A 71,436-nucleotide genomic window follows, 5' to 3' on the forward strand; every position below is an offset into this window, starting at 1 on the left:
AGGGCACTTGGGCTGTTTGGTTTTCGTGTCTGTAATTTAAACTAATGCTTGTAAAATGGCAAATTTGAAATGTTTCAGGTGTGTACATCTTACCATTTTTTGTTGCGTACCTATGCTTTATTGTCTGTATTTTTTTTTTTGCCATGTTTGATGTTCTGTAAACCCCTTTCCTGAATTCCCAGGGCTTTGGATCAAGTTGTTATCAGATTAGATATTCAAATCGAATAGGATTCGATCTTGGGGTCTGATAATTCCTAATGCTCCCTTAATTTGAATCGGAGGCTTGGTATTGTGGTCTGGACTGGACCTTTAAAACTACTCTGTACATACTATGGGGCTATGGGCTGTAAATTTGTTGTATTGGTTGAGCTAGTTATCCTCCATATCCTTCCTATTGCTTGGTACTGTTTTATAATTGGTGTGGTTCATGTGAACCTTGTCACACAAATCCAAGGAAAAACAGTGGCATTTCTGATTTCAGATGGATGAGGTGCCTCAACGCTGACTCCTGGTTTATGTTTATATATTTGTTCAATTGTGGGCTTGTTATAGGAGTTCAATTGACTGTGTTTGTACTGGATTTTTGGGTGAAAATGTTGGTGAGGTGCAACATCTAGGAACAGTGACACTATTATCATTGTGTGGTATTATTGAGTCCAGACATGTGTTGAGTTAATTAAAAAGTTGAATCCAGACATGTGTTGAACTATTTCATTAGATCTAGCATTGACATCATAATCCATTGTTTGTGCAGGAGGAGTTCGATACATATGATGCCAATGCTCACCTATTTGTGAAGCTGCAGTTTCTTAAAAGAAGATCCAAAATTATTGAGATCGTTGCAGCAAAGGATATCATATTTGCCCTTGCTAATTCCGGGCTTTGTGCTGCTTTTAACCGAGGTAGGTGTTCTGAAAATGAGATTTATATGTTACACAATGTGATAACAAAATGCTGTCCTCTGACATGTCTTTGTACTTTGTGTCTGCAGTAACGAACAAGCGCATAGCCTTCTTGAATTTGAGCCCAGATGAAGTGATTCGGAGCTTGTTCTACAACAAGAACAATGATTCCCTTATTACTGTTTCAGTTTATGCATCTGACAATTTCAGCACATTGAAGTGCAGAACAACCCCGATTGAGTAAGACATTATGCTCAAGAAATTTCTCCTATATTTCTCCATGATGCGTTTTTTTCATGAAACACCCTATGGATATGTATCTTTTTTGTGTAATATTTTTTAATGATGCAGCTTACTAAAATTCTTGGCATCAACTAATATATTATTTTTTATTTAAATGTTCTTGAAGGTATATTAGAAGGAATCAGTTAGATGCTGGGTTTCCCCTCTTTGAATCAGAGTCTCTGAAATGGCCTGGATTTGTGGAGTTTGATGATGTCAATGGAAAAGTACTCACATATTCGGCGCAGGATGGGTATGCATTCTAATGGTTCAGTGCACTAAATGGTGTTTTTTTTCATAATAATATTGTTGTAATGGTTATCCGTTTATCTGCAGTATATATAAGGTATTTGATTTGAAGAACTACTCCTTCCTATATTCGATACCAGATGAAAACGTGCAGGAGATAAAGATCAGGTTTGTGCTCTTTTCCTCAGTTATATCTGACTTCCTGTAATTTAGAAAGAGGGAAGAGGCGGGTGTCCAAATGTTGACTTGTGTTATTTCTAATTTCAGTCCAGGAATCATGCTCTTGATATACGACAGAACACCAAGTTATGTTCCATTGAAGATATTATCAATTGAAGATGGAAAGCCACTGAAATCTTTTAAGCACTTGTTGCACCGCAACAAGAAAATTGATTTCATTGAGCAGTTCAATGAGAAGCTCCTTGTCAAGCAAGAGGATGAAAACTTCCAGATACTTGATGTATGGTGTAGTTTATGGACAGAATTTTATTTTTCTTACTGTAATCCTTACTTTTTGAAGGCCTAATGATTTTATGGTCTGTGTTCTGAAGGTGCGGAGTTCTGAGCTAATTGAAGTCAGTGTCTCCAAGTTTATGACCCCTTCAGCCTTCATTTTTCTATATGAGAACAATCTCTTCTTGACATTCCGAAACAGAACTGTCGCTGTATGGAACTTCCGAGGAGAGCTTGTGACTTCATTTGAAGACCACTTGCTTTGGCATCATGATTGTAGCACCAACAATATTTACATCACTAGTGATCAGGATCTTATTATCTCATACTGCAAATCCGAAGCAGTGGCTGAGGATGGTACAGGTGCAGTACTCAAACCCTGACCATTTCCTCAGTATTTAGTTTGCACTGTTTGTTTAGATTTCCCAAGTGGGATTTTTCTTTTTATATACTGGCCTCTTCAGCTAGCCTCTGATGTCAACATGCTGGATGATTGTAACATTGAATATAGGCTGGTAGATGTCAGGCACCATTACAAGTGTGAACTGCATTATAGAAATCTTCCTTTGATTTGTACTATCAGCAGGAAATAATCTTGACCCTGGTGTCATGTGCAGTTATTCCAGTTGGATCCATCAACATGAGTGAGATTATGACTGGCAAGTGTATCGCCAAGATTACTGCCAATGATCCTGCCCTAAGTGTGGCCCCTCACAGAAATGATCGCAGCAAGCGGTCCTTGGGCTGGAGCACCGTTCCAGAAGCTCTGGAGGATGTCACAGCACTGTTTTATGATGAGGACAGGAACGAGATCTACACCGGCAACAGTCATGGACTGGTGCATGTATGGTCGAACTAGATAGTAACATGTGCATACATTTCGCCCTTTTGGTTTGACTTGGCTAGCTTGACTTCATTCTGTATAATCCCCGGCTTGGGGCTCACCTAGCTTTTGTATCTGGCAATAGAATGTGTTTCCTTGAGCAATTGTGAATGCAAATTGTTCTTGTAAATATCCTGTGTTCGTCTACCTTACTCAAGTAACATAGAAATTAGCCTCCAAATCTAACTTTGTTGGATGCATCCTGCCATGTTTCTGGCAGAAAGAGAGTGAAGACCTGGAGCTCTGACCTGCTGTTTATGTTATTGTTATTTTCACATGTGTAGGATTTGCAAAATGGTTGTGTTCTGTTGAGAGCATTGTTGTCAGAACTTGCTACTTAAGTTAGTTGTGGTTCTTTTGTCTAAGCTGCTGAATAGTCGTTTTTGAAGCCTTGGATGATCCACCTTTAATTATTGGTTAATCCATACCTGATTGAGCTCAGTATTCTGAAATGTATGGAAGAAATCCATCATATTTTGGCCCCAAGGAATCTCAGTATATGGATATATAAACAGAAACTGCAAACAGCCGCAGATGTTGGTTTACTGTGTCCGTGGTTCACCAAAGCAACTTGCGAGCTGTTTGGCCTTGTTTAGTTCCATTTTTTTTCGTCAAAATGAGCACTGACACGCATTTGATAAATATTGTCTATTCATAAACTAACTAGTCTCAAAAGATTTGTCTCGCAAATTACTGGCAAAATGTATAATTAGTTATTATTTTTATTTATATTTAATGTTCTATGCATGTGTCGTAAGATTTGATATTTAGTGATACTAATTTGATGTCATAAATCTTGGCGTGTTTTTTCTAGAAATTTAGACAATGTTTAAAAGTTTGACTTAATAACTTTAGAAATCTATTTATTTAAGGACAGATGCAGTACTTGCAGTTGCAAGGTTGCGGGCAAGCAGCTCCATATGGCGCCTCAAAACATATATGGAAAAATTTGCAATAGCTAACTATTTGCATTACGGGAAATCTGAAATAAATTGTAAAATTTTTTGGGAACTAAACAAGTTTAGCTTGTGTGGTTCAAATCTGTTACCCTCGGTAACGAAACGTATAGGCTAGCTAGTTCAAATCTGTTACCCTAGGTAACATTGCAGTTCATCTATTTACGTTTGCGTTTCTATTCTTACAACCAAACAGCTCCTTGATGTTATTCCATAAATAAATAAATAAATAGAAGTTTCTTCAAAGAAGCTGGCACTACAATACTACATATTACTGCCAGCTCTAAAGCGAAAAACTAGATGAAAATGTGGAGCGAGCAAGGATCAGTTTAGGCCTTGTTTAGTTTACTCCGAAATTCAAAAACTTTTTAAGATTCGTGTCACATCAAATTTTGTGGCACATGCATGGAGTACTAAATATAAACAAAAACAAAAACTAATTACACATTTTGTCTGTAATTTACGAGACAAATCTTTTGAGACTAGTTAGTTTATAAGTTTATAATTGGACAATAATTGTCAAATACAAACAAAAATACTATAGTGTCAAAATCCAAAATCTTTTCACAACTAAACAAGGTCTTGCATTGCAGAGAGTGCACTCTGCTAGATGGAAGTTGTCGTTGGGTTTGAAGTTTGTTTGAGCTGCTGGCCTTGCATCGTTCACTCCATTCCAAATTATAAGTTATTCTAAGAATTTTAAAAAGTCAAAGCATTTCAAGTTTGACCAAAATTATAGAGAATTATAAAAATTTATGACATTGAATCTGTATATTATGAAAATATAATTAATAAAAAACCTAATGATATTTAGTTGGTATAATAAATGTTATTATATTATCATAAAAATTTTGGTCAAATTTGAGATACTTTGGCTCTTCAAGATTCTTTGGAATGTCTTATAATTTGGGATGGAGGGAGTATAATATAATGAGTTTAAATTTATTGGACTATTTATTTGGGTTTCTGTCAGGAGCTATCGAAGAATTTTTTTAAAAAAAAATCATAACAAATAGTCACGTAGTACCGCTTTCTATCCAAAACAAATCTCTCGCTTTGCCTCCACTCGATACTCTTCGCGGTTGTTTGGATCTCTAAAATATATAAACATTTTCTAGATAGTAGGAGTTTTTATTAGTTTTTTTCATTACTAGTTTTTAGCGTGAATTTTCGTTATTATATATTAACAAACAACCCTGAGGCCCCAACACATCCTGGCTTGACACGGCAACTGCCAAGGGTTCGATCTCAACAAACTCCAGATATATAGGGCATTAGGGCGGCAGCCGGCAGGGCCATCTTCCTTGCACATCCATCACAGCGGCTTCTGAACGGCGGCCGGCGATGGCTGAGAGGTTCCGCAACATGCAGCTCCAGGTAACGCTGATCGATGCTGTTGTGCAGGGTTTCAGTTGCTGTTGTTTTTTTGGCAAGTATGGCTAGCTACCTGCTTACCAGATCATCGTTATCTTGGAAACGAAACTGAATTTTATATGAGTCGTTCGAAATGAAAGAATGTACATTGGTTACTTTTTGTTGTATTTATTTGGCATTATAATTCTTCGTTTGGTGCAGGATGAGCTTGTTATGTGTGAATGTGATGACAACATTGACCTATTTGTGAAACTACCTCACCTTAAAACAAGATCCAAAATTGTTGAGATTGTTGCGGCAGAGGATATTATATTTGTCATGGCTGAATCTGGGCTTGGTGCTGCTTTTAACCGAAGTAGGTTTTCTCAAGATGAGGCTTTGTCCATGATACAATCTGATAAAAAAAAATACGGTTGTCGTCTGTCCTCTAATATGGTTGTCATCTGTCCTCTGCCTATGTGTTTTGTTTTCAGCACAATGAAGTGTCGAACTACACCGATTGAGTAAGCACATATGCTCCACATATAGTTCTCTTAATACTCCCTCCGTCCACGAAAGAGTCAATTTATAGAGTTGTCCTAAGTCAAACTTTTTAAACTTTGACCAAATTTCTAGAAAAAAATGTTAAGATTTATAGTATCAAATTAGTATTATTAGATTCATCATATAATATATTTTCATATAATGTGCATTTTATATTATAGATGTTGTTACTCTTTTCTATAAAGTTAGTCAAACTTTAAAAAGTTTGACTGGCACGGACCATAGGAATTGATTTTTTCGTGGACGGAGGGAGTAAATTTCAGTGTGACGCACTGACGCATGTATGTGACTTTTCAAAAAGCACCCACAAATGTTGTGCTTTTTATGTAATTTATTATTTATTACTGTTTTTCTTCTCAGTCCTATATATGAAATATAAAATTCCTATTGAATTGATTTGTTCTTCAACCATGCAACTTACCAATGTCCACGGCCTCATGTTCTTTAAGGTATATAAGAAGAAATCAGTTAGATGCCGGGCTTCCTCTATTTGAGTCAGAAAGTTTTAAGTGGCCTGGATTTGTGGTGTTCGATGATGTAAATGGCAAAGTACTCACATGTTCAGCAACTGATGGGTATGCCTTCTTGAACAGTTTGTTGCACTGAATGGTATTTTTCAGAACAATTTTTGACCTACCGGTCTTCCTTTTATCTGCAGTATCTATAAGGTCTTTGACTCGAAGAACTATTCCTTTCTATACTCAATACCGGATGAAAACATCCATGATATAAAGATGAGGTTTGCATTCTTTCCCTCGGATTTATCTATCTTACTGTATTTTAGGGGGCCAAAGGATGACTTGTTAATTTCTTATTACAGTGAAGGAACCATTCTCTTGATATATGATAGAGCCATGAGTCATGTTCCATTAAAGATATTATCAATTGAAGATGGGAAGCCACTGAAATCTGTTAAGCTCTGGTTGCACCCCAACAAGGAAATTAGTTTTATTGAGCAGTTCAATGAGAAGATCTTTGTCAAGCAAGAGGATGAAAACTTATAGATAATTGATGTATGGCATAATTTATGTGTGATATGTTATATATATTTTTACCCTAGAGTATCCCTTAAATCCCCCTCGAGCTTAATAATTTGACATCTCTGTGTTTTGATGAAGGTGTGGAGTTCTGAGCTAATCGAAGTTAGTACCACCAGGTTTTTGGCCCCTTCAGGTTTCATTTTTCTATATGAGAACAATATCTTCTTGACATTCCAAAACAGAACGGTCACTTTATGGAACTTCCGAGGAGAGCTTGTGACTTCATTTGAAGACCATTTGCTTTGGCATGATGATTGTAGCACCAACAAAGTTTACTTCACTAGTGACCAGGATCTTATTATCTCATACTGCAAATCAGAAGCAGTGGCTGAGGATGGTAGAGGTTCAGTTCTCAAACCATGATCATTTCCTTGAAAATTTATTATTAGCATCATTCAATTAATCATGATTTTGGAGCATACAGTAGAGTTTCTCCTTTGGGTTTAATTTGTTGAAACATGTGGGAGATTATTATCCTGACAGAAAGTGCCATCTGCAGTTACTCCATTTGGATCCGTCAACGTGAGCGAGATCGTGACGGGCAAGTGCATTGCTAAGTTGTCTGCCAACGACCCTACCCTCGGCGTCGTCCCTCGCGGAAACAGTAACAGTAACAGCAAGCGGTCCTTGGTTCAGAGCACAGTTTCAGAAGCGCTGGAGGATGTCACGGCGCTGTTCTACAATGAGGAGAGGAACGAAATGTATACTGGCAACAGTAAAGGGCTGGTGCATGTGTGGTCTAAGTCTAACAGGCCACAGTCTATTTGCGCCGAACTGTGAGGTTGCAGTCTCCTTGTAAGCATCCTCTGGATTTTAGTGCTATATACCATGTTCAACTAGTAAACACGAGTAGAATTTTACTATTTTAGTCTCCAAGTTCAACTAGGCTGGATAGTGCCTGCCAAACTTCTGGCAGGAAGATTGAACATCTGAAGAGCTTTACATCATTTTCATATGTAATAGTAATGGTTTATTTTTATATGTAACAATAATGGTTTGTGAAAAACCACTATGTTTTAGGAAGTGAGCCTAGCTCAACCTTAGCGGCTTGGGAACGGGAACATGACCCACGTTCCCGTTCTCATGTTCCACGTTTCGGAAACGTCTACGTTTCGGAAACGCAAATGTTCCCGTTCTCACGTTATAAAATGACACCCTAAGTTTCTGTTCCGGAGACGGGGACGGGAACATGGCTGCTATGAGCTCAACTGGTTAGGTGAGAGGTGTGGCCATGCACCCAATCACTCAGGCTCAAGTTCTCTCTTGGATATGCTCAGGAAAAAAAAGTTCTCTCTTAGACTGAATTTGGGTGCCTATTTCTCTTAATGAAAAACCACTAGTTCCTTCTAGGTTGGATATCGTTTTTTTTAAAGCCATTGTGTTTTTTTTTCTCATATTGTTGTCGTTCGAATATGCATTTTTCAGATTATAATTATCTGGAATTCGAATGCCCAAATCAGTCATGTCTGATCAAGTGCTCTGTAAACGATTTTTGATAATTTTTCTGAGCTATTGTCACCCAAGCTGCTCGCGCAAGGAGAACTCCGGATGCCCATATAGCTTGCCCTAGTAATCTCCCTGAGCTTTCAGAAACTCATGCATTCTGCAGCATTTCAACAGTTCAGTACGGAACCTGGACGGTTTTGGAAAACAGCAGCCCCGAAATTAGTATATATTCTATTTCCTCATGGATGGAAACAAGAATGGTCTCCAAAGAACCTGCCGCCACAGGTCCACAACAAAATTCCAGAATCAAAGTCTTAAAAATTGTTTTGAAATGTAATGCATGCTTCTCCAGGGCCTTGTTTAGTTCTAAAATATTTTGCAAAATAGACACTGTAGCTTTTTCGTTTGTATTTGACAAATCTTGTCCAATTATGGACTAACTAGGCTCAAAAGATTTGTCTCGTCAATTCCGACCAAACTGTGCAATTAGTTTTTATTTTTGTCTATATTTAGTACTTCATGTATGTGTCTAAAGATTCGATGTGACGGGGAATCTGAAAAATTTTGCAAAATTTATTAGGAAGTAAACAAGGCCCAGATAGCTATTCTTTTTGCCTGTAAGTAGGTGGAATTCGAATACTCAATTTGAAGTCTTGTCTGATCAAGTGATATACTGATATGCTAACAATATTTGATAATTCCACTCAACAGTCTGTGCTGCTACTGCTTGTAAAAAAACAGCATCTGCAAGATGATTAGCCCTACATCTTTCACTTTACGGCAGTAGCACCTGACCTGTGCATTCTGAAGCTCATGCCAATATGCCATCCTTATATACTAGGAATTTGAACAGCATTGTATTCCCCAAGAATTGGGTATCAAGTAATGCTAGGATAAGATTATGGATTACGGAACCTAAACAAATTGGACCAACAGCAGCCCGGAAAATGGCATATGCTAGTGCAGTTGGTGAAGTCAGCAACTAGAGTACTAGACGTTATTTTCTCAACAACGAAAACATAATTTTGGTTTTTACAAAGAAGCTGGCACTGCAGGTGTCCGACAAATTCCAGAACCAAATTACAGGAAATGTGGAGCGAACAGGAATCCTACATATTTACATCACTCTAGAGAACAAAACATTCTATCCTTCTACCTAGGGGGTTCACAAACGCAACGAACAAATGAAACATTTCAGACCACACTCTGACAGAAGCACAAGGAATTAGTTCTCATTGGGTACAAAAAAGTCAAAGGTGACATCAACGTTCCCTGATGATTCTCCAGTGTCCTTGAAGTCAACGCCGACAATTTTCCCTCTGTACTGCTCTTCAGATTCCTGGTATTCTGGCTTCACACGGCGCACGGGAACTGTCACAGAGTACACGGTGCCAAGGCCAGCATCAGTTGAGATATCCACTTGGACATTATCCCTTGATTCTATCTCAACAAACTCAGACAATGCCTCAATGACGTGCTCCACAATCTTTTTCTTTGCTTCATCACTGACTTCACACCTGTCGGAGAACAGGATCATCTTAAGCCTCTGTTTTGCGATGTTTGCATTCGAGGTATCCTTTATGGTTGGTGCAGAAAACATTATCTTCCACGCTAATTTCAGACGGTCAAGAAATCCCATGTTAACAACATTGTGAAGGAAGCCTTCCACATCTTGAGTTATAGGAGAAAAATCCTTCCTAGAAAGAGCATAGGTCTGGGTGGAGCTCCGAGAACACCTTTGATGTTCAATGCATAGCCGGTTGTGATTGCTAGATGCTCCATGAGGAAAAGTACAAAAATGACCCTGCAGCATGGCATAACTAAAATGGTAAGAATTTCAGTATATTCATTACAAACATGCTAAGAGCACATCATGGTACAAAAGCTAGTGCAATCCCAGTAAGATCCAACTGCCAATCCTCAACTCACCATACTGAAACTTGCAAGAATTTCAATAATATCAGAGCTGTATAAAGGAACAGTTCAACGAGTGGCACAGCTACACTAGCTTAGTTGTTTAAATACACACATCACATGAATGTTGAGTCATTGCATAAGTAAGCATACATTCAGGTTTTTGTAACAAAGATAAACTGAAGAAATATGCATGTGAAAAATGAACACAAAGACTACCTAATAGAGCAATGATAGCATAACTACAGGGTGGAAACAAACCCCACTTGTTCGAGTGAATGCATCATATATGCACAAAGTTAGCCTCAGTTGTTCTCTTAACTCTTAATGACAAGGCCAGCATACTCTCATGTTGCAATTTCTCATTGAAAACAAATGATGCTTAGCTTGAGTTTATATCAAAGAAACTGAAAGGAACATGATACACAACATTGTAAATACAGACTTTCCTCTTTTCTAACTACCTCTCCAATCAAACTCACACCCTCTACATCTACTACCAGGTACTACTGTACAATGAAACACATGCCAATGAAAGGAAAGAAGGAATCAGCTGTATCGGGTAGTGTCACTAAAACTAATATTTGTAAAGTAAGAAAAGAAAACACTGCACTGTAGGAGATGGAGATCGTAAAAAGCGAAGAAAAAAAAAGAACAACCCAGAAAAATGCCAGATACCAAGCAAACCTAGATGTGGAAATCAGACAGTCTGGTATTCTTAAACAAGATTGATACCGCTAGCACTACCAACAAACACACAGACTTCTCAGGATACCCATGTGAAATAGAGAAATCAAACCACTGCCACTTTAATATTACAGGTACTTTGTTGGAGTGAACTCTAATTTTCCAATACATTAGCAATTAACATACACAGCAAATAAATTGATTGCAATGGAGACGACCAATAAGAAACGAGACATAGTGGTTGATTTTGAGTTCGGGCAGAGCACCATCAAATGGGATACAAAAGCTGTACATATAAGCCTGTAAGTTGGGGAAAACTATATATTGATCATTGAGGGACATGTACATGTACCCAGATATTTAGAATCCAAGAATGTACATCGCTACAATCTAGAATATGAATGGAAACAACAAAGAGATACAAAAGCAGCAAAACATTTTGACCCAAGAATGTTGGGGCAAGCAAAATAATAAAATGCCAAATGTAGGAAAAATGCAGATCTAAAAGTACACCTAATCCTTAGGCCCTGTTTGGTAGTGTTTCTTTGCAAATGACTTGACCTAAGAAGACACATAAGCTGGAGAAGCCACATTTAGGTGGCTTCACCATTCTAGTACAAAAAAGAGTGTCTCCACTCTGCTAGCGTTTGGCAGGCTCAAAGAGGGCATTGACATTGTACAGAAATGCAGTTTGTTCTACTGGGCCTACCGCACACCAGCATGGCTTATTCATCCTGCACTGAATCTCTAGTTCGTCTGCACTACACACTACTCAGCTCCATTGCAGAACACACATGCTCCTGACTCAATCCACATGATTTATCAAACTAATTCCTCCATTCCCGGTTAGTAACAGGCAACATTTAGCCTACCAATCAACACAAAAATGCACTCCGCACATTCAGACTGACCCAAGGCAGCCGCACCCTGTCACCCACCCATCGGAGGCACGCACAAACCTCGAAGAGTAACAACCGCACCGTGGACTTCCAGCAGCCTACCAAAGCATCTCCCGTCAGAGATTTGGGCCTCCCAAGCCAACCGAAAGCCGCACACTCGTGCTAATTCCACCTTTAACAGGCAGGACTAAACTAAATAAATGCTAGGGTTTAGGGGACGGGGAGCAGGAGTCCAGACCTTGGGGCCAGCGGCACGACGGAGCGGCGGGCGGAGCGAGGACGCGGACGGCGCGAGGACCGTGCCGGAGTCGCCGCGGACGCAGCCGACGGAGATGGACATCGCCATGGGATGCGGCTGTGCTAGGGTTTTGCTCTCCAGTCCCTTTTCCTCTCTTTTTTTTTTTTTCGCTTTGTCCTCACTGTTGGCCGTTGGTGGACTGGGCTGAAGAACTCACTTGGAATTTGGAAGGAAGTCGGGACGGCTGTGTTGGTGCCAGGTGGCACGTGGGACCCCGAGTGCGAGTTGGCTGTGCAACCGGTTTGTCATGGACGGATGCGGACATCCTGAGAAAGGTGTGACGGACCGGCCAGCTAGTCCTTGCGTGTTTGGTTTTGAGGCTTTAAAAATTGGCATGGGTTAATTTTTTAAAAAGAAACTCTTTTAAACGAAATTTTTAAGAAAAAACTTGTATAGATTAGCTTCCAAGCAACTGATTTTAGATGTTAGATCAGAATTGTTTGTATGGCTAGAAATCTAAACTCATCCATACAACATCACAACATAATGCCTAGGGCCGTGTTTAGTTTCTGATGCGAAAAAATTCACGATACTGTAGCACTTTCGTTTGTTTGTGGTAATTATTGTCCAACTATAGACTAACTAGACTTAAAAGATTTGTCTCGTAAATTTCGACCAAACTGTGCAATTGGTTTTTTTTCTATATTTAATACTTCATGCATGCGTCTAAAGATTTCATGGGATGGGGAATCTTGAAAAATTTTAGGTTTTTAGGTAGAAGTAAACAAGGCCTAGGATGCAGTCACCTTGCATGGTTGATATGCTGACCCTATTCTAGTGTAAAGAAATCATTTCTTCATAGCCAAGTGAAAGACATGCACATGCTTGGTTAGGTGTAGGTAATAGTATGTTGGAGCAATCTATGACCACCACTTGCCTCGCCCAGCTAAGAAAACATAACAAACTCCGCTTAACCTGGCTCAATCCAGCCATACAATACAAATATATTTTTTTTTGCATGTGCAAGGCTAGCTCCTAGCAGTGGCAGAGCCAGCCGAAGAAATGAGGTAGGGCAGACCGCTATCTACATATAGCGAACTTCACCAATATATCGGTCTAACTATGTATGCATACCATATATATATATATGTTGGTTTATCACGTAGCTATTATATTCTAATATTTATTTCAGCAATCAAGGATCTAGATGTTGCTCTGAATCTCCTAGCTCTTGTTGTTCTGTGGATTCAGTAACATTACTGCTTTCACGAGTGCTTGGGGACGAGTTACTTCCACTTGCAGAAATTGTACTCTTAGTCGTAGTGGTATAGAAGCTTTTTAAATCTGCATAGCCATTTAATTTAATTGCTTTCAGAAATCAGAAAGATTAACTAATGAAGCCAACAATTTCCTAAAAATCCATGGCAATTGGCAATACCTAGTTTCTTATATCGCTTCTGCTTATGGCTCAATAGAGTTGGAGTTGGAGCTGTCGGCCTCTGCCTACTCGTGCCTCGGTCGGCTCCAGCTCGATCTCCATCTCCATCCATAAGCACTCACTGGCCACCGGCAAGCAGCTGACCGGTGCGGCCGCACGATGGCACTCCGACAGTCGCCGTTGTTCGATCGGCGGAGCACGGGGGGCGGCCGGTGGGGCAAAGCGGAGGCCGGAGCCCAGACGCCTGGAGGACGGGGCACAGGCGTGGCCGCGGAGCCGCGGAGGTGGACTACGGCCGTGCAGCGTGGAGGCGGATCGAGCCGAGCGACAGCGATGTAGCGACGAGATGGGGAGCGACGCCGTATCCCTATGTCAGTCCTCTACCCGTCTGCCGTATGTTGCTTGCCATGGGTGGGCGAGGGTATAACACTCCAAAATTTTTAATTTTGGATTGTTATTGGAAAATACTAAATTAAATAAGGATTTAAAATTTTTGTAAAATATTCCAAGATTTTATTCATTGTTGTTATTATAAAAGGAGAAAAATGTGAAATTTTAAAACTTTTATAAAATGAAGTGAAGGGTGTTTTGTTTTGTTATTGTATGCTTTGTGCCCTAGCTTTGTTTGGCTTGTGTGTGAAAAATGAATTTCTAAAATTCGAGCAACTATAATTAAGGCCTTTTTGGTTTTTGAAAAAAATAATAATAAAACACTAAAAGTCATTTGAAAACCATTTATGACTTGAATTGAAAAATGATTTAAAGAGTCATTTTAATAAAATAGGTTTTGTTTCCAAGAGTAGTAAAGAAAACAATTCTTAAAATAATCTCGAATTAATAAATCAAATTTTTGGTTTACCAATGTGTTGCAAAATAGGTTTAAAGCCTTCTCAATAGAAAAAGAAAAGTCTCTGTTTTTCTTTTTCCCCTCCCTCTCTTTTGGCCCGTGAGCCCGTGCGCGTCCTCTCTATCCTGGGCCCAATGCCGCAGCCCAGCTCCCGCGCAGCCCACCCAAGCACAGCAGCGCCACCCCGAGCCGCTGCCACGCGGGGCCCCGCCTACCAGCCCACGCTCGAGCCACTGACGCCCCGGCCCCACCTGTCAGGGCAGGGTCTTCCCCAACCTCTCGCCCGCATCACTCGGACGCATCCGCCGCCGCCCGATCCCCTCCCCGCGCGCCTCCCGAGGTTCCCCGTGGCCTATAAAGGCCTTGCTCAGCGCCCCGCACCCCCCTCGGAACCCTAGCGAAGCCCCGCCGCCACCCTAGCCCTAGCCGCAGACCGCTGTCGCCGCCGTCGTCAAGCGAAGGTCCGCCGCCGCCGTTCTCCGTGCTCGCTGCGTCCCGGCTGAGAAGGAGACCGCCGTGAGGTTCGATGCAAGGTGAGGAACCCGCCGCATCCTCCCCCGCCTTCCCCCTTGCTCTGTCTTGCGCGCACGCCCTCGCCGTTGATGCGCCGTCGTGCTGAGCCGCCGCGCCTCGGTTGCTGCCGGCTCCGGCCAACCGCCGCTGCTGCAAAGCCTCGCATCGCGTCCGTAGGGCCAAGTTCTATCTCCCGTGCCCTTCTCTTCGCAAGCCGAGCCCCGTAGCCCCATCGCCATCGCGCTCCGGCGAGCCGCCGCCGCGGACCACGCCGCCGCCGCGTGCGATCCCGCCCGGCCCCCGGTCCACGGTGGACCGGTGGACCCAGCGCCCCCGCCCCGGTCCACTGGCGCGGGCCGTGAACCGGCTAGTCCCGAAGCGCCACGTGGCCGGTCAGACGCGGTCAGCCCTGGCCGTTTTGCGAAAAAGCCCCTGCTGTTTTAGGTAATTAACCCGCAGTCCACTGCCTTTCAAAAATAATTAGAAATAAGTCCTGTTTTTAGCAGTCTAGCCCCTAGGTCCGTTAGTATTTATTTATTTAGTCCAAAATGCTTTTAAAATTCAGTTTTATTTATTTAAATTACGAAAAATAGTTCTGTTTATTCACAATTTTGCCACTGACCTAGTTTTGGCCATAGAATCTGCGTTTTAACTCCGATTAAGCCCGTTCTTGTCGCGTTAGGTTCGTATCGACATAAACTACGCGTTATTAGCAATGTTCACCATGTTTGACACTTTTAGATTTCACCATAAATGTTATTTTGTAAATGCTTATTCAATAGTCGTTGAAATCAAAAGCAACTTAGGGGTTAATAAATCTCTGATTTTTTTTCATAAAATAAGTATTAGTATGTTCTATGCCATCTTTAATGCCTTTTTAGTTGTGATCCACTTAATCTAATCTTATTTCATAAATGCTCTGTTTAACTTGTCACAAATTCTTTGTTTTCTAATTATAAATAGTAAACTGACTTAAGTGATGAAGAATGGTTTGTAATTAGGTTATGACTAAAGTTTAACTCCAACATTTATAATTATTTATAATTTGATCAACTCAACTTTCAGATATTTCTTTGAATAATCCATCACCTGTTTTCTTAAAACACGACCAACGTATAGTCGTCTTCTCCGTTTCACTCCGAGCCTCGATAGTCGTGTCCGTTTAACGATAGCTCCGTTCTTAATCGTTCTTGTGTTGTCACGATCGTAGCAATAAGCCGTGTCGTTTAGTGCGCTCTTTCTAAGCTTTTCTTTTGATTGATGCTTGTTCTTAGTCGTGATTGTTTGTTTGTCTGTTTGTGTTGCTTGTTTGCTACGAGTAGAAGAAGCGTGGTTCGTCAGCAGTGAAGACCAGGAGCTAAGGACCGACAGTCGAAGCAGAAGTTGGAGATCAGAAGAAAGAAGCCAAAGAATTCTGAGCAGATATACACTGGGAATAAAAGGCAAGTGCAGACACCGTTTGATCATTTTGAACCTACTCATTAATGTCATTTACTTTACATGCATGTGTCCAATGAATGCAAACCCTAAGAACATGACTAGCTTTACTTACTATTCCTTGTTCACCTGGGGTTATGTATATGGGTAGTCTAGGCTATACTAGGTTTGCTTAGCTGCTCTACTCATCTTATACACATGCTTAAACAAGAATTACTCTCTACTTAACTTGATGCTTAAACTGTGCTGAATCTTTGGTCACTGCGGTGATGGCGATGTTGGATGCTTACGAGCATCGTGATGATGGTGGTGACAGGGGGAGTGGGTACTGTTGGTGGTCCGGTTTGCCAGGCGTACCCGTCTCTGCTCTCCGTAAGGACTTAGTCAGGGAGCGGCCCCTGGGACTTACAGTGCAGCTCCAAGCTATATGGCTCTGGCTTGACTAATTAGCAGGACCTCCACTAGTAGAGTGTTACTTTCCGGGTAGGCGTGAGGAAGTAACTTGGGTAATGAATATTAAGTTAGCGGCTGCTCTGTACGCCATGGCTATGGGTATCGACTGTCGAGCGCCCCGGCGAAAACTTGCGAGTGGCATCCTATTAGTTGGACCCTATGAAAGGTCTCGTAGTGAGACCCTGCCTGCTCACTTTGGCAGTGTTTTGGGGAGTCATGACCCCGGACAAATGGGAATCACGACTTGGAGTGAACATGCACACCTCTGCAGAGTGTAAAACTGATATATCGGCCGTGCTCACGGTCACGAGCGGCCTAGACCCTCACTTGATGAGCAAATTGGATTCACTGGATACTTGGAGATGGAACTTGGCGAGGTTGCTACCTCGTGTTTTGGCGGAATGGCTATTCCGTGTTGGCAGGATTGCTATCCTGTGTTAATAATTGGGGTTAATCCCTAGATTACTATAATAATTAGGATAGTCTTTTAAAAGATGCTAATTACTACTTACACTAATAGGGTTGGGTTTATGCTACTCATACTTAGTAGTAGGTTGTTCTAATAATAGTCATAATTAAAAGTGATCAACTAAAATGCTACTGCAGTCAAACCAAGTCAGCTTTACCTTGTTTTAAGCCTTGCATGTCATTACTTTCCGTCTGTGCTTGCTGAGTTCGACATGAACTCACCCTTGCTATTTCCCCCACACCCCCAGTGTGTAGTAAAGTGCTGCTCGGAAGAAGGATAAAGATGTCATGAAGTTTTCTAGAAGCTTATGAGAAGTGCTTGGCGTACGGAGCCCCCAGTCAACCGTCCCTGAGAAGAATGGAGCCTAAGAAGTTCTAGCTACTGTTTCTGCGTACTCTGATGTTTTGTAAGTGTTATTATAAATATGTTTTCCGCTATATATAACATTGATTCTGATAATTCTATTCTTTTGTTATATGTGTGGACTTTTTGGGCACACATATGACGACTCTGGTCTTATTTTAAAAGCCAGAGTGTGACAGAGGGCCATTGGGTCTTGTTTGCTAGACGGCCCAGCAGCACAGACTGGAGACTGCCGAACTTCCTCTGTTTCGCTTGGCTCCCGTCGCCGTCGCTCTCAAGTCGCAACCATAAACCATTCGCTCGAGTCAGTGACGAGTCAGAGCCTACGCCGCCGCCGAAGATGGGTTCCTAGATGTGGTGCTCGCCGGAGAGGAGGTAGGGCCGATGCCCAACCTCGCCATATAGGTGGCTCTGCCTTTGGCTGCTACCTCCCACCAACCTAGCTCAAAAGCTTATCTAGGCCCCAAGTCTAACCAACAATCAATCACACTCTTAGGATAGGATGGTTCTATGTGTTTTGTTGAAGGGATTAAACGATTCTATTTTATTCAGAAAGAAGTAAGATAATATCATACACTATTGCCAATATCATTCGCTAGTCAAATTCCCTCCCTTATCCTCTACTTAGTCCCTCCCTATCTTTCTTCACCACGCCACAATGACAACTAATGGCATCTATACACCCTTGGGCGCCTTGTGTGCTGTTGAGCGTAGCTCTATCCTCACCCGTCTTCTCACCGCAATTTGCTGTGTAGCCTCGAGCAGTCCGTTCATTTGTCTTATAAGCCGTACATTTTTTTTTGCTAGCCAGCAGTGTTTTTTCTCACGATAAATCAGCGAACAATACTTTCAGCCATAGCTTTTCAGACCAGCGAATAATCCAAACTGGATTGTTCGCTGGTCTTAAAAGTTATGGTTGAAAGTACTGTTCGTTGATTTATCTTGAGAAAAAACACTAGCTGGTAGAAAAAGTACGTGTCATCTTCGGTCGTCCTCATCTTCGTCTTTGGCAGCGCTGGATTCACCCACTCCTAGCCACGTTGGCTCTATATCATGTCTGACTATTAGCGGCAAATTTTTGTTTCTAGAATTAATTAGAGCCATATCATTATGAATTCTACATTTCTAAGGTGTGACACTACTTTAATAGAGTTATGTCATTATACTTCACCTAGAACATGAAACACTCACGGCTACTTAAGCCCATATGTGAACCACTACGGTTTGTATGGTCCAAAATACCATTGTCACTAGCCACCTCCCTACCTCTACTTGAGGCTAAAGGGATCTTTATTCCGAAGTATCATCATCGCTACCACCTCGCCGATGACACCAAAAACCCAATTATAGATCAATAAGGATCAACAAACCTAACTGAATCTATGAAGAAAAAAGAATCGGTCCGGCTACTCTGTCCACTAGCAAGATTATCGGTTAGGAGAGATGAGAGGGAGGAGGCAATATCTAGAGGACGATCGACTGCAGCGGCTAGGAGGCGAGACAGCAGGTTATTCCTTTTCTTCCAGTATCACTGTCTATTTTTCTATTTCAATCCAAAATGGCAGCTACACGCAAAGCCGCAGCAGCATTGTGATACCCTCGTGAAGGCTAAAAGCACGTAACCCATTAATTAGGTCAGATTTATTTTTCAGATTTAACTAATAGCCCACCTTAAAAAAACAATATCTCCACCATTCGAACTCCCATTCCATTGATTCTTTCTCTCTAGATTCATCTAAAATCGATATATATCTCCCATACAAAAGTTTCAAAATTTTTAGAGCTTATTTCATTATGTGTAAATATTTAGACATGTTTGTTTGCTTGTTCTGGTTGTTTGCACGTTTCTATCAAATGAGAGGCCACTATCGCAAGTTTGATCCCAACAACCCAAACTGCCAGCAGGAGATTACCGATGACGCTGACAAAGGCAAGTCCAATCTAACCCCCTTTGATCATGTTCACTGGTGGAGCTCAAAGGGGGTTCAAGCAGGGGCCAACAATATTTAAATCATAGCTGATGTGTAAATCTTTATTACTTTCTAAACACTAATCATAAAATTAACCATAGATACCATTAAAATTCAATTGCCAAGGGGGGGGGGCATGGCCCACTTTGGCCTCCATGTAGCTCCACCACTGATCAGGTTGATCCTTTTTCAATCACAACCCCGTAGAAGACATTTTCAAATGTTGCAAACCTAAGTATTATTGTTATGCCGCGATGAAATATCGTTAATTAGTATTCTTAGGATTTGGTACTTATCATGGATACTGTTGACACCGTTTTTGGGCACGTGTCTAGGATGGCAGGATAAGGTGGCAGTACGATGCGGGTTACCGATGAGGATGGTTGCCGATGAGGGAGGAGTTGAATGTGACAGGCAGTAATATGGTGCCGATGGCTAGATAAGAAAGTCTGCCGATGACTATGGCAAAGGATCTGCCGATGATGCAGAGGAGTCCGGAAGCTGCCAGTTGTCATGTGGAGGAGTCTCGATTTGTCACGAGGAATAGTTTGTTATTTCCTTAATTATTTGCATCGTTTTGTATACGGATTCCGTGTAATTTGGAATTCGAATTCTAATCATGTCTGGTTGTAGCTCTTTGGGCAGGGTATAAATATAAACCCTAGGGCCTTGTAATAAAGATCAAGAAATCAATCAAACACACGTTTTTACTCATATTCCAGCATCTACTTTTTCGACGACTTCGTCATACTTTTTCCTTTTATTACGAGTTCTTAGGAATTCGTCGACTTAAGCTCGGCGTGTTCTCGAGTTCCGCGTGAGTACCTCTTAGCCGTGACGTCCGGGCGCATCGCTGTTGTCAGGACTAAAGTATTCGAGTTATCACCTTTGCCGATAGTAAGGTCAAATCGGCTGGCACGCCTTAACGTTTGAATTGGGTATTAGCCCTTTGTGTTTGCAGACCAGTTTTGCATCAACACATCTTTTGGCACGCCTGGTGGGACAGATTCAAGATCAAGATCAACATGTCGATCTCTGACCTCGATCAAGAGAACGTCATCCCCGTGACGGAGGCCAACCTCAAGGATGAGCAGAAGCAAGCTATTGCCCAAGCCATGGAAGAGTTCAAGCAGCAATGTCTGAGGTCTTTCAGCATAAACAGGAGCGGCGAAGTGGTCCAGAAAGATGCACTGCCGGCACCACGGCAGGTTACCTTTGACGCCAATCCTGGCAAGCTTCAAGATATGGTTGACAATGCCATCAATCGAGCGTTGATTAACCAAGCTGGTGTACTGTCTAATACGGTTTTCAATGCCGTGGCAAGAACTTTCAAGGAAGGGCAAATCCCACCAGATTATGTGGGCCCCTCCCATCATCAGCCCACGGCACCAGAGGTCACGGCTCCATCGGCTGCCTTGACGGATGCAAGTGCACAGTCTGCCGTCCCTCCAAGTACATTGGGGACTACTGGTGCACTATCTATGCCGATGGCAACCAACCCACAAATTTCAGTTGGGCAGCATAAACTGACAACAGATATGTTGGCATCGGCAATGTCAGGGTTGACTCTTCCTCCCAACTGGTGGGGTTATGGTATGCCTCCAGAGTTGACGCCGAGAACATCACAAATAACTGACATGAGGGGCAAAACTCCTATGACATTGGCACCTCCCAATGCGCCGGTGAACCAGAGTCCTCGGTATACCACAACTACTACTGCAAGGCCTCACACTGGAAATCCTCAAGATTCAATGTTCCAGATGCCCAACGCATCGGCAGAGTCAATGCTGATGCAACAGAGGCCTATGGCCCAGTTGGGGTATGTCAATTCAACGACGGTACCCAATTACCAATCATCGGCAGCACCTATGCTGATGAACGCTAATAATGGATGGCTTGGACAGCAAGCCTTTCCACAATCACCCCAGCAGAGTTATCAGACTACAGGGTTCCAGCAAGGGCAGGTCTATCCCGGGTTCCAAGGTCAGGGGATTCCCAACCAGCCAATGAATTTTGGACAGCAACTCGGAGGACAGCCAATCGGTGGACAGCAGTTTGGTGGTCCGCAGATTGGAGGACAGGCGATCAATACAATGTTCCGTGCAGATCACGTCCCGAACAGACGCGTGGAGGTTCGCCACCAAGTGCCAGATCCGCAGCCGCCTCATCGGCAAGATGCCGATGCGTATTGGGCCGATAAGATTGCTGAAGTAATGAGGGAACAATTTGGGATAAAACCCAAAGTCAACACTTATTCTTATCGGACACCGTATCCTCCAGCGTATGATTTGATCCCGCTTCCACATCGGTACAAGGTACCGGATTTTACAAAGTTTTCCGGACAGGACGACACGTCAACCATGGAGCATGTCAACAGGTTCATTATTCAATGTGGAGAGGCTGGTAACAGGGACGAATTGAGGGTTCGTCTATTTTCATCATCATTGTCTGGATCGGCCTTTACTTGGTTCATATCATTACCTCCCAACTCAGTAATTACTTGGGCCGATCTAGAGAAGCAATTCCACAAATACTTCTTCTCGGGGGTTCATGAGAAGAAGATCACCGACTTGGTCAAGTTGAGGCAACGTAATGATGAGTCGGTTGAGGGATTTGTGCAGAGGATACGAGAGGTCAAGAATAAATGCTATAGCCTGGTTCTGGATGATCGGCAGCTAGCCGATTTGGCTTTCCAGGGTTTGTTGCCACATATCAGGGATAAGTATGCCTCTCAGGAGTTAGAAAGTTTAAGTCATTTGGTGCAGAGGATATCTGATCAAGACATCAAGCCTTTCGATCCTAAGAGGGCATGGAATAAGAAAGTGTCATTTGTTGATGAAGCAACAAGCTCATATTCCGATGAGGAACCAGTAATCGGTTTGGCAGAGTGGGTAAAAAACAAGAAGCCGATGTCTTGTCCTTTTGGGCAGAAGGAACCAGAGAAGTTTGCCTTTGACACCGCCAAGGCCGATAGGATATTTGACTTTCTACTTCAGGAAGGTCAAATCAAACTGTCACCTAACCATGTGATCCCAGCGGCAGAAGAGTTGAAGAGGATGAGATATTGCAAGTGGCATAATGCAACTTCACATGACACCAACGAGTGCAAAGTATTCAGACAGCAGCTGCAATCGGCTATAGAGTCAGGGAGAATCAAGTTTGACAGTTCCAAAGCCCAGAAGCCGATGAAGATAGACCAACATCCTTTCCCGACAAACATGTTGGATGCTAAGGGGAAGGCTAAGGTCTTAACATCGGAGACAGCTGAGAAGAGTGCATCGGTAGATCCTCAGCATCAAGTTACTACTGCCGATGCAAGAAGTAAGGGCTTGGTCCAGGAAGGAACTAGCTCAGGAAGGCTTCCTCGATCTGGTATCGTCATAACTCATAGAAGGCCTCGAGAAAAATGGCAACAACGGGAAGATCGGTATCGGCGCCAGCAGGAAGATTATCGACGGGAAGAAGAAAGACGCCGACAGGAGTGGAATCGGCACAGGGATCATTGGAATTGTCCATTCTTCATCCATTGTTGGGAGGAAAATATCAAGCTTCCTACTGTCAGAGACTGCCCTGAATGCAACGGTTATGATCGGTACGATAGGATCGATCGGCATTATCATGATGATGAACGGCGAGCTAATGGGCCGATCAGAGGAAGGGTGTCAGTTCATGACCGGCTGGGGGGCAGATTCAGTGAGCACAACAGACTTAGTGACCGTGTCCAGTATTTTCCCAGGAACCAAGAGGAGCTCGAAGGAATGGCTGATGCGCGGGTTCTCGATGAATTCATATTTTGCAGGGATGCTAACACGCATCGTATGGAGTCAAGGGAGAACCGACGCCCGACGGCAAGGCAAAGGCCACTTCCTCCATGGTGCCCTCGAGGATTAACCAAGACACAGAAAAGGAGATTGCAACGAGAAAGGCAAGAGGAGCTAAACAAGGGAGAGAACTCTGGAAGTCGGCAGCCGTCAGACACTAAGAGGGAAGGTCCATCGGCAGGCGTCAACATGGTCTTCATGTTGCCGATGGAGTTTCTTACACCAGCCAGTGATGATGAGTTGGAATTTTCTGATCAGATAGCTCAGTTGACTCTGGATCCGATGACGGCTATCTTTGAGAAACCTGCCGATGATGAGAGGCAGCATCTTAAAGCTTTGTTCCTCAAAGGAAGGGTTGATGGGCAGCCAATGACCAAGATCCTAGTTGATGGTGGAGCTGCTATTAATATTATGCCGTATGCAGTATATCGGAAGCTTGGGAAAGGGGATCAAGATTTGACCAAGACCGATATGATGCTCAAAGACTTTGAAGGAAACGTGTCTCCAGTCAAGGGGGCGATATGTGCAGAGTTGACCATCGGCAGCAAAACCTTGCCGACAACTTTTTTCGTGATCAGCGGAAAAGGTGCCTACAATTTATTATTGGGGAGAGATTGGATTCATGCCAATTGTTGTGTCCCATCTACAATGCATCAGTGCTTGGTTCAGTGGGTAGGTGACAAGATTGAGATTGTCCCAGGAGATTCTTCTTATGTTATCGCATCGGCAGAAGCGGATACTTACGAAAGGACCAGGTGCATTTCAGGAGAAGTTTGGGAGAAAGATTTTCTCAAAGTTGCCGATTATGAGATTCCACCGATCCAAGCAGTCGGTTCTGACGACAGTTTTTAATGGATAGATTCGCCGATGATGGAAAATTAGGCCAGGGATTCACATCGGCCGATGATTTGGTAGAAGTAGATATAGGTAGTGGTGATAGGCCTAGGCCTACTTTTATTAGTGCTAAATTAGATCCTGAGTGTAAGTGACAATTGACTAGTTTGTTAAAGGAATATAAAGATTGCTTTGCTTGGGATTATACAGAGATGCCTGGTTTAGACCGATCAATTGTTGAACATCGGTTACCCATCAAGTCTGGATTTCGGCCACATCAGCAACCAGCCCGCCGATGTAATCCTAACATTCTACCTGATATTAAGGCCGAAATCACTAAACTTATTGAAGCTAAGTTTATTCGGCAGTGTCGGTATGCCGAATGGATTTCCAATATTGTTCCGGTTTACAAGAAGAACGGGAAGCTTCGGGTGTGCATTGATTTCAGGAATCTTAATAAAGCTACACCGATGGATGGATACCCAATGCCTGTCGCCGATCTACTGGTTGATGCTGCGGCTGGCCATCGGGTCATCAGCTTCATGGATGGTAATGCAGGTTACAATCAAATATTCATGGCAGAGGAGGATATTCCAAAAACCGCATTCAGGTGTCCTGGTCATGTTGGACTATTTGAATGGATAGTCATGACTTTTGGGTTAAAGAATGCTGGTGCTACTTATCAAAGGGCTATGAATTTTATATTTCATGAGTTCATCGGCAAGCTCGTAGAGATTTATATTGATGATGTGGTGGTTAAGTCTGGAGATTTCTCAAAGCATCTTGCCGATTTACGAAAAGTGTTAGAGTGCACAAGGAAGCATGGATTGAAGATGAATCCCAACAAGTGTGCATTTGGCGTATCGGCAGGGCAGTTTCTTGGTTTCATGGTACATCAGAGGGGTATTGAAATTAGTCGAAGATCTATTGATGCCATCAATAAAATAGTGGCCCCTACCAATAAAACCGAGCTCCAATCCTTGATCGGCAAGGTAAATTTTATCAGAAGATTTATATCGAATTTATCTGGGAGGATTCGTGCTTTCAGTCCTCTTCTTAAATTGAAAGCCAATCAAGAGTTTGTTTGGGGAGAAGAACAGCAGTTGGCTCTGGATGAAATCAAGAAGTATCTAGTAAATCCTCCAGTTTTAGTTCCACCTCAATAAGGGAAGCCCTTCAGATTGTATTTATCTACCGATGGATCGGTTATCGGTTCAGCTTTAGTTCAAGAATTTGAAGGGAAAGAAAGGGTAATTTATTATTTGAGTAGGAGGTTGATTGATGCTGAAACCAGGTATTGGGCCATTGAGAAACTATGCTTATGCTTATATTTTTCATGTATCAAGCTGAGACATTACCTGTTATCGGCCGAATGCACTGTTGTTTGCAAAGATGACGTGGTCCGATACATGCTATCTATGCCGATTATGAGTGGTAGGATCGGTAAATGGATTTTAGCACTGTCGGAGTTCGATTTGCGTTACGAATCGGCTAAGGCAGTCAAAGGGCAGATTATGGCCGATTTTGTGACTCAGCATTGCGGTCTAGTGGAAACCTTGGAAATTGCACCCTGGACGCTCTTCTTTGATGGATCTACCTGTGACCGGGGGGCAGGAATCGGCATTGTATTAGTTTCTCCTAAGGGGAGGAAGTATGAGTTTTCCTTGCCGATTGTTGCTACATCAACAAATAATCAGGCTGAGTATCAAGCTCTGATCAAGGGATTGGAGTTGTTAAGGGAAGTTCGTGCTGATGCTGTTGAAATATTCGGGGATTCTATGTTGGTTATAAATCAATTGGCCGGAAGCTATGAATGCCGAAGTGAAGTTCTCATAACCTATTTCGAGAGAAGTATGCAACTGTTAAAGGAATTCAAGGACTTCCGATTGGAGCATGTTCCCCGATTGCATAATGAAGACGCTAATCGGTTAGCTCAGCATGCCTCGGGATATCAGCCAATGATTAATGCGACATCGGCAGTCGGTGCCGGTGATTGGAGGAAAGAAATTATTGATTATCTAAAAGATCCATCCAAAAAAGTTGAAAGACGGGTTCGATTTCAGGCAACCAAGTATGTGCTCCTTGAAAATGAATTGTATTATCGAACTATCGACGGAATTCTTCTCCGATGTTTGGGTGATGATGAAGCCAGAAGTTTGATGGGGGAAATCCATGAAGGAGTGTGTGGAGCGCATCAGTCAGCTTTTAAGATGAAGTGGATGATTCGAAGGAATGGATATTTTTGGCCAACCATACTTGAAGATTGTTTTAAATATTTCAAGGGATGTCAAGGTTGTCAAAAGTTCGGTAATATCCAGAGAGCACCCGCATCGGCTATGAATCCTATAATAAAACCTTGGCCGTTCCGGGGATGGGCCATCGATCTGATCGGCCAGATTTATCCACCGTCTAGCAAAGGGCATAAGTTCATTCTAGTTGCCACTGACTATTTCACTAAGTGGGTCGAAGCTATTCCTTTGAAGAAAGTCACATCGGCCAATATGATTGATTTTGTGAAGGAGCATATTATTTACCGATTTGGGATTCCCCAAACGATTACTACCGATCAGGGCACCATGTTCACGTCAGGGGAGTTCGATGAATTCGCAATCGGTATGGGAATTAAAGTGTTGAATTCTTCTCCTTATTATGCTCAAGCCAATGGGCAGGCCGAAGCGTCTAACAAAGGAATTATCAAGCTTATTAAACGAAAGATTGAAGAAAATCCTAGGCGGTGGCATACATCATTAAATGAAGCATTGTGGTCTTATCGGATGGCTTGTCATGGATCGACCAAGGTATCACCCTATCAATTGGTGTATGGACATGATGCCGTGTTGCCTTGGGAAATTAAGGCTGGATCTAGGCGATTATCTTTTCAAGATCAATTAACTTCCGACAATTATGCCACTTTGATGACCGATGAATTGGATGATCTAGCAGGGCATCGGTTAAAAGCTTTAATGAGTATAGAAGAAAATAAGAAAAGAATTGCTAGATGGTATGATAAGAAAGTGAAGGCTAAAGAGTTTGCCGATGGGGATCTGGTATGGAAATTAATTTTACCAGTTGGGACCAAAAGCTCGAAGTTTGGAAAGTGGTCTCCTAATTGGGAGGGTCCTTATCGGATAAGTCGATCGGCTCCTGGTAATGCCTACATTCTAGAAACCCTCGAAGGAATTGAATTTCCCAGAGCATTAAACGGCAAATATTTAAAGAAGTACTACCCCAGTATATGGGTCGATGCATAGAAGTTTAGGTGCCGATAACACTCCTATCGGCTGGAGCCAAATGCTTGGGAACAAAACTTGGTGTTTCAAAAGTTTAGGCGCCGATAACAGTCCTATCGGCTAGACTAAAAGCTGAGGAAGCAGGAAAGCGCAGATACAATGCCGATGGAAACTCTATGTGTTAAGCAGCGTCTGGATAGCCGATATAGCACGTAGCCGAATTTGGTTGGCTGCTTCTATCTCCTTGATGTCATCATCGGCAGAACCTTCTATCGGCTTTAGCTTCTTCTTCAGTTGGAGTGCCTTGCGACCATGAACATTTCGCTCGTGCTCAAGAAGCCTGATGGTCTCTGGCAATTGGTTCTCTTCCTGTTGGGCTTGGGATAAGGCGTTCTCCACTTCCTTGAGTTCCGCCAACAGGGATTCTCTTCTTGCCGATAGATCGGATATCTTCTGCTTCAGCGCATCTCCTGAAGATTTCAGGATACCGATGTTCTTGTGCTTCTCATCGGTCAGGAGTTTCTCTTTCCTCATTTCATCGGAGAGTTGAGTCTGAGCGGCTCTATCGGCAAGACGCCGAGAAGCTCTCTGGTACTGCAGCTGGCGACTCTCCAGATGAGCGGCTTGGAACAGGATTTCTTCGACGTCGGCCGGGATTTGGCCTCTGAGAGTTCTGAATAGGGTCTTGGTAGGGTCGGAGTCATCGACCAAATGCGCTGTATCCTGGTGAAGGAGAGCTGACAATTCTTCCAGCCTGGCCCTGGTCTCTGCCGATGTAATGCCAACTGTCTGGGAAGAACTTGCTTCTTCGCCTTCTTCTTCAGAGAGATCGATGGCGAAGGAAAACAGGCTATCAGGAGAATCTTGTTCCTGGGAGGGAAAGCAAGGTTAGCTCATATTCGGAGAATCGGCAAATGGTGCCGGCGGTAAACAGTGACTTACTTGCTTCAAGGCGATCTCTTGCCTTAGACTGGGAGGTGCTGACGGAGCTGCGGACTGACCGGCCAAAGATGCCGATGGAACTACAGGTTGATCGGCTAAGGTTGCCGATGGGACGATATCGATTGAAAGAAGACAAGAAAGGTTATGAGACTAAATGAGAATGAGTTCATCGGCAACGGTATTGTTAAAGTATGTTACCTGGAGGGGGAACAACGGTTGTCTGAATCGGGAGAGCCGCCGATGATATAATTGGACCCACCGGACTAGTTGTTTGTTCACCCACATCAACTGATGTACCTTCTGTTTGAGGCTCTTCCTGCTGGGATTCTTCCATCTGTGGTGCATCCTGCATTGGTTGGGGAGATGGCGCTTGCTGTGTCTGGACTTCTGGAGAAGAAGGAGAAGACTCTACTGGGATTGGAGATACCGGAGGAGGAGGAGGAGTTGCCACTTTTTGGCGTTTCGTTTCGGCCCTGGTGCTCTTGACACTCTTCCTCTTTGGCTGGCTGGACTGGGTGGCATCGGCACCTTGACGTGTGACCTTTGCCGATGCACTGGTTTGCTGCAATAACGAACAAGGGTTTATAAGTATAAATAAAGCCGATATAAAGATAGTCAGCGTAAAAGATAAAGATTTGACAAATTGCCTTGAAAGCCCGCGCCAGAGTGGGAGCAGCTACCGTTGGTGATGTCTGGGTTCTCCTGGTCGTAACTTTCCTGAGGCGCACGCCCCGATGCACGATGGAAGCCAGAGTGGGAGCATTGTGGCCGATTGAGGAAATCGGGCCTGATGGAAAAAAGTCGATCGGCTTGCCACTCCTGCTAACCAATGGAGGAATATTGTCAACCTGCAAAAGGAATACAAGGGTAAGCTGCCGATAGAAGTAATAGTGAGAAAATGAAACGTTGGTTTGAGTTACTTACAGTGTCATCGGGAACTTCGTATTCGGGGTCAATCATGCCGCGGTATGAAAGTGCCGATCTGCAGAATAGATGCTCTTTCCATTCTGCCCACCATAACTTGTATGCCTGAGTGATAAAAGCAGCCGGAACCCATTCTGACAGATCTACATCTACATCGGCGTTTGGTGGTAGTTGGGCTACTCGAGTCCACTCAAGAAGGTTGTTGATGGTTTCTCTGGGTTTTATCACATCGGCATAGGGAAGTGCAATCGGCAACTGGCCGAAAGCTAACTGGCGAGCTAATGCCGATGGATTGTAAAATTCGTAAGTCTGGGGAGAAGTTTTCGTGCTACCGAAGAAATTCACTGGAATGGCTCTGGGAGTCACAATTGCCATCATCGCCTCATTGTCCCTATCGAGAGCTTCATCAAATGGATTGAAGGTCAGAGGGAGCATGCTATCTGGGTCATCATAAGCCAGCCATGGTCGTTCATCTCTGGCCAGACCCTCATATAGAGTCTCGAAGAATCGGCCGATCTGATCCGGATTATTCCCTGAACCGGGTAGGACTATAACGGCTTCGCCAAAGTTCAAGGGGGCACGCGTTGCCGATTCCTCTTCACCCAACACATGATTTTCGGCTATATCTCTTGGGAAGTGCTGTGAGAACAAGTTGAAATCAAGGCGCTTATGCAGGTGCAGATTGAGCCACATATTAATAAACCACCAGGGGCCTCCCAAGTTGCCGATGGATTGGCCAAGCAGGAGTTTCTGGGCTACCTGATGAAGAAGGTGGTAAACAGCGCTGAGCAAATATCGGCCGAGAGGAAATTGGCCACCGTTAGCCAGTCTTTCTGCTGCCGATAGATAGACAGAAGTCGGTCCTGCCGATCGACCACAGAATACAAACTTGTCCAGCCACATGTTCAGAAAGGTGGTTTGCTCCTTTATGGTGACAGACCCTCTCCCGCGGTACTTCTGAATGTACCCTGACCAACCGCCGATAGCGCGAGTCTCCACTTTGGCACTGGGGGCAGTATCAAAAAAGTGGGTGCTATCGGCAGAAGATATATCTAGCCCAGTGAGCATGGCTACATCGGCAAGGGTAGGAGAAGCAGGGCCGTGGCCAAAAACAAAAGCATTGAGGGTGTCTGACCAAAAGTAGGATGCAGCTATCAGCAGTGACTCGTTCCTGTGCATATCGGCAATGGATAGCCTAATGCATTGGGCTAGCTTCCTCTCACCCCACTGGACTTCATAAGAATTGCTGACCCTCAAGAACCAGTCTTTCCACCCTACGGTAGGGCTGGGCCAAGAGCGAAAAGTGTCTTTCCACAGATCTAAAGAAAAGTTTTCAGCTCTAAAGGGGATCCTATTGGTTTCTGCGTTGATAAGATTGGTTGGATCTGAATCCCCTAGAGGACCGAGACATTGAAGGTGTGGTTGATCGGTGGGGATGACAATTTTATTGGACAACTCCTAGTGATTTTGGGGGAATAAAAATACAAAGAAAAAGGAAAAGAAGAATATTCAGTAAGATGAATCGCGGATGAATAGGAATAAAAAAAATATACACAGAAGATGAGATGGAAATCTGACCTCAGGGACGACGAAGCCAATGGCCATCTTGTCGTGAAGAGGACGTTGGAGGGCACCGGAGTTGATGAAGAGGAGTGCTTGTCGGAGGTCTTGAAGGTTGTAAATGGCGCCGCCGCTGGAAAAGTAAAGTTGGATAGTAGAATGGTGTGATGGGGAAGGAGTACCCAAGAAGGAACTATTTATAGGACAAGATGGGCAAGGGCAAATCCGACTTATCTCTTTGCCGCATCCGAGAAACCCGAGGGTACTCAGGTGGATATGGTAACTGTTCGCACGGTAATCCAGGGATTGTGCAGGTGATTTGACGGGAAGCGATCATTATCTGAAGATATTTTACTGTGCGAGATCTCCTGGTCGGTCCATCGGCGATATTCTATAACGGTCATCTTGCCGATGGGCGGATATAGGGGAGGTAACCGTTTTTGCGAATATCCTGGTCAGATCATCGGCAGATCTTTGTAACGGTATTGTTGCCGATGTACGACCAAGAAAAGTGCCCGTTTAGGAAGTTGGGGATTTCGAGGAATCTGCGGAGAATTAGGATCAGAGTTGTCCAGATTGAGGTTGTCGGTTACCAGATTAGGAGCATTGATTGCGGGAAAAGGCATCATTACTGCAGAGAATTTCGGAGCATTAATAGTTTTATACTCCGAAACTGGGGGGCATGTGTTGACACCGTTTTTGGGCACGTGTCTAGGATGGCAGGATAAGGTGGCAGTACGATGCGGGTTACCGATGAGGATGGTTGCCGATGAGGGAGGAGTTGAATGTGACAGGCAGTAATATGGTGCCGATGGCTAGATAAGAAAGTCTGCCGATGACTATGGCAAAGGATCTGCCGATGATGCAGAGGAGTCCGGAAGCTGCCAGTTGTCATGTGGAGGAGTCTCGATTTGTCACGAGGAATAGTTTGTTATTTCCTTAATTATTTGCATCGTTTTGTATACGGATTCCGTGTAATTTGGAATTCGAATTCTAATCATGTCTGGTTGTAGCTCTTTGGGCAGGGTATAAATATAAACCCTAGGGCCTTGTAATAAAGATCAAGAAATCAATCAAACACACGTTTTTACTCATATTCCAGCATCTACTTTTTCGACGACTTCGTCATACTTTTTCCTTTTATTACGAGTTCTTAGGAATTCGTCGACTTAAGCTCGGCGTGTTCTCGAGTTCCGCGTGAGTACCTCTTAGCCGTGACGTCCGGGCGCATCGCTGTTGTCAGGACTAAAGTATTCGAGTTATCACCTTTGCCGATAGTAAGGTCAAATCGGCTGGCACGCCTTAACGTTTGAATTGGGTATTAGCCCTTTGTGTTTGCAGACCAGTTTTGCATCAACAGATACCCACGTGCTATGTCTTTCTTAAATACAATGATTTGCAAAGTAAAACCGTGTGAGTTGTGAGAGTGAGTTATGTGGGATTATGAAAAGGTTAATGGACAAATTAGAATGGTGATTACCCTAGAGATGGGATGGGCTGGGTCCCTTTGTGGGATGCCTCAGAGTTGTGGCTTGTACCTTTTGTGGTTAAGTATGAAGATATATATCTTGTCTTGATTAAGAATAGAGTTGATGATTTATCTTGTATAACTCATTCTATCGTACAACCACTCAACCTTATACACGGCGAGGCTTAGTCTAAATCTTCCTAGTTGGTATGACAATACCTAGGGTAGATGTGCAATGGGACACTAAGAGATCTATGTGGAATTTAAGAAATTGTATGAAATGTAATTAGCACTATGGAGAGGGTAATGGCTTTGATGGATATGTGCTTACACAATGGTGTTGAGTTACAATATCCTATTTACATGAAAAGTGTATGTAACACCCAAAATTTTGATTTCAATTAATAGGAATTAATTTGATTTATTTAGGTATTTTTGTGGGCATTCGAATCTAGCAAACAAATAATTTTGTGAAGATTAAAACTCATCATAAGTTTAGAGACGTGATTTTGCATTCATGCTGGAGCATAGATATTTTTGTATTGTTTGTTCTAGTTTTAGCTTAATTGTTTTGCTTCAAAAAAACTCTTTTAGAAAATGTCTTGGAAAAAGAAATCAGAAAAGAAAAAAAAGGGGGGAGAAGCCCCCTGGAAACCAGCCCAACCGCGCCTCCTTTCCCCTCTCTCTTCGGCCGGGCGCGGCCCAGTTTCCCCACCCCGGCCCAACAGACCAGCGCAGCGCGCCCCCTTCTCCCCTTCTCTCCCTGGCGCTCGGGCCCCACCTGTCAGCGCGCACTGTTCCTCTTCTACGTCGTGTCTAAGCCGGTTTCCTCCACCGAATCCTCCCCGATCCTGTTTTGGACGGGATTTGCCTCCCCCGTACCCCTATAAAACTCCCAAATCCACCCCGCAGGTTCCCTTTTGTATCCTAGCCGACTAATTCGAGCCCTAGCATTGGGTTTCGACTGGTTTTAGATCTCACCGGCGCCTTTCTCCGCCACCGCGAGCACCACGTCTCCTCTGAACGCTCTCGACCCGAGTTCAGCGCCTAGGTGAGCTCGACCTTCTCCTCTATCTCCCCATGGCCTTGGCTTCGTTTTTGGTGCACAGTTTCGCAGAAACGGCCGACTTCGGCGAGTTTCGAGGCGGCGGCCATGGCGCCTCCGCGGTCCGCGCCGGCGCGCAGCTCCGGCCGGCCGTCGGCCACAGCGGAGCCCCGGGCGCTCCCAGCCGTCAGATCGAGGATCAGCGGCCCAGAATAGAAGTTACCCCTTCGAGGTAACATTTTCTAAAGAGCCCTTGAAGTTTTTAACTATCGAACCCGCGGTCCCTGGCGCCTTTTACCAAATACGCTTTGCTGTGTTGAAAACCTAAACCGCCTCGGCTTGATTCAAAATGCGCTTTCCACTATTTACAAGTTTGCCATTGAATTTGTTTTGCTCATAAAATGGTCATTTTAACTCCGTTTTTGTCCATTCAAATTTCGTTAGATTCGTATTTACGAGCTCTACATGTTAGAAGTATTTATTCTCTGTTTTGAAACTTTTTATTTCTGCAGTAACATTTAATTAATTATTTCTCTAGGAAAATCTTAGAAAATTCATATCTTCTACGCTTTAATTCCGATTTTCGTGAACTTTACGTTTGTGTGATCGTAGCGCTGCGTAGAATATTTTCATAAACTTTTATCTTTGATTTCTCACTGTTGGTGTAATGTTCTAATTATAGCTTGTTTGCTTTGTGTATGATTGTCTACATTGGATTGCGTGTTGGTGATTGATGTTTGGGAATAGACGGTGAGCCGTACGTTGGTGATCAAGACCAAGCTTTTGAAGACCAGCAGGCTCAAGAGAGCTTTGATCAAGGAAAGTATAACTTGGGATCATCCTTATTACCTATTCACTTATAACTACACATATATATCATATGCATGCTATCACCTTGTCGACCTTAGCAAAATCATAGATGATTGTTACTTGGATTCCTTGTTACCTACTCGATATGCATTTGGTGTAGATGTGCTAGTGCTTGATATAATCCATGATCTTGTAAGATGATTAATAGCTATGCAATGGACGTTAAAAGATGACAAATAACTATATGAGATCTTGTCTGTAAGTGATCACCGGGACAACAGTGCAACCATGAGGGCTATAATGGCTCTGGCTTTAGCTCAGTATGAAGACCTTTTCTAGCTTGTTAGAGGTTATCCGAAAGGGCAGAGGGGCTGAACCGACACGGGTATAGTGCGAGCCCCTGTCCCTAGGCTGCGCGTCATTGTGCCATTCGGAAGGAGGTATCTATATCTGCTCGTAAAGGAAACCTTGCGGCCCTAACATGTTAGACGAACTTTTGAAAGGCTTCATAGGGACCCCTGCCGACCTCCCTAGGAAGGGGGTTAAGAGATTAGCTATCTCGGGCGAAAGGGTAAATCATGACTCGTGGGTAAAGATGTACAACCTCTGCAGAGTGTTAAAACTAGTATACTAGTCGTGCTCACGGTTAAGAGCGGCCTTGGGGGTTCTTGCTGCGACGATGATGAGCTTGTTAAGTTGTTATGTTCATTCGATTATCGTTTATGCTATGAATTAATTATGCTTACACATGATCATGTGATTAATGGATTATTTATGCTACCTTGACATTTGCTATTTAATTATGAATATGTTATCCACTATTAAAAGCTAAGTGTAGTCAAACCAGTGTCAGCTATTTGAGCCTCATGAACCCCTGGTTATACTTGTTGAGTACGATATGTGCTCACTCTTGCAATTTTCCAACACCCCAGGTTATGCTAATGATGATGATTGGAATGAGGACTATCGCTGTGAGTATTAGGTTTGGAGTCAACCAGTCAACAGTGTCCCTGTGTGGAGCTTCCGTCGAGAGTGTTGTTTACTTTATGATATCATCTTTGTATGAGACTATGTGATATATTATGTTCCGCTATGTAATAAACACTGCAATGGTACATTTGAGATTTGTCTACTTATGTGTGCGACTATTTCTGGGGCACATATGAGTCTTTTATGCATCCTATTTTGTTCTTAAAATATGGGTGTGACAGTGTAACAATATCCTATTTATAGGAAAAGTGTAGAACATCCATAGTGTATAAAATCTATCTGGATGGCTATGGTTGCTGTCATAAATGAGTTACAATTTGGTTTTAACAACTAGTTGGGTTGAGATAAGTGCAAACATGAGCGTGTGTATGATTTTGGAAATAAATGGTTGTTAGCCATGTGTTGTGGAAATGGAGTATTTAACAACACAATTATGACAAATCTTTTTTGAAGATACTCTTATGTATGGAGAAAAAATATGTCTTTCACAAAGAGGTTTTTACAAAACAAAACTTTGCATATGTCAATAGATAGCTTTAGAGCAACTCCAGCTGCTTGGCTAAAATTAGTAGCCAAATTCTATTGTTTAGCTATTTTATAAAATAAAAAGCTTCTAAAAAAGAAGAGGCCCACAATAGCCTTGCTATTTTACAAAGTCACATAGCAAGCGCTCATGGTTAGATATATATGGCCATCAAAAATCAAGGGATAACCAACTTTCTATTTTACAAAATCAAATAGTACATCCGTGTACAAATTCTAAAATAGCTTCCACAACAACAATAGCCAAGCTGTTAGAGGCGCTCTTGGGCAAATAAAACCAAACCTCATCTTGATTTATCAATATACATATGCTGATAACCTATTTCGTAAGGTAAAGTTAGATTTGTTGAGTATTTTGTATTTATCCTTGCTTTGTTGTACAGACGAAGATCTAAATTTCATCCCCAAAGTGATGTTTGAGTAAGATCATGTCTGTATCCAACTAAGCCTGCGGCTTGGGACTGCATCCAACTAAGCCAGTGGCTTGGGATTGCCAGATGGATTCACATGATTCTTTATTGTATTATGGTTACTATAGTGGGTGGCGTGGTTTCATCGCCCGCTCCCATCACAGCTAGTGAACTGAGAACATCTGAATGTAATAAATGTGTGTACTAGTCTCCGGACTAGTACGTATAACCAAGGCGTTTCAAAGAGATTATTGGGTTACAATTTATGCTCTTTTTGGGAGAAATTCCTTATTTGTTGAGGGTCACTGACAAAGCAACGGAGAGTATGAACCACGCCAGCAAGAAGTAGCCAACGAGCTTGGTTGGTAACTCATCTTCTGGTTCCTGTTTCATCAATCATGCAACACCTTTAGCTAAGTTACGCACAACAAAGAGCAACACTTCAAATGAATTTTAACCTTTGTGAGTAGTTCAAGGAAACAATGTCCTAGCAGACTAATAAAAATTTGCAACTTCAAAAATGCCATTGCTTGTTTCTGTATCATTAACATGTTGGACCTACGTGTCATCATCACAATCAATAGACATTCTCAAAACAACATCATTAATTCATTAGGGAGTAACATTTGTCCACTTTTTCCATCTTTCAATCTGAAGACAATAAATTCTTTTATCGATCTATTTGTACCAAGTAAGTTACTTTATAGTCAATAATGGGTCCATGAGCCCTACTAAATATAACTATAGCCGGTTTATCTTGTTTTGCAGTAACAGTTTCGTTCATACAATGTTTAGAAGCTACAATTCCTAAGAAAATCATGGAGCATGTTGAGTAAAAAAGTTCTCCAAAAGGAATATTCAAAAAGCTTTTAATTGGACAAGTCATCCTGATAAAACACCAGTTTTGCTTTGAGCTGATGCAAACCTGTGGAGGATCTGGTGCCATCTCCAAAGGATCAACTTGAAATGGCCACACATATCGCTCAGGCTGTCCACTTCTTGACAAGCTCCAATCATATAATCTTCGCTCTTCCTCGGTTGATAGTATGGTAAATGATTCCTACAATGGTGCATATATGATTGAATGACAGGAAATGATTGAAGTGAGGCATCATGAATCTTATTTTAGGCTGAGAACCTTTATGAGGTCATATTCCTTGTGAAGCTCCTCTTCTTCTAGTTCTTTGCTATTTAGTTCTTCACACTTCTTCTCGTAAGCAGCTTTTACCTGTTCAAGGCCAAACTCAGTTACTAAGGGTGTTTGGTTTGAGGAATCACCCCATCCTAGATGAGGTGGTGCACCATGATTTCCTCTCATGATTTTTGGTGGAATTATCCCATTATTAGCTTATGAGGGATGAGGTGGTGGAGAATCAACCCATCTATTCTATCACCAAACAAAAAAGCAAGGGGCAAGAAGATGATGGACCATTCTCAACCAAACGCACCTTAAAGGGTCTTAGTACTCAGCAGAAAGTATCTACCAACTAGTGATCAACAAAGGCAGTTCATAAAGTTTTAAAGCGAACTGAGAGTAAAACAACGTATACAAGTAAAATTGTTCCTGCATGTATAAAAAGGTACAAGACTGACTTTAAATCCAATCTCTGGATTTTATGGTCTCTACGAGCTATGTGAACGAAACACAATGCACTTGATGACCATGCAAACTTAGTTTATGCATATATCTGGTTGTTTTGGACTCTAGAGCTAACTGAATCTCATAGTGTATAATTTAGGCTTTTAGCTTGAATACTCACCAAATATCATGATATAGTTAAAAGTTTCTTTGGCACAGATTCTCATTATTAGAATTGAGTGCTCTACTATACATATTCCAAAATATAGTCATCGTGAACATAACACCATAGCCTAGTTATAGTACTGTCTAACTTTAGCATGGTTGTCAGATGCAAATAAGCTGGCCATAATGGAGCCAGACACTATTATTGTTCAGTACCAACTAGAATTTGCAAAAGCTTACCAGTCTTTTGCATCAATGCCATTGTAACGAGATGCATACTATTTCAGGGGTAGGGCAATAGCACAGTGGTGTCGAGATTGTTTAACTGGTTTATTGCCAGGTCAGGCCTCCATCTCAAGTAGATGCTAAAGCTCATGGGATCCTTTAATAGAAAGAAAAGAACTACACATGTGGAAAATTTCAATCTACCTCATCGGTAGAAGCTAGCCTGGTGACTCCAAGTCTCCCATAGTGATCAGCATCTGTAATTGCTGCAAGTTTGGGGAAATATTGTTAAATACATGTGCAAAGCAGAAACATCCTCCAGAACCGGCATAACATTGTGGCTAAATTAACTTCTTCCACAGGGGAACTTTAACTTCAAATGCCTATATGGGCCACTCAGTTTAGCACTTACTAGGAAGCAGGGTTTCCAAATGAAAGGGGGCGAACGAGCCAATATCCATGTGGCAACTCACTATATACATCTTATTTTAAATTAAATCATCGTCCAAAACTATCCACTAGATGCAATCCTACAATAATTGAATAGGGAAATTAAATCATATTGGTCTACAAACTCATATCGGACTCAAGTTCATCCTCCACAAGTCAATAAGTCTAATCCAAATCGGATATGATAACTTACACCCTATGTGTTCCATATGTGATCTCGACTCATGATCCATGAACTCGCGTCCAACGATACCATGAAGTACGATTTGGTTCCGCTTGCAGCGCCGGGCATATTTGGTAGAGGAAAATATAAATACATCAAAGCACCCCAATTCCCAAACTGAGAATTTTCTAAGCAGCTTCATACCACGCAATTCACGTATCAACAATTACCAACAAAGGAATCGAATGCGTCAAATCAAACGAATCAAGAAACACACGCACCGAGGCCGCGCATCGCCTTCTGCACGTTGTCCGCGGAGATGATCGAGTAGGGCGGCCGCGTGGAGGTCGCGGCGCCTCCGGCAACGTCTGTGCCCGCGTCGGGGTCCGCCACTGCAGAGGCGCCCTCCGAGGCCGCGGCCCCAGCGTCGGCAGCGGCGGCGCACCGCCGCGCGCGGAACGACGCCCCGCCGGCGGCGAGACGGGGCGAGAGGCGGAGACGGCGGAGGCCCAGCGTGGAGTATGAGGAAGCGGAAGGAGATGCGGCGGGCGCGAGGGCGTGTGGCGCTGGCGCCGGAGGGGAGGTGATGCCCACGGCAGCCATGGTGGAGGTGGAGGTGGGAACTGGAGCGAGGCTGCAGAGCGCGGGAGATAAGGGAGGTGGGGAGGGAAATAAACGATTTCGACTTTTCCTTTTCCTTATTCCATTCACATTTAATTTTCAGAAATTACGTACAAATAAATAAAGCAGAATGCTAAGTTTTTGGACCATGATCTTTCAACAACAACAACAACAAAAAGAAGTAATTTTGGGACCATGTCCGCCACTACAGCTGTATTATCCAACACTGAGCTGCATGCCTGCATCGCAGTGGCTGTAATAATATGTTAAGCAGCCATCGAAGATAGGAGGACGAATTTGGGAAAGGGAATAGAAGAACAGCAAGCAGGGGACGGAAGCAGGATTAGCATGGCAGAATTTAGTAGATAGCAAGACGTTTGTTTACAATTTGATTGATACATCCTCTCCTATCAGCTAGCAGAACTCATAGCAGCGCCCCACTCATGCACGCAGGCACCGCTAGACCCCACCATTCTCTACGAGTTACACGGACGTTGGGAAGCATGGAATGGACTGCTGAAGAAGGGGGGAGTTGCAACTTATAAGCAACGGTGCCAATCCAAGCGATCATCTTGAATGGACAAAAGAACTTGTATGGCAACTTTTGATTGGAGCGGGGAGCAAGGCATAAGGTTGGAGCTTCACAAATACTAGATCACGCTGTTTCATATGTGTTCCTTAGCTCGAGAGAGGTGCTGGTGGATCAAATCAGTCATAACTCGACGACCATGAAACCAAGTGGGCAACTCAGCAGATATACCAAAGTGGCGAGGAGGATACCCATATAAAGCTTCAAAGGATGAGCAACCAATAGCAAAACGAGGAGAGGAATTGTACTAGAACTCCGCAAGGGCCAACCAAGAAGACCATTTGGCTAGGCAAGCATTAACGAAGCAGTGTAAGAATGTTTCCGTATAGACTAGTTGAGAGTTGAGACCGTTAAGTTTGATCGTCGTATAGAGGATGATAACCGGAGCTCGTCATCTGAAGCTTAATATCAGCAAGACGAAACAATTCCTTCCATAGGTGACTGATGAAAAGAAAATATGGCATTGTGTAACTGGTAGACATTGTTCAAGAAGACCTTGGACACTCTGCTGTGAATGGATGCAAGAGGGGTAGAAAATGACCATACTTGATAAAAGAGTCAACTACCACCAGGATACAGTTTGCATTTCCAGAACATGGTAAATCTTCAATAGAATCAAGGGAGATGATGTCAGGGACCAACCGTCGTTGGGCCTTATGGGCCGTAGTCCGAGCCTGCCCAGGTGGCTGAAGTCTGTGTCAAATTAGGTGAACGAGGTTACCCATCCAGGGTCCTCGGGTACGTGTTAAATAAGATGGGAACAGCCCCCATCGTGGCGTTTACAGATGCAATCGGTTACAACAGATTGTGAAACAATCTAGGAACCAAACTAATCAACTTGTCCTACAATCTAGGACTCCTAGCCCCTATCACAAGATATCTCAACAACTCTATACAAGATGTACACGCTGTTTAACATACCCCCTCAATCTCAGCCACTAGTGTTAACAAGGTTGAGATTGTCTCTAAATTTCTGAAGCTTGAAGACTGGCAAAGCTTTAGTAAATCCATCCGCCACCTGATCTCCAGAGTTAATGAATCTGATGTCCAGCAATTTTTGTGCTACCCTCTCTCGAACAAAATGAAAATCAATTTCTATGTGTTTGGTTCGGGCATGAAATATTGGATTTTCAGAGAGATATTTAGCACCTAAGTTATCACACCATAACAAGGCCGCAGAAGGATGTTGAACGCCAAGCTCCTGTAGCAATTTTTGAACCCACATCATTTCAGCCGTAGCATTTGCCAAAGATTTGTATTCAGCCTCCGTACTCGATCTAGAGACTGTAGGCTGTTTTCTAGCAGTCCAGGAGATCAGATTACTTCCCAGAAACACTGCAAAACCCCCTGTTGATCTCCTATCATCGATATTCCCTGCCCAATCGGCATCAGAGAAAGCACTGACCAGCATGGACTGAGATGGGCAGATCCTTAACCCAAGATCAAGCGTGCCCTTAACATACCGAAGTATTCTCTTAGCTGCACTCCAATGAACCGAGGTAGGTGCATGTAAGAACTGACATACTTTGTTGACAGCAAAACTAATGTCAGGTCTTGTTAAAGTAAGATATTGCAAGGCCCCAACTAAACTTCTATACCTCGTGGAGTCATCAGTACTGAGTTTACTTCCATCTGCTAAACTCAACTTTTCGGAACTGGGCAAGGGTGTGTCAACCGGTTTACAAGCACTCATGCCTGACCGACGCAATATATCTGATGCATACCTTGATTGAGACAACAGCAAGGACCCATCTTTTCTTTTTACCTCAATGCCAAGAAAATAGTGTGGATCTCCCAGATCCTTTAGTGCGAAATCTGCCTGCAGATCTTTCAACAAAGCACTAGTAGCCTGCGGTGAGGAACTGGCCACAATTATGTCATCAACATAAACCAAGACAAACAAACTATGACCTTTTTTATTATAGTAGAAAAGGGAGGTGTCAGCCTTAGAAGGAGTAAATCCGAGGGACTGTAACTTGCCAGACAGACGCGCATGCCAGGCTCTGGGGGCTTGTTTCAAGCCATAAAGAGCTTTATCTAATCTGCAAACATAATCAGGATACTGTGGATTAACATACCCTGGAGGTTGTTTCATGTAGACTTCCTCCTCCAGTAAGCCATGCAAGAACGCATTCTGGACATCCAGCTGACGAAGTGACCAGACTCTTGACACAGCAATAGACAAGACCAAACGAATGGTTGCAGCCTTGACCACAGGACTGAACGTATCTTCATAGTCCACACCATATTGCTGTTTAAACCCTTTTGCCACAAGCCGTGCTTTATGACGATCAATGGTTCCATCTGCCCTGCGTTTAACCTTGTAAATCCACTTGCAATCTATAATGTTTTTACCTTGTGGTCGAGGCACTAGGCGCCAGGTGTGGTTGCGTTGCAAAGCATCATACTCAGCTTGCATCGCTGACGCCCAGTTTTTGTCGAGCAGAGCTTCACGGACGGTAGCAGGTTCTTCTGACGCCAATTGGGACACCATGCCCCAACGTACCGTCCCGTCTGTGCGCACCTTGGGCTTGACGATGCCACTATGTAGCCGTGTGTCGTGTTGATGACGAGGTGGAGGTGGGGAAGCCACAAGAGTAGCTCCTGTTGTCGACGCCGTAGCGGATCCTCCTGGAGCCGCAGCGGATCCACTCGGCAGCTCCACCTGATGATGCGCGTCGGACGGCGCCACAGGATCAGTCTGTGCGGCCACACAGGTTTCACCAGACTGGAGCGCAGGGTTCTCGTCCGTAGGGGATCCCGAAGAAGACCCCGCCCTGAGTGATGGCGACGTCGCCCCCTGCGCGGACGACGATTGTTGCTGCCCTGACGCCGATCCCGAAGCCGCTTCGCCGACAGATACGCCTGCAGTTGCAGGGCGATCGGCTTCGATTCGGGTGTTGCTTCCGGTGGGGGAGCACATGAAATACCCCCTGTCTTGTGCGTCATATGAATGAGTTGCTCCCTGATCCTGAGTAGAAATTGAGCCTGCAGGTAGGGATTCACTTCCTGCACCGCTAGATGAGTTAGATGAAACAGAACTCAACATCGGACCATTATCTCTTGCGTCCCCAAAGTCATTAGGTGGATTTAAGAGGATATCAGGTAGAAGACTGAGTTCAGCTTTAAGTTGCGCACCAGCGTTAGGATGCATGAGGGCAAAAGGAAACACTTTTTCATCAAACACAACATCTCTGGACACATAAACACGACCTTGAGATGGATCTAGACATTTGTACCCTTTGTGTTGAGTGCTGTAGCCAAGGAAAACACATTGCTTGGATCGGTACTCAAGCTTTCGTGCATTAAAGGGCCGCAGATTCGGCCAACACGCACAGCCAAAAGACCGAAGAGCTCTATAGTCTGGTTGCTGACCAAGGAGACGGAAATAGGGCGTATCGTTATCTATGACTTTTGAGGGTAATCTATTGATTAGAAAAACTGCTGTAAGAAAGGCCTCATCCCAGAATTTAAGGGGCATGGAGGAGTGAGCTAGCAGAGATAGGCCAATTTCTACTATGTGTCGGTGTTTGCGCTCAGCGGAGCCATTTTGCTGGTGGGCGTGTGGGCAGGACACCAAGTGAGTTATGCCAACCCGCTTAAAGAATGGACTCAAGGCCTGATACTCCCCGCCCCAGTCGGTTTGTATGGCCTTGATTTTTCGATCAAATTTCCTTTCAACTAGCTGCTGGAAGTCTTGAAAACATTGAAAGACTTGTGACTTATGACGCAGGAGATAAACCCACACGAATTTGCTGTGATCATCTATAAAACTTACATAATATTGATTGCGACCAACCGAAGTTGGTGCTGGACCCCAAACATCAGAAAAAATGAGATCAAGCGGACTAGCAGACACACTAGTTGATCTCGGATATGGTAATTGATGACTCTTGCCTTGCTGACAGGCATTACACACATGATTATTGGACTCTTTGACAAAGGAAATATTGTTGCGACTAAGCACCTGCCTAACTATGGGCGACGAGGCATGTCCTAGTCTATGATGCCACAAGGACTCTGATGACTTGACAGCGTCGTTTGCTTCTTTATTTGATGACGATCTAGATGATGACAGCAAGGGATATAAGCCTTCTTCACATTTGCCTTGAAGAAGAGTTTTCTTCGTCGACTGTTCCTTGAGAGAAAAATGAGTGGGATAAAATTCAATATAAGCATTGTTATCACGAGTGAGCTGGTGGACAGAAGCTAAACTTTTATGAGCAGTAGGTACACAGAATATTTTTGAGGTGGACTTGACTAGATGGGGTACGTAGAGTAGTATGGCCAATGTGAGTAATGTTCATACCATTCCCATTTGCGGCGTGCACCTGATCGCCACCGTTGTACCTTTCCCTGGTCGTCAGCTTCTCAAGTTCTGATGTGATGTGGTCGGTAGCACCTGAGTCCAGGTACCAGTTGGAGTCGACTCCGTATGAGGTGATGGCAGACGACGCCGATTTGTGTGGTGGTCCGCTGAAGGAGGTGTCGAAGCGCTTGAAACACTTGATGACGGTGTGGCCTTCCTTGCCGCAAAGCTGGCAGAACACGCCAGCTTGGAAGCCACCACCAGGACGACCACCATTGCGACCTCCTCTGCCGCGCCCGGACATGTTGCGGTCGTTGCCTCGGCCTCCGCCGCGAAGTCCGGTGTTGTTGTTGTTGTAGCGGCCACCCTTAGCTGCAAGATTGGCAGACGACTGGTACCGCCCGCCATTCTTCATCTCCATTCTGGACTCGAACGATGTCAATTGGGCAAACAGTTCCCCAACTGAGATCAGTTCGACGCGTGCCGCCACCGCGGACACCACTGAGTCGTAGTCTTGATCAAGGCCGGTGAGGATATAGGAGACCAATTCCTCATCCTCCAGCTTCCGACCTGCAGCAGCCATCTCATCGGCTAACCTTTTCATTTTAACGAAATACTCACTTATGGTGGATGCACCCTTAGTTGCAGTTGACAGGGCCATCCTTGTGCTCATAACGCGAGCACGAGACTGGGATGCAAACATCCCCTTGATGACTTCCCAAGCCTCGGCGGCCGTGACCACCGTGATGGGCATTTGCCCACTGATCTCCTTGCCCAGAGAGGTCAGGATGAAACTAAGAACCATCTGGTCCTTGGCAACCCATGACTCGTAGTCAGGATTGGGCTTCTGCTCTTCATCTTCGTCGTCTTTATTCTTCTTGGGCAGGAATGGCGTTGGTGGTTCGTTGGTGGAGTCGAGGAAGGACATCATCTGAGCTCCCTTCAGCGCAGACGTGACTTGAAGTCTCCAGATGCCGTAGTTGTTCCTCTCGAGCTTCTCGGTCACGGAGAAGCCGTAGGACGGAGCAGCAGACAATGCGGAAGACGAGGCGAGATGAAACGCCATGGATGCTTCTCTCCGTGTGGAGTTGAATGGCTCTGAATACCATGTCAAATTGGGTGAACGAGGTTACCCATCCAGGGTCCATCCAGGGTCCTCGGGTACGTGTTAAATAAGATGGGAACAGCCCCCATCGTGGCGTTTACAGATGCAATCGGTTACAACAGATTGTGAAACCATCTAGGAACCAAACTAATCAACTTGTCCTACAATCTAGGACTCCTAGCCCCTATCACAAGATATCTCAACAACTCTATACAAGATGTACACGCTGTTTAACAGTCTGAAGCTAGAGTACAAAGGCACAAGCAATCCAACGAAGGAGGACCATCAAACAAATTATCACAAAGCATATTACCTTTTTGTTAGCAGCTCAGGAGGCAAGTGGAGGAATCAGGAATCAGGGGAAGGAGAAGCACAGCAGGGGATTGGACCAGGGACGAGTTCTTAGTATTAGGGACAAATTGTTCATTACAATGTTCGGTGATTCCTTCCACAAGTAGGTGCTAGCCTATATAGCAAGACACACACACGTCTTCGGAGCAGTGTCGACCACGCCATCGTTGCTGGATCACTTGGTGCTCCACTCGGGCCCGGAGTAGCGCGGGTTGCCGGTCCTGGACCTCTTTGGCCGGGCTTTGTGTAGCCCATCAGAAGCCCGTGCATCTGCTGTTGGGTTTTGGTTAGGTGTTGCTGAAGTCGAGCTTGACGCCTGATCATTGTGAGCTGGAGTGGCGCTGACATTCTCCCTCCCTTCCGCGCCATGTTGCTTCCACAAACTGGCGCGAGGAAATTGCTGGTGTAGATGCTCCAGATCTTCCCAAGTGGCCAAAGAAACGGGCATGTTAGACCACTGAATAAGACCTTGCTGAATGAACTTCTTACCACGTGCGACGTGACGACGCTGGATGATGCGCTCAGGAATGCTCCATTGGGCAGACGCTGGAGGAAGAGTTGCAGTAATAGTATGGCGAGCACCCACTGCCTTTTTCAGTTGCGAAACGTGAAAGACTGGATGCACAGTGGATGAAGGCGGAAGCTCAAGCCTGTAAGCGACGGAGCCAACACGTTCCAGCACCTTGTAAGGCCCAAAGAACTTGAAAGCCAGTTTCTGACTGCTTCTGTCAGCAACGGATGTTTGCACATAGGGCTGAAGCTTGAGAAAGACCAAATCATCAACTTGAAACTGGCGTTCAGAACGGTGACCATCAGCAGAGTGCTTCATACGCTGCTTGGCTCGGAGCAAATGCTGGCGTATAACTTCAGACATCAACTCACGATCATGCAGCCAACTAGCAATGTCCGTAACTGGTTGCTCATTCGCTGGACTGATGCCAAAATGAGTTGGAGCATAGCCATAAAGTACCTCAAAAGGAGATCGCCCCAATGAGGAGTGCCAACTCGTATTGTACCAGAACTCTGCTAAGTCCAGCCACTGATGCCATTGCTTAGGACAAGCATGAACAAAGCAACGCAAGAAGGTCTCCAAACACTGATTCACCCGCTCGGTCTGCCCATCCGATTGAGGGTGGTAGGCAGTGCTCATGTGCAGTTCGACCTTGGCCAATTTGAATAACTCGGGCCACAGAGCACTGGTGAAAATCTTATCACGATCAGAGACCAGAGCAGATGGCATGCCGTGGAGGCGATAAACCTGAGAGATGAAAAGCTTGGCAACAGTCGAAGCGGTGAAGGGATGACGCAGACTCAGAAAATGGGCATACTTGCTGAAGAGATCCACAATCACCAGAATGCAGTTGTATCCTTCAGACAAGGGTAATCCCTCCACGAAATCCAGAGACAAACAATACCTTCCAGGCACGTTCGGGTACAGGTAAGGGCTGGAGAAGTCCCGGAAGCTTGCTGCGGTCAGGTTTCGCCCGCTGGCAGATTTGACATTCAGAGACAAGTGTATGGACTGCTGACTTCAACCCGGGCCAGTAAAAATGTTGTTTAGCACGCCGGTAAGTGACTGGTACTCCACTGTGTCCCCCAACCGCACTGGCATGCATTGCTTGCAATAATTTCAGGCGTAAGGCAGCATCATTCCCAATCCATAAACGACCCTTGTAACGAATAAGGCCACTCTGCAGAGTATAATTAGGTGTCGGCACAGAGGTATCTGCTAGTTTGGTCAACAATTCTTGAGCCATAGGGTCATTTTCATAAGACTGCAGGACATCAACCAACCATTGAGGCTGAGAGATAGAGATTGCGGCACATTGCACTGCTGGAGCTCTCGATAAAGCATCAGCTGCTCCATTATCCACGCCCTTCTTATACACAATACGATATTGCAGGCCAAGGAGGCGAGTAAAAACCTTTTGCTGCCATGGAGTATGAAGACGTTGTTCTTCCAATTGCACGAGGCTCTTATGATCTGTCAGTATCTGAAATTCAGCGAGCTGTAAGTAACTATGCCATTGCTCGACGGCCATTAGAATCGCCAGATACTCTTTTTCATAGGTGGACAGACCCTGCAAGCGAGGACTCAGTGATTTACTCAGGAATGCCAGAGGATGACCTTGCTGCATCAAAACTGCGCCCACACCTGTTCCACTTGCGTCAGTCTCTATGACAAAGGGCTTGGAAAAATTTGGCATGGCCAAAACTGGAGCTGAAGTCAGTGCTTGCTTGAGGGCCGAAAATGATTGCTCTTGAACCTCAGTCCACACAAACAATGCCCCTTTTTTAAGAAGATCGGTGAGAGGTCGGGAGAGCATACCAAAATGGCGCACGAAGCGACGGTAATAGCCAGCCAATCCTAAGAAACTCCGCAACTCCTTGACAGATGTAGGAGTTGGCCACTGCAACACCGCTTGCACCTTCTCTGGATCAGTGGCCACGCCTTGTTCAGAGATAATATGTCCCAGATAACGCAGCTGCCGCTGAGCGAAGACACACTTAGATAGTTTAACTTGCCATTTGTCCCGTTGCAGTAGCTGCAGCACTAGGCGTACATGCTCAACATGCTCTGCCAAAGTCCGACTGAATATCAATATATCGTCAAAAAATACTAGCACACACTTGCGCAGTAATGGCCCCAATGTAATGTTCATGGCCTTTAGGAATGTAGCAGGCGCTCCAGTCAAACCAAATGCCATCACGCGGAATTCGTACTGCCCGGTATGAGTTTGGAACGCTGTTTTAGGCTCTTCTCCGGGCTTCAGACGAATTTGGTGGTAGCCTGCGGTCAGGTCCAAACTTGAAAACCAGGACGCCCCGTGCAGCTCATCTAAAAGCTCCTCTATCATCGGCACTGGATACTTTGTCTTGACTGTGATGGCGTTGAGATGCCGAAAATCCACGCAAAAGCGATATGTCCCATCCTTCTTTTTGACCAGCAGGACTGAAGATGAGAAAGGGCTTTGACTAGGTTGCACAATGCCAGAGTTGAGCATTTCAGAGATTTGGCGCTCAATCTCATCCTTTATAGCAGGTGGGTAACGATAGGGACGAACGTTGACAGGAGTAGCACCCGGGATTAGTGGAATATCATGAGCAAAAGCACGCTCCGGAGGATAACCTTGCGGTGGTTCGAACACAGACTGAAATTCTTGCAAAAGCTGAGTTATAGCTGGTGGTCGGTCAGAGGGAACCGAAGTGTTGCATTCATCCGATACAGCAGACACTTGAATGACGGAACCAGGAGGTAGGCTGTGTAGCTCTCCTTGCAATGCTCGGGCAGCTCCTTCATATGGAATGACCAACCATTTGTGTGCCCAATCCACCTGTATCGGGCTATACTGAGCCAGCCAGTCCATACCCACCACCATGTCATAGTGTGCCAGAGGTAGTACTTTAGCATCGGTACGAAATGAGCACCCCTGTACTGCCCATTCTAACTGCAGAAAGTTATCCACACAATCCAGAATTTGACCATCAGCAATCTTGACACGGAGGGGAACCACTAGAGGAGTTTGGCCTGTCAACTTTGAGCTCAACGCAAGACTGACAAATGTATGGGAGCTGCCTGAATCCAACAAAATCTTAACTGGCAACCCTTGAATTTCTCCCTGAAATTCCATGGTACTTGCTGTTGTATTGCCATTCAGAGCTGCTAGAGACACTGCCAAGAGAACCTGAGCTTCAGCTAATTCTTCATCAGGCTGACTGTCATCAGAATTGGCCTCATTGTGACAAATATCCCAAAATTCTTGTAGAACATGTAACTGAATGTTCTCAGAACAGCGGTGATCCCGGGACCATTTTTCACCACAATGAATACAGAGACCACGGGCACGGCGGTATGAGCGCAAAGTGTTGAGCCGATCTTCCACACCACGGCCACGACGCTCGGTCCCAGCAGCAGGTGCAGCCTTGTCATTCTTGTCAGCAGTAACTGGTGTCTGTACCACATTGTTTCGGGCACCTACAAACTTATTGGGAGTGAAAGCTTCAGGACGCCGGCCCTCCTTGCGCCGAGTAGAATCAAGCAGTTCTTCCTGCAGTAATGCCAGTACACAAGCTTCATCAAAAGAACTGGGCCTCTGCATATGAACGGCACTGCGGATGTCATCACGAAGCCCATCCATAAACCGCATGGCAAAGAATACCGGATCAATGTTACAACTATAGGCCAACAATTGATCCACCAACTCAGCAAAGTTATCAATATACTCTTGCACAGATGTTGACTGCCGGATACGAAAGAGCTTCCGAATTAAAGCTTCATATTGACTCTTGCCAAAGCGCTCCAACACCAACTTGCTGAAGTGCGTCCATGAGAGACGACGCCCACGATGATCAAGAGACTGTACCCATCTAGCCGCAGCACCCGAGAGGTTCATGGTGGCAGCCTTGATCCAGAGGTGAGGCTCCACTGAGTACATGTCAAAATAATCTTCACAATTGCTGAGCCAAAGCTTTGGGTTCTCTCCAGAAAACGTGGGGAAGTCGAAACTTGGGCAGCTTGCTGCTTGAATACCGCTTGCCCAGTTGTGTATGCCGATCAAGCATCCCCTCGACGACGTCACCAAACAAGGTTTCGTCAGTAAGCAACTCAGGATTTGACAGAGAATGATGCAAACGATGAAATAGTTTGGAAACTGGATGGATTGTAGAATCGAGCATACCCTTGACCGGGAGTTGAGTCAAGGACTCGGACTCCCGGTGATGTGTTGCGACGCTTGGCCCGACATCAGGGCGATGTCCAACGGAGGCTGTGGGCGCGGTCACCGCTGGTTGCGCCAAAATCCCCGCTGGAATAGCCGGAGCGGCGTTGAGCACCACTCGGCTGATGGATTTGCGCAACGCCGTCATCTCTTCGCGCATCTTCTCGATCGCGTCGTCTTGCTTGTGCAGCGTGACGATCTCGGCGCGCAGCTCTGCCACCGACACATCCACCGTTGGACGCCAATCGTCGAACACCTGGACTGCATCCTCAACACGACCGAACCGATCCGAGATGGATCGATCCATGGCGGAGATGCGACTTGCCAGGGACGACTCGACGGCGCCAACACGGCTCTCGACGCTGTTCACCGCCGTCTTCACGGATTTGATCTCGTCGAGCAGGCGCTGGAAGTTGGGATCCATTGCCCCCAACTGCTTGCGAAATCTCGTGAAGTGGTCGTGCTCAATTTGGTGCGGCTCCAGGACGGACCACCGCGACGGAAGGGTGGGAACGGGTGGGGAGAAAAAAAAATTGTGGAGAATTGGAGAGGTAGGCTGAGGAATCGTTGGCTCTGGTACCAAATTTGTTAGCAGCTCAGGAGGCAAGTGGAGGAATCAGGAATCAGGGGAAGGAGAAGCACAGCAGGGGATTGGACCAGGGACGCGTTCTTAGTATTAAGGACAAATTGTTCATTACAATGTTCGGTGATTCCTTCCACAAGTAGGTGCTAGCCTATATAGCAAGACACACACACGTCTTCGGAGCAGTGTCGACCACGCCATCGTTGCTGGATCACTTGGTGCTCCACTCGGGCCCGGAGTAGCGCGGGTTGCCGGTCCTGGACCTCTTTGGCCGGGCTTTGTGTAGCCCATCAGAAGCCCGTGCATCTGCTGTTGGGTTTTGGTTAGGTGTTGCTGAAGTCGAGCTTGACGCCTGATCATTGTGAGCTGGAGTGGCGCTGACACTTTTCTAGTTTATTGCAAGTACTTTACTGTTCTTCCCAACTCTCTTGTACCCGGATTGCTGTCTCTAGCTCCTTCTAGAGCCTTCTAGATACTGTTGTTGTGAGATTTAATTGCCCAGGATTGGGGTTGCTAACATCTGGTACCAAAGCTAGTCGATTCTCAGTCTACCACCATGAATCCATCTCTTCAGCTTGCCTTCGACGAGATTCTCAGGAAGTTCGACGAGATCGAGGCTCGCTGGAGCGGCGCCTATCCGATTCCCAAGTCGCACGGGAGCAGTGCGTCGCCTCCGTCGAGTCCCGCATCGTCATCCTCAAGCAGACCCCTACAGAGCAGCTCAATGCCGTTGTGGTCGCCGACAACTGGGTAGGGCTGTTCGAGTCGCTTCCGCTCCTGCAGGAGCACGTCTAGACGATGAATGAGCAGTGTTGGTATTTCTTAGCGTCGCTACAAAAAATAGACCAAAGATCCATCCTTAGCAATGGCACCAGAAATGTCGGGTGTTGACATACAGTAACTATCGCTACAGCAGAGAGATAACCAAGGCAACTCGAGGGCGCCGGCCTTAGCAGTGCAGTCTGGTAACAATAATTAGGAATGCCGGATTGGCCTTCCTAACCATCCTTACTTGCGATATGCAAAGCTGTGGCACTACGCTTAAAAGTGCACAAGGATTACAATCTTAAGTAACGGTACTTAGCTACGCCAATCGATAGTTCATAAATGAAGAAGTAATATAACTGCAAGCGGACAGAACTATCATTGTAGCATTTCAACCCGTGAGTATTCAAGGGTGTCAAATTTATAATTCCCGTAGAAGGCAAAGAGATCAAACATGGTGTAAACATGATTACTTATTGAATGCTTGGTAGACATAGAGTAAACAGGAATAAACATGATATTCAAGATAGTGGACACACATTGGATCAACCTCAAGGATAAAATAGAGAAGAGAAATAATAAATAAAGAATAAAGAATTAAATCTACTTAAGCAGGCATGGGTCACATATAACTATGCATAGAACTGTTAGCGGATCATCTAATTAGCAATAAATAGAGTTAGAACTAAGCCTGAGATGAGGGGAGATCCCCACAGCTGGATACCCAGCCGATAGAGACTTTACAGAACTCCTATCGGAATACCTGATCGTGGGGGAATGCAAAGGATGACAGAGCTGTCACTACCCTGCCACATACCCCTCTACCCGAAAGATACCCGCATATTCACTAATTCTCGCATATCTGAACACCATGTTCACGTAATTGGAAACAACTCCTAACCCCCGCGGGCCCCACCCCTTCGGAGTGACAGGCTAGGCTAAGAGCAACCATCATCCCATTCCTAATTCTAATTCTAATCATACTAATATGATGAACAATGAAGAACAATGATGAACATATCAAGAACATAGCACAAGAACTAAGAATTAGTTCATATACTATGAACATGATAAGAACACAACCATACTGTAGTTCATATGCATAATCATATAAAGATAAATAGAACTTGCTCATGGAAGAAGATTGAATATTATTCATACCAAGAAGATCCTTTCTTCCAAGGAGACAAGCTCTCCTTGCTAGCTCTTGCCTTGCTCTACTACTAATCTAGACTAAAGATACAAGTGAGAGGTGTGAGGTAAATTGACTCCAAATGATGTGTGCTAAAAAGGGGGGAGTGCCTCTCTTTTTATAGTGGAATTAGGACGGTTCGTCGCATCTAAATTTGGTAGTAGGTGAAACCGTCCTATGCATCGCGGCATGCAACCGCCTGAGAAAGATGGGCCCGGTTTGCCGCCTCCACGGGTGCGCCCGCACCCTGGGTGGGTCTCCGTAGCCACCGCCTTCGCGTGGTCGGTTTGGCTCTGGGCCTGGATCTCTCCCGTGGTTACGATCAGGCCCAGTTCTGCGTTGTTCGGGCCTTTCTCTATTTTCTTGGTTTGCGCATTTTTGAATACGTCTTTTGGTACTTTGCGCTTTCTACGTGGTATGGCACATTTCCACTTGTTGCACTATAATTGTTGTGAAATATAATCACTATGGTACAAGTGGAACTTGTTAGTAATAAAATGCATATGTGTATATAATATGATTGCTTCTTCTCCTTTTGGATCAAGTTGGCAGTTTATGATTGGTCTATAATGACTGCCAACAATTCCCCCAAGCTTAACCTTTGCTCGTCTCGAGCAAATAATTAAGTATGGTTGTTGATCAGGAGTTGCTACTATGCCGATATAATTCAAGAGTACCATACCTATAACAAAGCATTCATTCACAATTTAAACAAGTTGGCATGTTATCCACTCTTTACCTTGACTTCTCATGGGGCTTATAGCTTTTCCAAGTTCTTGGGTGGTTGCAAGATTGAATGGTTGTAACAGACTCACCATTCATTCATCCCTTGATAGACCATCAATCCGGAGGTTTTATAAATTTTTGCAAAATAAATAAGTTCCTCGAATGATTCTCTCGATCGCTCAATGTGTATGAAATCCTCACCAAAGGCATTTGTGTTTGCCTTTAAGACCTACCACTAAGGCTGAGAATGGAGCTTTGGGAAGGTATTAAGGGTGGGCGTACTTACGACACTTGTGTTGCCAAGTCAAAGCCCGGACCATGAGGAGATACAAGTCATACACCTTGATTGAGATGTGCAAGTGTGTGGAATTTTTGGTGGTAGTCCTATCTAAATATTTTTGGTTACTCCTTGTATCATGACTCTCTTTATTTGAGGATGAGAATGAGAGAATGTAAACATATGGGCCCTAAAAATATGGATCATATATGTATATATATATTTTTTTTCTTTTTTTTTCTGACGAGGATTTTGATTTTCCTGTCCATGCCCTTTGGCTTTTCCTTCATTTTTTTTGGAAGACTGATGCCCACATGTTTCAAAGGGATCTCAAAGAGGAAAATGGAGAGATGTCATGATGGTGATGTAAGGAGTAAAATTGTGTATGGGGATGCGCAAACCTCAGGGTGAGAGTTTGGCATACTTATTTGGTGGAAGTTAAGGCGCAACTCTCAGGGTAAGAGTTGGCATATTTTTTGGTGGATGGAAGGGTGCATGATGTGCACAACTTCTCAGTGTGAGAGTCGGCTTTATTTGGTGGGTGCGTAAATCTTATATCATGGGTGCATGACCATAATCTCACTCTAGGATACCTGAGATTTGACTCAACTCAAATCGCCGCAAGTCGCATATGACTAAAGGTGTACAAACTACTAAGCAAGTCATATGGCCTTGGTAGGTATTTCATAATCATTGAGGAACTCTTTGTTTTGAATTTTTTAAAAAGAAAACTCTGGATGTCAAGTTTCTCTTAGAACAAAGTCATAGCAAAATCTATTTTTACCATATCATGTCTCGCAACAACTTAGAAAAGGATCATGCATTTGCAACCCACAAGATTTCAAGTTCTCAGAATGAGACATTTTTAGCCAACAAACTTAAATCTTGATGAACACTAAATTATAACTTAGATACTAGAGAATTATAGACAGAGCAACTATTCATCATTTCAACAGAAGAGAAACTAACATATCATAGCGCACATGAGAGTGAATTTTTATTTTTTTTGAAAGATGATGAAAAATTGCTAAAATTTAAATACTGAAATTAAGAACTAAAATTAAGTGCAAGAATGTAAGATACGTGTTACCACTTGTGGGGGTCCTCCCCCAAGCTAGCTCACTGCTGCGGTCTAGGGAAATATCCCATGGATCGCAGGTAGGCCATCTGTGCCTCGTGCCGGCGACGGCTTGCATCCTCAAAGTCGATGAGGCTCTGTTGGGTCTGCTGATGCCATTGGGTAGCAGTCTGGATGTGGGCATTCAGCGTACCTTGGATCTGCATGTTCTGGAGCTCCAGTCCTCCCATGCGAGTGTTGAGGACGTCCAGTGTGACCTAAGGGTGAACAGGGGGTGGCATTCCCTCGGAATCTGAGGAGTGTCCTGGATCATGATGCCTGGATCCCCCTACCCCATATGCCTCTGGCTTGCTTGGGCCTACGCCTCCGTGCGTCTGCTAGCTCGGCCCTCCTGCCTGCCAGCTCGAACCTCCAGCCTCGTAGGGGTGAGGAACGTATCCCATACCATATCCATACCCAGGGGTAAATTCGGGTGTAGGTATAGCAGGGGTCCATCCCATCCCTGGCATAGCTGGTGGTGGAGTGTGCTGTGCTGGCTGTGCGGATGGTGCTGGCTGTGCTGCCCTTGCTGCTTGTGCTGCCTGCTCTTCTTGTTCCCTCATGCGTGAGTTCCTGTGAGAAATAGAGCTCCTGCGTCCTCCTTCCCTCTCAATGAGGGTGAAGGTGAGCAATATCCGGGTTAGGTAACAGGATCTCGTTTGTATATCCCGGAAAATAATATAAAATCTTTTTACCTGTTTCGTCGCGTTTAATCATATGTGCATGCGAAAGATATGATTCATTAATCATGATGCGAGGACTAGTGATGTAAATAATGGTATTAGCAGCATGGGGATCAACACTTGCAGCACGGTGAGTAATAAGAGATGTGGACATGATAGCAGTTGAAGTCTTAATGGAATGCAACCAATGATTAACAAGCTCAACTACAGGTGCAACCTTAATCTTTTTGAGCGCAGCATAAAGCAACTTCAACTCTATATCGTGAGTAAGATGCGTATCATCTCTTGAAAAGAACGAACTAGCGATCCACTTATGGAGAAGCCTCAGAGTGGGGTGATGGATATTGGCAGAATGCCCCTGAAACTTTCCAACGACATGTTGCCCCGAGATCAAATGCCAGAAAGCATGACGTTGGTAACCCCTGAGGGAGAAACCTAAGTCAATAGAGCACCGCTCGTGGGAACCCAAACAGTTGGCAAGATCCTTCCAATAAATATCGAAATCTCTTCCAAAGCAACGGAAGGTAATACCATAATCGACAATTTGTAGAGTGCCCAAAATTTGGATCGTCAAAAGACGTGACCTAAGCTCTTGAACGGGGGTAACTCTACTCCAACCAAGATGCTCGAAAATAGTATCAAACTCAACATCCATACCTATTTGGTGCAAGAATGCGAGGTCGAATGCCGGCGAATGGAGGAACGCGCGTTCCTTCATGAGGTTGTATGTCTGCATCTCCCGCTCACTCTCCAAGTCGATGAAGGGGGCCTCGGCTTCGTCAATGGCATGGCCGTGTTGCTCCTCCTCCTCTCCTCCATGTGTCGGCTGCTCGTTCCTTGCAGGGGTTGGTGGATTTTCCCCACGTTGGCGGCGGCTCCTTCTATGCCCAAAAATTCTATTCATGGTGGACGAGCTAGCACAAGTGTATAGTGTTTTTGCTTGGAGAGGGAAGTGTGCAAGAGGTTTTTTGACAGAATTTTCTTGCACTAAGCTTGTGGAGTAGGCTATGAAGCAAAGTGGAGCAAGAGAGTGAAGAAGGCAAGAGTAAAAAAATATGTGTGAGAGGGGTGAGGTGCTCCACCCGGGATCCTCTCTATTTATAAAGTTGATCGCAGGCAGGGGAGTGCCCCCCTCAACGGCTACTAGCCGTTGCCCAAAGGCCGAGGCCAGCAGGCCTTGGGCAGGGTGCGGCCGCACCCTGGTGTGCTCGCACCAGTGGTGGGCCCGCCTCTGCCTGGCCTTTTGGCTGCTGGCTCCAACGGTCACCCCAAACGTCTCTCTGGTTACGATCAGATTTGGTTCGAAATCTTGCTCCAGATTTTGATTTTCCACATATTTATTCAAAATATTTTTGGTTTTCAAAAATTATATAAAAATAAGATTTGGAAATGGTAAAATCTATACGACCAAAAAATATTTTTTATAAGATTTCTAGAGAAACTTTATTTTTGACTAAAAATAAAACTATAGAAAGGGAAACTTTGGAAACTAAAAATAAAAACTTTCTATAAAAAGGGAAATTAAAACAAAATTTAAAGAATTTAAAAAGACATAATACCTGAGCGGGGACACCTCCCCCAAGCTTGCTTGATGTCGTGGGCCCCCTTCAGATATCTTTATTGGGACACAAATAACACAAAATTTATTTTTATTATATATAGTTTTTTTAGATAACTACCGAATGCCTTTGACAAGGGCTCAACATTTATAGTCCGTTGGCAAGACTTTCCTTCATTCTTCTGTGGTTGCATAGACGAACTCAGTAGAGGTTTCCGGTTGCCCTGGGATCCTTTCTGTGTCAGTGACTGGAATTGATGCAGCTATCTGTGCTATCTATGTTTCTATCATCTTGTTGAAACTCGTCTGACTTTTGACAGATGAACAAAGAGTTTCAAGCTTGGCGTTGATGTTCTCAATGATCTTGTCATTGTAGGACAGCTTCTTGGTCAGATTCTTGTTGATTTTAGCTTGCCCTATGACCAGATCTTTCAAGGAAGGCTGATTGAAGAAATTACCCTGCGGGCGGTGCTGATTGTTCCACCCGTTGTTACCTTGCTGTGGTGGCCGAAACCCATTGTTGATATACGCTGCTTCTTCTTAGGTTTTGGGGCAATTGTTCCCTGAATGACCATCATCACCACAAACCTCACACGATGTGTGTGAGTTCACTGCTTGGACGGTGCCCATGTTGGGATTTGAAACTTGTCTGTCCATCCTTTGCAGCAGCAATTCTATTTTTGCAGCAAGCACGTCTACCTCCTTCGCAGATTGCGAGCCTTTTTGTGTTTTCCTTCCTTTTCCCCAGCTTTGATTTGCCACCATCTTCTCGATGAGGGCAGTAGCTTCATTAATAGTGAGAGAAAGGAATACACCTCCAGCTGCGGCATCTACGTGCCCCTTTGACATGGCCATGAGGCCTTTGTAGAAGTTATGGAGCACAAGCCAGTCTTCCATTCCATGATGAGGACAGGCCCGGATGTACTCCTGGAGCCTCTCCCATGCTTCGAGTATGGACTCAAGTGAAGACTGCTTGAAGTTAGAGATCTTCCCCCTCAGAGCGCTGGTCCTGCTCATGGGGAAGAACTTGGCGAGAAATGCCGCGGAGCACTTTTCCCATGTGTCAACAGCTTTCTTGTTCTGATAAAACCATTGTTTCGCCTTTCCGGCGAGGGAAAAGGGAAACAGACGGAGCCTGATGCTGTTCTGCGTGACGTCCTTGATGACGACGGTGTCGCATAGCTCAAGGAAGTTCTGAAGGTGGGCGTTGGCATTCCTGCTTGGTAGGCCACAGAATTGGCTTGCCTGCACCATAGAGATGAGGCCAGTGTGAATCTCGAAGCTTCCATTCCCCACATTGACAGCGGGCCCAGTCAGCATGTTGGCAACAACAAGAGTGGAGTAGTCACGGAGTGTCTTGGCTATAGCGATTGGTGCGGTTGGTGCTGGAACGGTTGATTCGCTTGCCGGTTGCGTAGCAGAAGAAGAGACGGTATGAACCCTTCTCTTCATTAGGAGTGTTTCTGTATCACTGTGCAAGTTTATCGGCAAGTTGAAACCGCTCATACACTATTCTGTTTTCATTCCAATAAAAAGAGGAAGAAAATAGTAAAGTTATCCTACTTAATCTATGGCTACCAATGCTTATTATGCAATCAATATTCATGCCAGCATGATTTTTGCCTTCCCCGACAACGGCGCCAGAAATGCTTGTTGGCATTTCTTTGCGTCACTACTAAAAATAGACCATAGATCCATCCTTAGCAATGGCACCAGAAATGTCGGGTGTTGGCATACCGTAACTATCGCTACATCAGAGAGATAACCCAAGGCAACTCGAGGGCGCCAGCCTTAGTAGTGCAGTCTGGTAACAATAATTAGGAATGCTGGATTGACCTTCCTAACCATCCTTACTTGCGATATGCAAAGCTGTGGCACTACGCTTGAAAGTGCACAAGGATTACAATCTTAAGTAACGATACTTAGGTACGCCAATCGATAGTTCATGAATGAAGAAGTAATATAACTGCAAGCGAACAGAACTATCATTGTAGCATTTCAACCTGTGAGTATTCAAGGGTGTCGAATTTATAATTCCCGTAGAAAGGCAAAGGGATCAAACATGGTGTAAACATGATTACTTATTGAATGCTTGGTAGACATAGAGTAAACATGAATAAATATGATATTCAAGATAGTGGACACACATTGGATCAACCTCAAGGATAAAATAGAAGAGAAATAATAAATAAAGAATAAAGAATTAAATCTACTTGAGTAGGCATGGGTCACATATAACTATGCATACTGTTAGCGGATCATCTAATTAGCAATAAATAGAGTTAGAACTAAGCCTGAGATGAGGGGAGATCCCCGCAGCTGGATACCCAGCCGATAGAGACTTTACAGATCTCCTATCGGAATACCTGATCATGGGGGAATGCAAAGGATGACAGAGCTGTCACAACGCTGCCATCTACCCCTCTACCCGAAAGATACCCGCATATCCACTGATTCCCGCATACCTGAACACCATGTTCACGTAATTGGAAACAACTCCTAACCCCCATGGGCCCCACCCATTCGGAGTGACAGGCTAGGCTAAGAGCAACCATCATAGCACAATGAACCATCATCCCATTTCTAATTCTAATCCTTATCATAGTAATCTGATGAACAATGAAGAACAATGATGAACATATCAAGAACATAGCACAAGAACTAAGAACTAGTTCATATACTATGAACATGATAAGAACACAACCATACTCTAGTTCATATGCATAATCATATAAAGATAAATAGAACTTGCTCATGAAAGAAGATTGAATATTATTCATACCAAGAAGATCCTTTCTTCCAAGGAGACAAGCTCTCCTTGCTAGCTCTTGACTTGCTCTACTACTAATCTAGACTAAAAATACAAGTGAGAGGTGTGAGGTAAATTGACTCCAAATGATGTGTTTTGAAAAGGGGGAAGTGCCTCTCTTTTTATAGTGGAACTAGGACGGGTCGTCGCATCTAAATTTGGTAGTAGGTGAAACCGTCCTATGCATGGCGGCATGCAACCGCTTGAGAAAGATGAGCCCGGTTTGCCGCCTCTAGGGGTGCGCCGCACCAGGGTGCACCCTGGGTGGGTCCCTCTGGCCACCGCCTTCGCGTGGTCGGTTTGGCTCTGGGTCTGGATGTCTCGCGTGGTTACGATCAGACCCAGTTCTCCGTTGTTCGGGCCTTTCTCTATTTTCTTGGTTTGCGCATTTCTGAGTACGTCTTTTGGTACTTTGCGCTTTCTGCGTGGTATGGCACATTTCTACTTGTTGCACTATAATTCCTGCAAAATATAATCACTATGGTACAAGTGGAACTTGTTAGTAATAAAATACATGTGTGTATATAATATGATTGCTTCTTCTCTTTTTAGATCAAATTGGCAGTTTATGATTGACCTATAATGACAGCCAACAAGCAGCTCGCCGTCATCGCTCACATTGTGGCCGACAACTGGAGCGGAATGTTGGAGCAGCCTACTCGAGTCATGCAGGAGCGCGTCTACGAGCCGACCACTTCCAACTCTACCTCACCTCCGTTGATGATGGCGCAGCTCGCCGACAATGCCACGGCGCCCGAGTACACCTCCACCGACCCTCACGTACCCGCCTGCATCTCGCCCACGCTCACTGCTTCCGTTTTCGTCCGAGAGAATGTGTCCGTCGGGACATCCCCAGCGGAGTACCAACACCAGATCCAGGAGCTCGAGAAACCGTCTCTGTCATCACCCTAGCCCACTGCCGCGGAGGATGAGGCAGATGTGCAGTAGCAGCAGCTTCTAGAGAGGCAGTACAACACGCTCGACTCTGTCTTCCCCGATGAGGTCTACAACCTCAAACAGTACTTGTAAGTTGTGAAGAGGGAGTAGTCTACAATGCGTTACAGGCTTATGCGGTGAGGCGACCTGCGGGCGACTCCACGGATCCGCCGTCGCCGGCGATGGCGGCCGCTCCTAGCGCTGCTGGCCTCCTCTGAGCGATCTTGTAAGTCCTCCCCCACCCACCTCCCCCCCTACCCTCTCCCTGCCCCCCAGCGTCTGCAGCTAGATCCAGCTCGAGCTCGCCATGGCTGGCTCCCCCTCGAGCGTCTGGCCCAACGGGGTTGAAGAGGCCATGGAGGCTGGCTCTCCTGGACGCCTTCTGGAGGCCCTGGCCCTTGGGTCATGCGGTGCCTCGGAGGTGCCCCCTTCTCGCAGTTCCTGGGCGGATCTGGACGGACAAAGCCTGTCGTCGCCGGGCGACTTCTTCGCTGGTTCCCCGGGCCTTCTTCGGGCCTACCTCGGCCGTGGTCCTGCTGAGCGAGTGGCTCTCAGTGACTCGGAGGCGGACTCAGACCTGGAGCCATCGCCCTCGGTAGCGCCCTCGTCCTCGACCCACAGGCCGCCGCCGTCGGCCCCGGTCCGCCTGGATTTGGAGACGGGGGAGCCGTCTTGTCGCCGCCGCGTTCGTCGTCGTCGCCGTCGGCACGGCCGCAGGCTGCGGGGTCTCCTAGGGCCGGCAAGGCAGCCCCCCCAGCCCTGGGGCGACCCTGCCGCGACGTCGCTCGCCGAGCGCTCGACCGCACCTTCGTCAGGAGCACCCTGCTCGCCGGCATTCTCCGTCAGCGTCCCACCCGCCGCGGGAGCTCGGTGTCCCAGACGGCGAGGGCTTCTTCCGCGTCCAGAGCAGGCGCTCCCCACTGCGCTCCCCAAGGGGGGATCTCCGACTGGGCCGTCTTCCCCTTGGAGGGTGCCCCCGGAGCTCGAAGGGCGCTGCTTCCGCTGTCTTCGCGGCGACCACACCAAGGCGGCCTGCTCCTTCCCGGAGCGCTGCTACAACTGCCGCTCAGAGGGGCACAAGGCGATGGCCTGCCCGTTCCCCCTGGCCAGTGTCCCTAGGGCCAAGCGCCGCCAGCCTGCCTCTTCGTCGCCCGTGCGTCAGCGCCGTGTCTTGCAGCGGCTCCCGCGTGGCGGTCGTAGCCGGGCATCGGTGGACACGGTGTCCGCGAGATCCCCCCGCGAGGCATCGCCGCGTCTTGCATCGGCTCCCGCGTGGCGGTTGTAGCCGGGCGTCCGCGGACACGGTGTCGGCCGGGTCGTCCTCAGCTGGCCGTTCGGCACCGGCGTCAGAGCATTCTGCCCCGGCGTCTGAGCCCTCGCCGCCTCCTCCCCCTCCTCCTCCACCTCGGCAATAGGGGCCTGCGGATTCCATCTTCGACCCCCCGGACCCGGAGTCTGACGTCGAGCGGGAGCGGTCCGTGTTGCGCGCCCCGGAGGAGAATCGGCCGCTCTGTCCGTTTGTCGTCGTGTCGCGCTCCTTCGACATCTAGGCCGTGGAGGACGCTCTGGAGCGCGCTCTCACGGCGACAGTAGGTGGAACCAGGCCGGCGGTCTCTGTTGCGGAAGTCCAAGACTACCTGCGAAGAAGGTTTGGCCTCAACGATGATGAATTCGATGTTAAACACCACTATCCGGAGGACTTCATTGTACGATTCCGGCATGGTGTTGACCGCCAGCGGGTCCTGGAGTCCCGGCGTTCTGGAGTTTGGCTCCCGTTGCTCTGGAACCCGTGGCGTCGCACCATCGAGGGGTACCTGGGTCGCTTCCGCTTCAAGGTTGTGGTTGCTCTGTCTGGGGTTCCCCTGCATGCTCGGAACCTCGATGTGGCACAGCGCTTCCTCGGCTCGGCTTGTGGGAAGTTAGAGCTCTCCAGCTTCAGAGACCGCCCCGACATCGACGATCGGGAGTTCTTCGTCTCCGCGTGGTGCTGGCATCCGAGCTTCATCAACGCGGAAGGAGTCATCTTCATCCCTGAGCCGCATATCCCTGGCGTGCTGCCGCCTGAAGCTTGGGGTCATGACGCTCATCTGCCTGGCCTGCGTTACAGGGTTCGCGCGAGACTGGTTGCCTATCAGGACTGGGCCTCGTCTCCAGGATCGCCTGGGGGCTTTGAGGACAGGGACCATGGCGGCGGCGGGGAGGGCGGATCGTCGGGCGGGGAAGATAGTGAGGTCGATGATCGCCTGGACCAGCAAGGTCAGGCCCAGCCGTGGGAGTTGGGCGCCACTCTCCCCTATGCCGTCGGCCCTTCCAATGTTGGGGCACATCATTCCGTCAGAGTTGGTGAGATCCTCTGCCCAGTGCGTGTAGATCGCACACCGGCGATGCCCCGGTCCGGCCAGCCTGCGTCCTCCTCGTTCGAAGCTCCACCACCAACGCCGCTCCTAACGCCGTGGCGGCATACTTCTTCGACAAGAGGGCTGGTGGGACAAGTGTTGGTTGTGGCGCCCCTTCTGCTTCAGGGTGGCTCCCCCCAATCACCTCCCCAGCCACAGGTTGACTGGTGGGCGGCACTGGTTGAAAGCGAGGCCGCGCCATTGCCGTCGTGCTCCATCGCCGCTTGTGGTCCTTCGGTTTCTAGTGGGAGATCCGGGACGCAGGAAATCAGCCGGCAGGTGGACAGGCAGCAGGGGCGGACCGTCGAACTGCCCGAGCCGGAGGCGCCAAATGTGGTGCCGCGTCGGGACCTGGGGGCGACAACTACTCCTTGCGTGACAAGCAGCTTCGCTGAGCCAGTCACGCCGACCGCCTTGATCCAAAGCATGGAAGACCGGCTTTGCCTGCCGTTGCAGACCCCGTTACTCCAAGGCCCTCCAAAGCTTCGCAAGCCGAAGACGCCGGCGCCAACCTTGCTCCGGCGCAGCGCTAGGCTTGCTCGGATCCTGCGAGAACCTGACTGCACTGTACAGGCGCGTGTCGTGCTGCTGAAGAAATTGGGAATTCAGCCTCCACTTAACCCGCCGTTGGGCTCGCAGACAGTTGCGCTGTGCCGGAAGGCCTTTCAGCAACCTCTTTCTGACGCCTGCCATGACAACCTGGAGGTGCTGCTGGGAGGCCGTTTTGACCCGATCACCTTGAACCTCAACATGCTAGGCCTCGACGAGGAGGCTTCCCTGAACTGACGGCGTCAGGATGCTCAGAGGCTCAACTTTTGTTTCTAGATGAATTCCTCTTGTTTTATCTGGAATGTTCGGGGGCTCAATGGGCGAGCTCGCCGTTCCGTGGTGCGCACATTCCTGCTTCAGCACCGTTCTTCACTTGTGTGCCTGCAAGAGACCAAGCTCTCTGTAATTCCCGCTGGAACTGCTTGTGAGTTATTGAGTCCAAGTTTCGATTATGATTTTGTGCCGTCCATTGGCCTCGCTGGCGGGATCCTACTAGGGTGGTGCAGGGACTCCTGGGCAGTCCACGACGTCCACAAGGGCGCCTACTCCCTGTCCATCAGGTTGAGTGCGGTCGGCTCGGATTCGCCTTGGTGGCTAACAACGGTGTATGGCCCGCAGGATGACACCGCCAAGGCTGAGTTCCTGGACAAATTGCGTTCTTTCAGAGCAACGCACCAAGGCGCCTGGATGGTGTGTGGGGACTTCAATTTGGTGTATCGAGTAGAAGACAAAAATAATGATCGTCTTGATCGTCGTGCAATGCGAAGGTTTCGCTCCTTCTTAGATGGCGCGCAGCTTCAAGAGCTGGACTTAATCGGCCGAAGATACACCTGGTCCAATGGACAGGTGCCTCCCACCCTGGTGAGGTTGGATCATGCGTTCGCCTCGGTCGATTGGTTCGCAGCATTTCCCGTCCACTGCCTTAGGGCGCTCTCTTCCGACTGCTCGGATCACTGTCCGTTACTTCTACTACTCGACTCCCGGCCGCGGGTCAAGAAGCGGTTCCGCTTCGAGTCATTCTGGGCTTCCCTGCCAGACTTCCTGGAGGTTGTAGCTGCGGCATGGGCGACACTGGTGTTAGGCGTAGACGCCTTCAGAGTGGTGGACGTCAAGCTGCGGGCAGTCGCTAAAGCTCTGCAGGCTTGGAGTGCAGGCAGAATTGGAAGCGTGCGTCTCCAACTAGCGCTTGCAAGGGAAGTCGTGCTCAGGCTGGACGAGGCACAGGAGTCCAGGGTCCTGTCGCCCAGGGAGCAAGCGCTGCGCAAAACGCTCAAGCTGCGTGTTCTCGGCCTTGCTTCACTCGCAAGGACGATCGCCCGACAGCGCTCGAGGCTGACCTTTCTCTCTGAAGGAGATGCAAACACAAGATATTCTTCCACCTGCAAGCCTGTCACCGGGGTAGGAAAAATCAGATTGACTCGCTCTCTGTTATGGGCGAGGAAGTGTTCTCTGAGGAGGGCATGGCACAGGCGGCATACGACCATTTCAACTCACTTCTAGGCGCGGCTTTTGATCGCACAAGACGGATGAACCTTGAGGCTATCGGTCTTCCGGCCTTGGGCACTGAGGCGCTTGAGAATGTCTTCTCACAAGAAGAGGTGAAAGGAGTGATCATGAGCATGCCAAACGACAAGGCCCCAGGTCCAGATGGCTTCACTGGCATCTTCTACAAAAAATCATGGGAAATCATCAAGCATGGTATTATGAGAGCTTTTCATGCTTTCTGGGCGCGTGACATGAGAAGCTTGCACCACCTAAATGATGCTTTATTGGTGCTGCTTAAGAAAAAGCAAGTCCCGACTACCGGTCTATAAGTCTGATCCATAGTCTCAGCAAGATAATCTCCAAGTGTCTTGCTTGTAGACTGGCACCGGTGCTAGGGCAACTGGTGGCTGCAAACCAGAGCGCGTTCATTAAAGGAAGGTGCATCCAGGATAATTTCCGGGCTATCCGCTTGTCGTGCAAGGCGCTGCACGCGGCCCGGCTGCCCTCGATCTTGTTGAAGATTGACATCGCAAAGGCCTTCGACTCTGTTTCCTGGCCGTTCTTGCTCGAGGTGCTGCAACAATTGGGCTTTGGCGCAAGATGGAGAGATTGGATGGCGGCTATCCTGTGCACAGCCAGTACAAAAATCCTCTTAAATGGAGTGCCGGGGAGACGAATCTGTCATGCCAGGGGGCTCAGACAGGGTGACCCACTCTCGCCAATGCTGTTCGTGCTCGTCATGGAGGCGTTCAACCTTCTGATCCGCTGGCTAGACGACCACGGGCTGCTCTCGGGCCTAGGCGTCCTCGGGCCGGAGCAACGTATCAGCTTGTTTGCTGACGACGTAGTGCTCTTCGTGGCACCCCTAGAGGCCGACTTACTGGTCCTCCGGTCGGCCTTGGACATCTTTGGGCAGGCCTCGGGGCTTTTCGCCAACCTGGAGAAGAGCATCACAAGACCGCTTCACTGCATGGAGGACGAGATTGCGCGGGTCAATGACATTCTGTCATGCCACGTGGAAAGCTTCCCCTGCCGTTACCTGGGCATTCCGCTCTCTATCTTCCGCCTAAGGCGGGGAGACGAGCAGGGCCTCATCAACATGGTTGCTGCTCGCATCCCGCGCTGGAAAGGCAACCTCCTCAACATCGCCGGTCGTACTGCTTTGGTCAAAAGCACGCTTTCAGCAATCCCCGTGCATACGGCAATGGCGGTTTGCCTATCGCAGTGGGCTCTTGGAAGAATTGATAAGATTCGCCGTGGCTTCATTTGGACCGGAACGGCGTCTGCCTCTGCCGGCCGGTGCAGGGTGGCCTGGCCGGTGGTTTGTCGACCAACTGAGCTGGGAGGGCTGGGCGTCGCTGACCTGCAGCGCGCGGGTTTGGCGCTGCGCCTAAGATGGCCGTGGTTGCAGCGGACCGACACGCGACGACCATGGCTTCGGCTCCCCGACAAAGTTGAGAAAACAGCCGCGGAGTTCTTCAAGGCGGCAACGGTTGCCGTGGTGGGGGACGGCTGCACCACGCTGTTCTGGGTCGACAGCTGGATTCATGGGTCCTGCATCCGCTCCCTGGCGCCGGCCGTCTTCGATGTTGTGCTCGTGCGCAGGCATGGCGTCTCGGTGGCCGATGCACTCCACAACTCCAGATGGGTGCGCCACGTCACAGGCCCGCGTTCTGTGCGCCTTATTGCAGAGTTCGTCAACCTCAGCAACATCATCGACCGAACCATCCTCACCCCGGGAACGCCCGACACCTTCTCCTGGCGGTTGAGTGCCGATCAGGCGTACTCGGCATCTTCAGCCTATGGGGCAATGTTCATCGGATGCTCCCGTCCAGTGGGAGCGCGGCAACTTTGGAAGACGTCGGCGCCTCCTCGTGTGCGGCTGTTCTTCTGGCTGGTGATGCATGGCAAATGTTGGACGGCGCATAGGCGCTGGCGCCATGGCTTGCAAGACGACTGCACCTGTGTCCTTTGCGACCAGGAGGACGAGACGATGGACCACCTGCTGCTTGGGTGTGTTTTCAGTCGCGAAGTCTGGCAGCTCTGGCTCGCGGCGTTCTTCTTGCAGGGTTTAATCGTAGTCCGGGAGTGTTCAGCGATGCTTTGGTGGATGGACTCTAGGAAGGGGCTGCCCAAGGTGCTGCGCCGCGCCTTCGACTCGCTTTTCTTCCTGGTCGGTTGGTTCCTGTGGAAAGAACGGAACGCAGGAACCTTTGGTGAGACACCCCGTTCACCGGCGCTGCTCCTACAAGCGATCCTCGACGAGGCCGAGTTCTGGATCGCGGCCGGGTTTCGACGCCTTTCGGCCCTGGTGTGCCGTCGTTCGCGTTCTTAGCGCGCGCCTACCGATCCTTGTAGCGCTCTTCCTCTCTGCAATGTAGTCTCTTGGCTTCTTCCAAGTAGACGTAGGGTTCTTTTCGGTAATCTTCGGATTACCGTGGGGTGTACGGACTCTCTTTCTGCTTAATGAAACACATGCCTTCGCATGTTCTAAAAAAAGGTCTACAACCTCAGACGCCCATCGTGCACCTAGGCCCATTCCGCTCTGCCTGCCTCAACTGCTACATGGATGAGCACCAGGTTGCCGCGGCAGGCCCGGACTCCCTACGCGCCGTGTTCCTGGACGCCGTCCCCTCCAGTGGCGGACCCAGGATTTAGGCAAGACTAGGGCCAAATTCTGGTGGCCAAATTCTAGTGACCAAAATCCAAAAGCTACAGTCTATATAGGACCATATATATACACATACGTATATCACAAAAAATAAAAATTCTCAAACAAAGTTTGCAATAGTTCTTGTCCTCTTCATCTAATTGGAATCAAAATTTCACAATTAGTAGTTGAAATCAAAAGAAAATAAAATCTGAAATACAATTGAAACTTGAAAGAATACGTACCTGTACGGCTGTACCTTCACTCACTGCCTCACTGGGCACCCGACCCAGACCCGGACAGCTTCGGCAGAGGCGGCCGCGCGCCTGACTGCCTGAGGCTCTGGGCTCTGGCCACTGGCCGCCGCGAGCTCACGAGTCCGAGCGCGAGGGCCCTTGGCCGCCAACCGCCGTGAGGGGTGAGCAAGCGCCGAGCGCGTCTGGATGCGGTCGAGCCGTCGAGGGCTCGAGGCCGAGGGGCGAGGGCCGAGCAAATCGAGGTCGAAGCTGAGCCAGGCGCGGGCGCGGGCGCGCGAGCCGCGAGGCCGGAGCGGCGTGCAGGGGGGCGGGGGCGACGCCGCGGGTGGGCGCGCGCGAGACGGGCGCGTGCGACGGTGCGAGCGAGAGGGACGTTGCGTGGTGCCCCCGGAGGCCTGAGTGACTTTAGTTTGCCCTAATTTTTTTCTTTATGGGCTTCATTCTTGGGCCAAAATTGAAGATTTGCTCCCAAAATTTCTAGGCCACGACTAGGGCCATGGCCCTAGGCCTGGGCCCGCCCCTCCCCTCCCTTGGTTGCGTCGTCACCACGGCCGCTGAAGTTGACCGCATCCATCTCACCCTGTGCACGCGGCGCGACATCGTCGTCCCCGGCATGGGCGAGATGTCCGTCGACATTGCTAACCCCGCCATCGAGCTCCTCATCACGACTGTAGACTGCTGCGTCTACGCCGGGCTCTGGCTGGTGCAGGGGGACACCTCGGAGGCTTGGGATCCACTACCACTACTGCAGTTGGTGGTGCCGGAGGAGGAGACCAAGGTTCTCAGCACCTTGCACAACAGGTGTTCGATGAAAGTCCTCATCCTCATACAGAGCTGTTTTTGGCTTCCATCCTATTGTTGCTGGGATGCAGTGCTACACAGGCAGCACACGCCATGGCCTCCACCTACAGAACTTCGGTTGGTGAGGTTTGATGCTAAGCTGCGTCCTCTACCATGGCCATCGTTCCACGTGGTTGAGAGGAACTCTGTTACGTGTCACAACTTCGGTTGGTGAGCTTTGATGCTAAGCTGCGTCCTCTACCATGGCCGTCGTTCCACGTGGTTGAGAGGAACTCTGTTACGTGTCACTTGGGCCAACTCTGGAAGCCCCCATGTCATGTACCAATTCAACAAACGGCCAGGTGCGTGCTTGCTGAACCCTGAACTTGCAGAGTCTTGGGAGTACTTGATGCTGATGGGTATATGCTGGAATTTTGGAGCCATCAAGATATATCTGGAAAAGTTGGAACATATGGCTAGTTGATACAGTTTGCAGTATCTATGTTGTGGTTGTTGACTTTGGTGCATTTGATGATGAAAGGCCTGCGAAACCACAAGCTCTTGCTGCTGCAGTCCATAGTGGTGACAAAAGTCATATAATTCATATCCTTGTCGGAGCTTATAGCGGGTTCATCTTGCACTTGTCAGGAGATGAGGACACGGTTGCAAGTTCACTAGCCATCAGCAATGTACTACTACCCTTCTGTTTGCGTCTGTCTTCAGAACATGCTGCACAACCCTTCCTAGCTGAAGGCAACAGTAATCCTCAAATGCTAAAGTGTGGTTCATGCAAAGGTACATCCGAGGGCCTTTGTGCAGATGGTCAAGCACAAGAGATTACCATTGGTGAAGTTGGCTGGCCAACGGATGGTGATAATTATTAATGATGACATTTATCTTTATGTCACTGCTTGCTTTGTTGATGCTAGCTGGAAGTTGCAGAGAAGAACAGTAGAAGTACACCTTGTGCATCTCATCATTGATAGAAGAACTAGGCTGCTACATGGTGTTGACAATTGGGGCCTGATTAAACTACCTGCATACATTCACCAAGGAGTGTTTCTGGTGGACGGTGTACATCTCCTAGTGGCAGTCATATTTGCTAAAACTGGAGCAACACTTTGGACCTTTCCAGTAGTGATTGGGCTTTCTAATTGGTTGTGTTCTCGCTTGCTCTGGAATCCACCATGGGAGCTACCTGCATTGGTTGAAAGCATAGCTGCTGGCCTTGATGATGTGGTAGATGTTGAGGACCAGGAGCATGAAGCAGAAGATGATGCCCCTGCAACTGTGCCAAATGCTGCAGCCCCACTTGCACTAACCAAAGATATTGGTCGACAACTTTCCAAGAAGAAATTGAACAAACAGGTGATCATCCAGTTTCCTTGGGACCCCGGTGGTTCTGAACTTCTCCATCGGCTTGAGGGCAAGCCAAACCTTAAGAAGGGGGGAATGTCAGGGACCAACCATCACACACAAGGAGAAACCCAAAATAGCTTGCGAGTCGATGGTGAGCTTGGATAGCATGGAGGCAGTTGCTGGATCTTGGGCATACTAACAACCAACTCCTGAATCCATTGAGGAGGTACCACAAAGATTGTAGCGCACAGAATATTGTATGGGTTTGCGCGGAGAGCATGTTAGTAGCACAATTTGCTGAACCCAGCTTATTGACAATGTGGAAATAAGGCCAATCAACATGTAAATAGTTTTTGTTGCCAGGGAGTGTGGAGACGTTGCTCTATCAACGGAATGAGGCTCTGCTGGTCAGTGTAAATGATAAACTCAGCTAATTGGAGATACTAGCACCAATGTTGGACTACCATTAACACTGCAATGTATTCCTTCTCATATGTACTCAGATCACAAGAATGAGGTCCCAAGGCTTGGCTGAGAGGTAGGCCAATTGATGGCCGTCTTGAGCTAAACACTTGCATCCGTTTAAATGCCAAATAACCAACCAAAATTTGGCACACCTTGTGGTTCAAAAATCAAACTAGACACTATGTCTACTTTAATTCAGTAGAACAGTTTAAACTAAGCACATGCCTAATTTAAAAGGTGTATGAAGATATTTCAAAACCTACGTATACTATAGCAAACAAAGGTAGTATGAAAGTATAATAAAGATTTATTCAAGTAGAGATGAAAGAGTATGATCATGGTGAGTTTCTCTCTCTCTCTCTCTCTCTGTAAAAAACTAATCCTAAGCCTTCATGTGCTCACAATTTTTTTCATACTTGGACCTTCATGTGTCCATATTTTTTTTGTTTTAATAAGGATGCAAGTGGGATGGATATATATGAATGAAACTAAACATGTTGTGAATTTTGACATAACTAAATAGAGTAGATGCATAGATTATTCAAAGTAAACATGTAGTGGAATGCAAAAGGTAACTATTCATCAAATTTAAAGTCAATGAACAAGACTATCTCACCTTGGTCATACTTACCATGACTCAC

The 71,436-nt window shown here is 46.3% G+C and overlaps 4 protein-coding genes and 1 pseudogene across 4 annotated transcripts in view; 2 read left to right on the top strand and 3 right to left on the bottom strand.

Annotated features, from left to right (window-relative positions):
* LOC8064092 overlaps window positions 1-3,134 on the top strand; it is a 4,015-nt gene extending 881 nt beyond the window's left edge. The window contains exons 2-8 of the mRNA XM_002442122.2: window positions 755-902; window positions 992-1,142; window positions 1,312-1,437; window positions 1,521-1,601; window positions 1,701-1,893; window positions 1,985-2,249; window positions 2,504-3,134. Coding sequence (XP_002442167.1) covers window positions 755-902; window positions 992-1,142; window positions 1,312-1,437; window positions 1,521-1,601; window positions 1,701-1,893; window positions 1,985-2,249; window positions 2,504-2,745 — 1,206 coding nt within the window. The 3' untranslated portion in view covers window positions 2,746-3,134. The remainder of the gene's footprint in view (window positions 1-754; window positions 903-991; window positions 1,143-1,311; window positions 1,438-1,520; window positions 1,602-1,700; window positions 1,894-1,984; window positions 2,250-2,503) is intronic.
* Window positions 5,070-7,526, top strand: LOC8063292 (annotated as a pseudogene).
* On the bottom strand, window positions 9,095-12,062 carry LOC8063293 (cell division topological specificity factor homolog, chloroplastic). The gene is made up of 2 exons (XM_002443164.2): window positions 11,867-12,062; window positions 9,095-9,932 (listed from the first exon to the last, which is right to left on the bottom strand). The coding sequence occupies exons 1-2, from the start codon at window positions 11,972-11,974 to the stop codon at window positions 9,354-9,356; spliced, it is 687 nt and encodes a 228-aa protein (XP_002443209.1). The 5' UTR covers window positions 11,975-12,062; the 3' UTR covers window positions 9,095-9,353.
* LOC8064093 (NAD(P)H-quinone oxidoreductase subunit U, chloroplastic) lies at window positions 36,022-39,162 on the bottom strand. Its single transcript, XM_002443165.2, has 5 exons — window positions 38,797-39,162; window positions 38,107-38,168; window positions 37,072-37,161; window positions 36,859-36,993; window positions 36,022-36,317 (listed from the first exon to the last, which is right to left on the bottom strand). Exons 1-5 carry the CDS (start codon window positions 39,116-39,118, stop codon window positions 36,222-36,224), a joined length of 705 nt encoding a protein of 234 aa, XP_002443210.1. The 5' UTR covers window positions 39,119-39,162; the 3' UTR covers window positions 36,022-36,221.
* Window positions 43,943-45,100, bottom strand: LOC110437588. Its single transcript, XM_021466063.1, has one exon. The coding sequence runs from the start codon at window positions 45,098-45,100 to the stop codon at window positions 43,943-43,945; it is 1,158 nt and encodes a 385-aa protein (XP_021321738.1).

Source organism: Sorghum bicolor, chromosome 8 (assembly GCF_000003195.3).
Source record: "Sorghum bicolor cultivar BTx623 chromosome 8, Sorghum_bicolor_NCBIv3, whole genome shotgun sequence".
NCBI lineage: Eukaryota > Viridiplantae > Streptophyta > Magnoliopsida > Poales > Poaceae > Sorghum > Sorghum bicolor.

What these genes read in the sequence shown, in the direction of transcription:
- LOC110437588 (XM_021466063.1), bottom strand. Translation starts at nt 45,100, where the DNA reads ATGGCGTTTCATCTCGCCTCGTCTTCCGCATTGTCTGCTGCTCCGTCC.
- LOC8063293 (XM_002443164.2), bottom strand. Translation starts at nt 11,974, where the DNA reads ATGGCGATGTCCATCTCCGTCGGCTGCGTCCGCGGCGACTCCGGCACG. An exon ending in GTCGTGCCGCTGGCCCCAAG is followed by an intron (nt 9,933 to 11,866) that starts GTCTGGACTCCT and finishes GCCATGCTGCAG; the next exon opens with GGTCATTTTTGTACTTTTCC.
- LOC8064093 (XM_002443165.2), bottom strand. Translation starts at nt 39,118, where the DNA reads ATGGCTGCCGTGGGCATCACCTCCCCTCCGGCGCCAGCGCCACACGCC. An exon ending in GAAGGCGATGCGCGGCCTCG is followed by an intron (nt 38,169 to 38,796) that starts GTGCGTGTGTTT and finishes CCAAACTTGCAG; the next exon opens with CAATTACAGATGCTGATCAC. An exon ending in TGGCACCAGATCCTCCACAG is followed by an intron (nt 36,318 to 36,858) that starts GTTTGCATCAGC and finishes TTGATGAAACAG; the next exon opens with GAACCAGAAGATGAGTTACC.